This window comes from Nyctereutes procyonoides, unplaced genomic scaffold (genome assembly GCF_905146905.1).
Source record: "Nyctereutes procyonoides isolate TBG_1078 unplaced genomic scaffold, NYPRO_anot_genome, whole genome shotgun sequence".
Classification (NCBI taxonomy): domain Eukaryota; kingdom Metazoa; phylum Chordata; class Mammalia; order Carnivora; family Canidae; genus Nyctereutes; species Nyctereutes procyonoides.
In genome coordinates this window covers 60,996,652-61,049,973 of record NW_026575126.1, presented here as the reverse complement: position 1 = coordinate 61,049,973, position 53,322 = coordinate 60,996,652, and the positions used below count along the sequence as shown (strand labels likewise).

At 48.4% G+C, this 53,322-nt stretch overlaps 3 protein-coding genes across 5 annotated transcripts; 2 read left to right on the top strand and 1 right to left on the bottom strand.

Moving 5' to 3' along the window:
* Positions 1 to 495: 495 nt before the first annotated feature.
* On the bottom strand, positions 496 to 11,565 carry FUS (FUS RNA binding protein). Of its 2 annotated transcripts, none has more exons than XM_055340784.1 (15): positions 11,490 to 11,565; positions 9,899 to 9,923; positions 9,655 to 9,809; positions 8,409 to 8,553; positions 8,025 to 8,215; positions 7,620 to 7,827; positions 5,974 to 6,008; positions 4,474 to 4,506; positions 3,314 to 3,417; positions 2,667 to 2,796; positions 2,089 to 2,190; positions 1,826 to 1,949; positions 1,418 to 1,518; positions 955 to 1,102; positions 496 to 696 (listed from the first exon to the last, which is right to left on the bottom strand). In XM_055340784.1, the coding sequence occupies exons 1-15, from the start codon at positions 11,500 to 11,502 to the stop codon at positions 657 to 659; spliced, it is 1,554 nt and encodes a 517-aa protein (XP_055196759.1). In that variant the 5' UTR covers positions 11,503 to 11,565; the 3' UTR covers positions 496 to 656. The 2 variants fall into 2 exon arrangements, with proteins under 2 accessions (XP_055196759.1, XP_055196761.1); XM_055340786.1 differs by having other exon boundaries at positions 8,049 to 8,215.
* Positions 11,566 to 37,790: 26,225 nt separating this feature from the next.
* LOC129520023 (polyserase-2-like) lies at positions 37,791 to 40,785 on the top strand. Its single transcript, XM_055340918.1, has 6 exons — positions 37,791 to 37,867; positions 38,178 to 38,375; positions 38,643 to 38,678; positions 38,869 to 38,904; positions 39,129 to 39,291; positions 39,703 to 40,785. The coding sequence occupies exons 2-6, from the start codon at positions 38,339 to 38,341 to the stop codon at positions 40,259 to 40,261; spliced, it is 831 nt and encodes a 276-aa protein (XP_055196893.1). The 5' UTR covers positions 37,791 to 37,867; positions 38,178 to 38,338; the 3' UTR covers positions 40,262 to 40,785.
* Positions 40,786 to 41,767: 982 nt separating this feature from the next.
* Positions 41,768 to 53,017, top strand: LOC129519119 (polyserase-2). Of its 2 annotated transcripts, XM_055339312.1 has the most exons (16): positions 41,768 to 41,844; positions 42,155 to 42,352; positions 42,620 to 42,655; positions 42,847 to 42,882; positions 43,107 to 43,269; positions 43,681 to 43,961; positions 46,736 to 46,902; positions 49,158 to 49,407; positions 49,506 to 49,635; positions 49,986 to 50,242; positions 50,328 to 50,491; positions 50,808 to 51,045; positions 51,177 to 51,318; positions 51,556 to 51,821; positions 51,899 to 52,020; positions 52,490 to 53,017. In XM_055339312.1, exons 2-16 carry the CDS (start codon positions 42,316 to 42,318, stop codon positions 52,766 to 52,768), a joined length of 2,568 nt encoding a protein of 855 aa, XP_055195287.1. In that variant the 5' UTR covers positions 41,768 to 41,844; positions 42,155 to 42,315; the 3' UTR covers positions 52,769 to 53,017. The 2 variants fall into 2 exon arrangements, with proteins under 2 accessions (XP_055195287.1, XP_055195286.1); XM_055339311.1 differs by lacking the exon at positions 41,768 to 41,844 and having other exon boundaries at positions 41,978 to 42,352.
* Positions 53,018 to 53,322: the final 305 nt, after the last annotated feature.

Sequence of the window (53,322 nt, the reverse complement as noted above, 5' to 3'; positions counted from 1 at the left end):
TGGCTCAGTGGTTGAGCGTCTGCCTTCGGTTCAGGACATGATCCTGGGATCCAGGGATCGAATCCCACATCGGGGCTATGAGCCCCGATATGAGCCCCATCCTTAGAAAACGGTCAAAAAGCCAAGGATCTTAAAAAAGGTAAAATTGATACAACAGTAAACCAAGAACAGCATGTAAATAAACGTGGGAAAAGAAAAACTAGCATATAGTTGAACATATATTTTGAGCCACAGTCATGACACCACACATTCACTTACCCCATTCATACATCCAATTTTTGCCAAACAGAAGTTTTAATCTCTACTTTCAAAGATGCCACTTGACTTTTTCTCCCCTGGACCAAGTTATCAAACACTTTATTCCAGTTCCTGCTAAGCAGGAACAAATTTTTCCAGTTCCTGCTAGGCAGGATGATCTGAAAGAGAAAAACTGCCCACATTTCTGACCCAGGTATCAATCCTCCAGTGGAGTGAAGAGGGGGAAGAGGAAAAAAATTAACTAAAACGATGGTTTTTAATGGGAACCAGAGGTATGGTTACAATTACATAGTCCGACACAAAAAACCCGTGGGTGATCAGGAGTTGGAAGGTTACAAAATAATGAGGGTAACACTGGGTACAAGAAGAAAAGCTGTTGCAGAACCTCAGGAGCCAAGCTAATACGGCCTCTCCCTGCGATCCTGTCTGTGCTCACCCCTGCAAAAAAGAGTATCTAATTAGGTTTGAGTCGCCAACCTCTCCACCCACCCAACCCCCAAACCCCATCTTCCCCTAGGAAAGTCTCATCTCTACAATGCAAATGAGATCTACAAAGAAGTTCCCCAAGGTAATTCTCCTACCCTCCTTCCACACCCCACTACGGTTATAATCTCAGCTTTACAAACTAGCCCTCAAAATGAAACCTTCCTATCATATGACCTCTCTTCAATGCTCATTTCAATTTAAGAGTCTTACCTGGAGTCCATCTTGCCAGGGCCAAAGCCACCTCTGTCCCCACCACCCCGGCCCCCTCGGAAGCCCCCACGGTCCCCGCCTCGGCCTCGGTAGCCGCCCCGGTCATAGCCTCCTCTGCCACCACGACGATCATCTCCATAGTTACCCCCTAGGACAAAAGAAATAGGAGATCATACACCCCTAAATCCGTCCTACCTTCCCTCCTCAAACCTCCCTGCTTAAAAATAAGGGCTTTCTGGGGCACCTGGGTGTTTCAGTTTAAGCATCTGACTTTTGGTTTTGGCTCAGGTCAGGCAGAATTGTGGGATAGAGCCCTGCCTCAAGCTCCACACTGAGTGTGGAGACTGCTTGTCCCTCTCCCCAGCCTCCTCACCCCCACCAATAAGCAAACAAATAAAATCTTTAAAAAAAATTAAGGGCTTTGTGATCCCAACCTCTTATTACCAGTTCTGTCCCTTCTTACCCATATGAGAGCCTCCTGGTCCCCCTCCTGGGCCATCTGGTTTAGGAGCCTTACACTGGTTGCATTCATTCCTCCAAGAAAAGTTCATGTTCTCACATATACTGAGGAAAAGAGAAAATTTGGAAAAGTAGGAGTAAACCAACAATTAGGAAAAGATTCCAGTGACCTAAGAGAGCAGAGTGAGGAAACAGACCTCAGGCCAAAACACTTCTCAGGAGCAGCAACAGGAACAAACAGATAACTGGACCTGGTCTACTATCGTACCCACTCTAACAGCCTTAATTAGGTATGCTTTCAACCAAAGCTGTCTCCATCAGTGTGGCCTTGACATGTCTAGAAGATCCCTGACTCTGCCCTAGTATCAAAAGACACCACATTTCAAGGACTAAAAGAAAAAGTTTCACTCACGGATTAGGACACTTCCAGTCACCAGCTCGCTGTTGGCCGCCACCACCACCACCTCCACTTGGGAATCCTCCCCGGCCACCGCCACCACTGCCACCTCCTCCATAGCCTCCACGGCCCATGGGTCCTAGTGTAGACAGAAATATGGGTCTGTTCCCCTTCCAGGTTTAATTTAACCCAATCTCCTTTACCTACACAAGTCTTCTACCATCCTCTCCACTCTACCCATCACCTCTTTTTACGAACAGCACAAAGTAGGTCCTCACCTCCTCGCCCTCGGCCTCCACGACCATTGCCACCACCCCGATTGAAGTCTGCTCGCCGAGTAGCAAATGAGACCTTGATGGGATTCCCAGAGAATTCTTTACCTAATGAAATAAAGATGTAAAAAGATACTATTAAGTTTGGTACAATCAAGACTCTACACCTTCCTGAAAACATTCATAATTGAAAACACGTACGTCAAAGACAACAGTTTACCCTTTAACACAGGATACAACTGTGCACATTTATACGTGGACTTTACAACAAATACAGCATATTAAATGAACTTCCTGTTTATATTTTAATAACAAAATACAAAACAAGTTTACCAATTCATCAAGTAACGCTCAAGTCAACAGTAGTCAAATGACTGAGTTTCGGGAAGTCAAGTTATATGCAGATTTCTAACTGCACAAGAGGTCAGCAGCCCTAAATCCCCATGCTGTTCAAGGATCAACTGTATATACTAAAGTAGCAGGTAAAAACTATTGAAAACCTAAAAGGAACCTTCAAAATGTGACCTGCTTTCTAAGGCTAGTTGCCCTGTGCAACCCATCCTCCCCAGCCTCCTCATACACACCATCAAACCAGTCAATAGCTGCTTTAGCAGAAGGTGGGTCATCAAACGACACCGTGGCCTCTCCCTTCAGCTTGCCTGTTTCCCTGTCTGTGTACAGATTAATCATGGGCTGTCCTGTTTTCTTATTTGTCTGAAAAAAGAAACACGAGATAACATGAGTCTCAGAAGATAGCACTACCCACCTTCTACTGTTTCCTTCTCACATGTAACTGGAATTTTAAGTCATCATAATGATCTCACTTGACGGCTAAAACTAAAGATTATAATCTACAAGTTCAAAAGTTTAGGACACTCCTTATCATGCGTGCCTTTCTTTTTATTTATTTACTTATTCATGAGAGAGGCAGAGACATAGGCAGAGGGAGCAGGCTCCATGCAGGGAACCCAATGCGGAACTCAATCCTGGGACTCCGGGATCACACCCTGAGCCGAACGAAGGCAAGACACTCAACCACTGAGCCACCCAGGTAACCCTCAAGTGTGCCTTTCTGTATGAAGATGTGCTTTCTTTTAGAAAATGTCAACAGCTAGCGTTCTTTCCTCAACAAATTAGGCTGGCAATAGTTAAGATTTTTATTTTTACTAACATGGGAAGTCCAAAAACCTGAAGTACCAACAGAAAAAGCAGCCACTATGTTCCACAGTACCTTAATAATACCAATCTGCTTGAAGTAATCGGCCACAGACTCAATTGTAACGTTTTCGCCCAAGCCTTGCACGAAGATGGTGTTGTTGTCTGAATTATCCTGTTCTGCTTAAACAACAAACAATGTGAATTTGTAAACAAGCAAAGGCAAAACAAGTGACTCTAAATCCAACTTTAACACTGGATATTAATTAAGCTTAAAAAGAAATTTTAAGAGAACACCTGAGTGGTTCAGGTAAATGTCTGGCCTTCAGCTCAGGTCATGATCCCAGGGTCCTGGGATGGAGCCTTGTCATCAGGCTCCCAGCTCAGCAGGGAGTCTGCTTCTCCCTCTCCTTCTTGTGCTCACTCACTCTCTCAAATAAATAAAAATCTTTATTAAGAGAATAAAATTCAAGAAACAAATCTTAAGATCAAATGAAAGAAAACCACCTCCCTTCTATTATCTGAGTGCCTGTATATTAGCCATTTCACAAATTTAAATTTAGTCTTACAACACTCCTTTGAAAATTGTTAACATCCATAAAAGAAACAGAGACTCAGGAGTTCATTGCCTAAGATCACACAATAATTATGCTAGCGTTTGTCAATTTTCAACTGCAAACAAGATAAAAAACCTCTTTTACACTGAAATCCAAATCCTTCCCTTTACTTTTCATTTACTAATTTGGTCATGATCCACATTTTTAAAATCCACTGCAGTATGAGAACATGGTCTACACACAGATGTATCACCATCTCCTCACTTGTTAGAAATGCAGATTATCAGGCTCCTCCCAAACCTACTAAATTGCTGGGGAAATAAACCACTGAGATTATTTCTGATACATGCTTGTTTATAGATCATTGCTAATTATAACACCTAAACTCCCTTCCCTTCATTTTCCTTCTTTAACTTCCTTTTATCAAAAGATTTTACTTTTTTACCTGACAAAGCACTCACGCACAAGCAAGGGGAGTGGCAGATAGAAGAGGTAGAAGCAGGTTCTCCACTGAGCAGGAAACTCATTGTGGGGCTCGGGCCCAGGACCTGTGATCACAACCTGAGCCACCCAGGTACCCGCCCCCACCTGCTTTTTTAGATTCCTCAAGTGTCAAAGAACAGCCAACATAAGTCCTGATGCCACATTAGCCATTCTTTCATGCCAGCTGTAGACTCACCAGAGTCATGACGTGATCCTTGGTCCCGAGGGCCTTAAGTGACATGAAAAAAAAAAAAAAAAAAAAAAACAAGGAAAGAGAAGCTGTTAGTCAAGAAGGAGAGACAGACAAGGAAAAAATTTAACACCAATCCAAACTCTCGCAAAATGATCAGTAAATGCTCACAGCCTCATCCAAACCCTGTCCTGGGTTGCCTACCCAGAGAAACTCCTAGACAGGGCTGGGGAAGACACAGGCCCCTTAAGATCTGTATGTAACTTGAGTCCCCACAGGGACAACTCCACAGTCCAGGAAATTCTGCCTCCCCCAGCTCAGGCTGGGAAATGTCCTCAGCACAGATTGGGGGGCCAGCAGGGAGACCCATTGCAGTTAACAAAACCAACTCATAGCTTGGCCCTATTCTCTCACCCCAGAGAGAAATGGGCTCACCACCAGCAATGTGATATGCATCCATACAGTTTCTCCAAACTTTTAACACCAAAGACACTTATTTATCCCTTGTGGAACAAGTTTTAATTTCATCTTTACAAACCATTCTTAAAACCATGTTGTTTCCCCAACCACATGAAAATAAAAAAACATACATAATAACTATTTTTAAAGCATGTCCCAGGGAACAGACCAGAAATCTTATTTCCATAATGCAGCCTCTATTTTTTTCCCAGAGACCATCTTTGACCAAAGTTTATCTGAATTCACCATATATAAATATTGTACCCACACTCAATGACACCTAAATCATGAACCCAAGCCTTTGGCTTTAAATGTTGAGACAAATCAAGAAACCTTTTGTTAGTTAACCAAACCAGAAAAGTTCCAGCTTACTGGGAGACTTCTCAAATTTGCCATTTTTCCATGAATTCAGTTTGTGCTGTTAAGACCTGGTTATTTCCCATGAGCCACACATGCTCCCAACCTTTCTTTGTAGTTGTCCACACCTTCCTTCCCAGAGCTAGTTTCTATTTGCCCATCTGAGTTAAGTACGTATATGTAGGATTGCATTGACACCATTCAGTATTTAATATATAGAGATACGTATATACCAACTTCACCATCCTCAGGGCAGGGCAATAGTTCACATCCCCCTTCCAGAATTAAAACATTTGGAGGTTGTTACACACACACACTAGCCTTGGACACAATGATCAAAAGGATCCTAAAGCCAAGTTGGCACCACGTGTTCCAGCACACTCTCCAGTTTCTCAAAATGGTGGTCACTAAGTGCCAGGTGTGGCAACACTCCTGTCAGAGGCCTACTAAACACCTCTTAGTAACCTGGGTCAAACCAATTTGGCACCAGACGACTGCCGAGTCTTACCGCCCTGCCTCCAGGTTAGCACACAACTGGCAGCAGGTGGCATTCTCCCCCACCCCTTTCTGGAGGTGGTTCTGGACACTTCAAAACCTTTTGACACTTAAAACACGCTAAAACATCTGCACATGAACAATCAGACAAAGCATTGCTGGGAGTTGGGAATTTTGGAAACTCTGTTCACTTACCACCAAATTTATTGAAGCCACCACGGTCACTTCCGCTGGAGAAGACAAGTTAGAAGAAAGGACATGAAGCTTCCAACGGCTACAAAAGGGCGTTTTTTTGATTTTGTTTAACATTCCCCAAACATGGGTAGGTGTTTTGGGAAAAAGATACAAGTGGCTACTAAAATACATTTCCCTTCCTGACCACCCCTTGTCTGACCTTTGAGCATGTCACACACACGTGTGCAATTTCTCACACAGTTTTTAAGGATTTTGCTTTTTAAAAGGTTATAGATCTATTTCCTCTGGAAAAAAAAATGACCCATTTTCCTTGGTCGTTCTTCCGATGTAGCAGATGTTTTTTCCTCTTGTCGTGAGTGGTTGACAACCCAGTAGTTGGTTTAAAAACCCTACCCCCAATTCACCCAGAAGACATTTCACACCAGGCTGGGGTAGCCCTGAACACATTTTTGTGGTTTTTGCTTTGAAAGCAGCAAGCAGACCCAACCCCATTCCATAAAAAGTCAAAACCAAAGGCAATTTCCCCTTAAAGCAAGACAAACTTAGCTAAGCCCTATCCTAACTACTGAGCTGTTTTTGATCTCCCCCCACCCCCGGGGTCACCCCTTCTACACTGCGAGAAGAGCGGAGTATTTTGCAATGTCACCTTTCATACCTGTGGCACATAAAATGCAGAGCAAGTTAACAGTCACATAACAGTTGTTTTTCTTTTTAAAGTTTTGCATTAAACACACGCACACAACAGAGTTTTCCTTATTTTTGTATGGTTTTTGAGATTGCCCCCACCCACCTCTGAATACTTACCATATACAAACTCTCATTTAAAAAACCTACTTTTTCCCAAAAAGGAGTAACACACTGACATTCCTCCCCTTTCAAAGGGAGACAGAGGAGGGTCCTTCAAATCATGTTTACCAACAGATTTGACCAATGCTTTAACATCAAATCTAAGGTTTTACTTCAATCAACTACAGCGGGAAGGGGAAGAAAGAGAAGGTCCAGCTGGACAAGTAACCAGGGTAGGGGGACAGTGGAGCAAAGAGATGGGACACCACTGTCAAGCGTATTTTGTCCAAAAGGTCTGCACACTTCAGACAGCCCCACAAACCAAGTCACACACAAAATCATTACTGCCAGTCAAATTACTGCAAATCAAGCTCATGGATTCAAATGACTACAATATACGGGAAGAGTAGCCAATTCCTGGAAGCTGAAGTCATGAGGTTAAGCATTAGCAACTCCTTTAGAGGACACATGGGAATACATGTAAACAAGTTTCCCTATTACCAGGAGTGGGATCATCGGTTTCCCTTGCAGAGAAAGAAGACTTTACTTCCATGTTTTTTGCCTAGGACATCAATGACTCCAATCCACATACACCCTTGTATATTTTCCCTTTTTCTTTGGAAATACAAGTGTCAGTACTCAAATCTCTATTCAGAGGTGTGGGTGGGAGTTCAGGCTCCCCAATTCTCGTAAAAAAATGGGAATGTACAAAGAGACCATCTATACCCCCAACTCTAAGCCCTCACAAACCCCTAGAAAAAAAAACTAACCATGCACTAAGGAACTGAGCTTCAAGGGAGATTCATGCAACCCTTCACACTCCCCACTGATGTTACGCCCTAGCTCACAAGAACACCTACCCCATGCCGCCTCTGCCTCCACGGCCACCTCCACGACCTCTGGGTTCATAGCCACCACTGCTGCGGTTGTAACCACCGCCACCGCCCCGGCCGCGGCCCCCACGGTCTTGCTGGCCTCCCCCGTAGCCACCGCCACCACCACTCTGGTCCTGATTGCCATAACCGCCGCCGCCACCACTCATGGAGGACTGATCTTGGCCATAGTTACCTGTCAGAAAACAAAGGATTCTTTAAAGAAATATACACGTGGCATTAAACAGTACCAAAAGATTAAGAATGATGAAAATAAAGACAGCTAAGAAAACAAGAAAAAAAAATTTTAAGAATTTTTTAGAGTAAGGGGCCAAGCAGTATATATAAATCTCTACAAAAAGTAGGAATGATGCAAAGCTCAAGACCCCTCACCTCCACCACCCCCTCCGCCACCACCTCCACTGCTACTGTTGTACTGGTTCTGCTGTCCATAGCCTTGAGGGGGATTATAGGAGCTTTGCTGCTGTCCATAGCCTTGCTGCTGTCCACTATAGCCAGACTGTTGGCCATAGCCCCCACTCTGGGGCTGCCCGTAGCCGCTGCTCTGAGAACCACTACCATAACTAAGGAAAGAGAAACAAACAGAATCAGAATGCCAGCATGTCCAAGACTTCATCTTTGGCACATTCCATTCTCTACCCCACTCTGTTACAAAGACTCCTCCCTCTCCCCCCACCTAATTGCTCCTGTTGCTGATCACATCATTCCTTATCAATTCACCTCTAACCATATTCCAAACCTCCCCCTCAAACTTACCTTCCCGAGGTGCTGCTAGGAGCTGGCTGCTGGCCATAGCCAGGATAAGAGGACTGTTGCCCATAAGATGACTGAGAACTCTGGCCACTGCCATAGCCACCAGTTGAGCCATATCCCTGGGGAGTTGACTGAGTGCCATAGCCTGCTACAAGTAAAAGGAATCATAAAGACTATGAAAAAAAAGGCAGGAAACAAGTTAAAGAAAACTTTATGTACTACTACTGTTACCCATACTTGAAAAGTCAGCCTCTTGGAAGCTGCCTGGAAATCTTTCAAATCTTGGTCAAAGATGCCCTTCCCCTCCCACCCTAAGGCTAATATTCTTAACTTCCACCAACTTCAGAGTTCCAATCTCATCACACCTATCCCAAAGCCAGTCTCCAGGACCATACTATTCATAACCCAAGAGATTCCTTTAAAAAAAAAAAAAGTATTTCATTTATTCATGAAAGACACAAAGAGAGAGAAGCAGAGATGTAGGCAGAGGGAGAAGCAGGCTCCATGCAGGGAACCCAATGTGAGACTCAATCTCAGAGTCACACCCTGAGCCAAAGGCAGATGCTCAACCGCTGAACCACCCAGGCATCCCATCCCAAGAGATTCCTATTCATTAAGTATTTTAACCCTCTCAGAAATGTGTAGTACAAATAGGGAAACCCACATTATGTACATATTAGGATCTCAAGGTACATTCTACCGTTTGTGTATCATGATACATAGTAAACATGTAAACATCTTTAAGCAAATCATTTCCTCCCTGTATGAAAAACCTAAAACTGGGCAGCCCGGGTGGCTTGGTGGTTTAGCGTTGCCCTCAGTCCGGGGTGTGATCCTGGAGACCCGGGATTGAGTCCCGCATCGAGTTCCCTGCGCGGAGCCTGCTTCTCCCTCTGCCTGTCTCTCTGCCTCTCTCTCTCCTCTGTTTCTCAATAAATAAATCTTTAAAAAAAAAAAAAAAAAACCTAAAACTTTCTCCATTTAGGAAATACTCTCCTCTTCACATTTCATTGTCATGCTGAAGGGAAATGGGGAGGAGAAAATAAACAGAAAAATTAAAAGTCAGAAATAAAAGGAACCAGAATTACAAACCAATTAAATATTTGTTTGAAAAGATGCAAACTCCAAAAAAAGTTCAAGGGTTACAGACTACAAATAAAGAAATACAGTTTCAACATTTCAGCAACGTTTAAGAAAAGCAACATTCAAAGAGCAGGAAGTGGCGGGTAACCCACTAAAAGAGACTCACTGTTCTGGGTCTGTCCATAAGAAGAACCATAGCTGCTCTGGCCGTAGCCCGAAGTGTCTGCTGACTGACCGTAACCACTGTAACTCTGCTGTCCATAGGGCTGATTGCTCTGCTGGGAATAGCCCTGCCCAGGCTGGGTGGGGTAGGCCCCATAGCTGGAAAAAAAGAAAACCAGTGGAATCAAGAAAAGATACCTTAACCACCCTTGCCACCCTACGAACTGAAGTCCTGAAACAACACTCACCTTTGGGTTGCTTGTTGGGTATAGTCTGCAAAAGAAAATACAATTACATTACCTTCAGCCATCCTTGGGAGTAGAACAGAATTAAATTTCTTAACTCAAGCCCTGGGGCCTTCAGATAGTATCAACTATGTTGCAAGAAAAGGCAGAAATTCCCTCCAAGACAGGAAGGACAAGATGGCAGGTCATAATCAGTTTTCTCACAATGGATACCAAGAAGTCTCACCAAAAACAAAAAAAAAAAAAAGGAATCTTGGTGGTAAACTACAATGTTCTGTGAATTCAACTTATGTCAGGAACTGCACAAACCTACATACATTTTATTTTCTTACCTACTCTAGGGGAAAGGTATCATCAACAGTCGAGCTAAAGTCACAAACTGGGGACAGATTTTGATGCAAGCCAAAGGCAGCAGTGAGGGGGATGTGGCCTCCACTCTCTCTCAACCAAGCCCAAAGAACAGATAGGTCTCAAATGAGGCCATTCTTCACCCTTTGCCTAATCTTGGAGAATGACAACGTGGGCTTTTTTAGTGCAAAGCCACGTAACCAAGAGAACTCTCCGACCCCAAATAACAGAGATCATCACAGAGTTCGCTTTCGAAGGTCAATCAACTGGGACTCAAGTGCCAAGCCCCGTGGCTCCAAACGGTTCCGTTTGCTCATCTGCATTGCCTTCCTCGGGGCTGTTGGGAGTCTCGGAAAACCAAATGTCGCGAAAGCGCTTTTAAATCGCCCCCAATGAAGGCGCACCAACCCAGATCAACTCATCATCTCCTCAGTACAGGAAACGAGGCGCTTCCCCCGCAGGGAAAGGGCAAAGGATCGGGAGAGGGTGTGGCCTCGGGCGGCCGTTCCTTTCGGCTCCCACCTCGGAAAGCGGAAATTTAGGCGGGAAAACCCTCGGGCCCGGTCCCAAGTCCGTTAGACGACCCCCTAGGGGCCTCCCCCAAACCGTTAAGCGGGCGCAGGGCCCCGATCCCGAGCCTCCGCCCCCGGCCGCGTGGCAACCGAGGCGGGAAGCAGGCGGTCCCGCCCCTTCCCGAGGGACCCCCGGGGCTAGGCCCACACCCGACGCGCGCTGCGGAGCCTGCAGCGGAGAGTATCGCGACAAAAAGCAGGGCTAACACGAGGCGGGAGGGGGGCTCGCGCCGCGAGAAAGGGGGGAGGGGCCAGCAGGGCGCGTGCGCGCACCGAGTGCCCGGATGCAGCACTGCGACAAAGCGGGGCCCGATCTCGCGGCTGGGAAGGGGGGGCGGGGGGAAGGCTTCGGGACCGAGCGTTTCCATGCGTGCCTCACGTTTCAAATTACCAAGAAACGTCCCTGTCAAATCTCACCTCAAGTAAAGGCAATGAGACGGCAAGATTCCCTACCACGCGCAAGGCTCCGGAGAAGCGAAACAAAATGGCGACACAGGCCTTCCCCCCCCCCTTCCACCCCTCCCGTTGCTTCCCGCCACAGCAGTGCGAGAAGACCCTACACGCGATCCGCCACCCGGGTCCCACCAGAAAAAAAAAAAAAAAAGCCCAGCTGGGAGGGACCGAAGCCCCAGGCTGGCACGCCGCCGCCGCCGCCGCCTCGCGCCCTTACATACCGTTGGAGGCCATGTCCGCGCACGCGCGCACAGGCCGGCAAGCAACAAGATTCCAACACCACAGAGCACCGACGCCTCGAGGACTGAGCGGCCCCGCCTCCTGCGTCGAGGCTTATGTACGCCCTCCCCGCCTACGTACCGCGGAGGAATGCACGAAGTGTGGAGAGGGAAGGGGGGAGCGTGTGGACTCTGCAACCCCTCAGGGAGTACCGAGGATCCTCATAGACAGAGGGGAAGCATAGCGATTAAGAAACTTGCAGACAACATACATAACCCTATTTTTCCTAACAAAGTACTCTGGCTGTCCCTGCAGGACTGGCCCAAGACTCACCTCCACCCCTAGAAGGGCATCATGGTACGGTCCCATTAACCCCTCCCACCTGGGGGTGGAGCGAGGGGTCCAGGGCGTCTGCGGACGCAAGTGTAGTCGAAGCCGGGAGTCGCGGGGCGGGAACCGAAATTCTCCCGGCTGGCCCCTTTCACTGGGCCCCACTTTCACTAGGACGGCGAGCTCCTGCGCCCCGGTGCCCTTCCACTGCACCAGATGCTTGGTCCCTGCGGCGCCAACCTCCCTCTCCGGCTCAAACGTTCCTCCCCCCCGACAACACACGCCCCGCGTCGCAGGTTCCCCCCGCCCTCATCTTTCTGGTTTGCGTCTCCCTTGGTCCTTGCCAGCAATTGTGGATCGTGACGGCCGACCTGAAAGGAGCTTAACCCGGACCCCAGCCCTGATCGCCCACCAGACCTCTTCTGGATTTTGCCCTTGACTTAGCGGTGGGACGGGAAAGCCCAGGCCCTCCTGGACGTCAGAGCCGTTGAGATTAGATTAGGGTCTTCATTACTTCTTTTACTGATACAGAACTTTTTTTTTTTTTCCTAAAGCCCTACCAAGGAACCAACGTGGAGGGTCAGTGATAACTGATATTTATAGAGAGTGTAAGTGGTTTCAAAATGTACAATCAGGGGCGCCTGACTGGTGCAGTCAGTGGAGCGTGTGTGACTTGATCTCAGGGTTATGAGTTCCAGCCCCACGTTGGGTGTAGAGGTGACTTAAAAATAAAATCTTCAGGGGCGCCTGGGTGGCTCAGTTGGTTAAGCATTGGACTCTTGATTTCCGCTCAGGTGGTGATCTCAGGGTGGTGAGATTGAGCCCTCTCTTGGCTCTTCGCTCAGTTGGGTGGCTTGAGGTTTCCTCTCCGTCTGCCCCTCTTCCCTGCTCCCACCTCTGCTCCTGCTCCTGCGGTGTGCCCGCTCTCTCTCTCAAATAGCCTCTTAAAAAGCAACGCTAATTGATTGTGTTCCCATCACCATCTTGTGAAGAAAAGGTATCTCCCATTTTATAGGCAAGAAACCATGCGACAAAGGCCAAGCACAGTCCAGATTATAGGGTGGCTAAGGGTTCGACCTGATTCCAGTCCAGGTCTGTGTGGCTGCAAAATACTGCTTCTTTTTTTTTTTTTTTTAAGATTTTATTTATTCATGAGAGAGAGAGAGAGGCAGAGACACAGAGAGAGAAGCAGGCTCCATGCAGGGAGCCTGATGCGGACTAGATCCAGGGTCTACAGGATCAGATCCTGGGCTGAAGGCGGCGCCAAACCGCCGAGCCACCCGAGCTGCCCCAAAATACTGCTTCTGCTGATATCATGGGCAATTTATAGTGTCCTGAAGCCTGTTCACTCTCTGTGAGAGCAAGGACAGAGAGTTGAATTCAAATTAACTTGCAACTTGCATTCGAATCAGCCTGGCCTAGAGAAGGAAATTTTAAAGTATTAAAACAAGGGCAGGCCCAGCAGTTTAGCGCCGCCTTCAGCCCGGGGTGTGATCCTGGACACCTGGGATGGAGTTCCACTTTGGGCTCCCTGCTTCTCCCTCTGCCTGTGTCTCTGCCTTTCTCTCTGTGTCTCTCATGAATAAATAAATTTTTTTAAAGTATTGGGGATCCCCGGGTGGCTCAGCAGTTGAGCCCCTGCCTTCCGCCCAGGGCCTGATCCTGGAGACCAGGGATCAAGTCCCACATCAGGCTCCCTGCATGGAGCCTGCTTCTCTCTCTGCCTCTCTCTCTCCCTCTCTCTGTGTCTCTCATGAATGAATAAATAAAATCTTTAAAAAGAAAAGTATTAAAACAAGACAAATGGAGTTATTCCTGTTACACATGCCATGCACATATTCCTTCCCAAATCACCCTTGACCTGGGTTCCAGATTCCTTTGTAGGTTTAACACTTTTTCCTAAAGAAACAATTGAGGGCTATGCCCTAGGCCTGCCCACAAACTTCTACAATTCCTGATTTGTGACCAGTTGGTTCTTGAACACTTTGAAACCCACACCATTGGAAGGACAGCGTGACTCTGGAGTAAGACAAAGGGAAGCCTATGACTCATTCATTCATTCATTCTACAAATATTTAATAAACATCTGCATCTACAGTGTTCCAGGCATTGTTCTGGGCACTGAGGATGCATTAGTATACAAAATATGCAATTTAATAACTAACATTTAATAATTATAATTTTAGATATACATATAAAATATATTTATAATAGTGTAATACTATAGGGACACCTAGGTGGCTCAGCAGTTGAGCATCTGCCTTTGGCTCAGGGCATGATCCCACAGTTCCGGGATTGAGTCCCACATCGGGATCCCTGCAAGGAGCCTGCTTCTTTCTTTCTCTCTCTGCCTATGTGTCTGCCTCTCTCGCTGTCTCTCATGAATAAATAAAATCTTTAAAAAGAAATAGTGTAATACTATGATAAGGCTTATTAAGTATCAAACACTGTTCTAAGTGCTCTGAGTATAATTTAATCTTACTCTTTGGGACGCCTGAGCGGCTCAGCTGTTGAGTATCTACCTTCAGCTCAGGGCGTGACCCCTAGGGATAGAGTACTACATCAGGCTCCCTGGGGAGTGGGGGTGCTGCTTCTCCCTCTGCCTGTGTCTCTACCTCTCTCTCTCTCTCTCTGTCTGTCTCTCATGAATAAATAAAATAAAATAAAAACTGGGTCTAGGGGCACCTGGGTGACTCAGTCAGTTAAGCATCTGCCTTTGGCTCAGGTCATGATCTCCAGGTCCTGGGATTTAGCCCCACATCAGGCTCTCTGCTCAGTGGAGAGTTTGCTCCTCCATTGCCCTCTGCCCCTCCCCTGCCCTCCCCCATTCTTGCTTGTGCTCTCTCCTGGGCTAGCTTACTCTCTCAAATAAATAAAATCTTGAAAAAAACAAAAATTAAAAAAAATGGGTCTAGACAATCATATCCACATCATGCCTTCAGCTCCCTGATGTATATGTCCAGCCATAACACTCCCAATTTCATGCCTATCTCTTGATCACCCCAGTCCAGGGCACCTGGGTGGCACAGTTGGTTAAGCCTCTGACTTGGTTTCAGCTCAGGTAGTGATCTCAGAGTTGTGAGATTGAACCAGTGTGGGTTCAATGAACCCATATTGAACCCTGCATTGAGCCCCACATCAGGCTCTGCACTCAATGTGGAGTCTGCTTGGGTTTTTCTCTCCCTCTCCCTCTGTTCCTCCTGCTCATGCGCTCTCTTTCTCTCTCTAAAATAAATAAATAGGGCAGCCCGGAACCCACAAACTGGAGATAGCAACCATGTGTGGAAAGTTCAGATATTCTGGCCAGCATAGTAGCTCAAGCCTTTGGCCCTTCACAGGTAGGAAGCTCTTACAGAGGTTATAACATCCCTAGTATAATTTATGTCAATGGCATGAAGCACAGCACTGGAATTTATTTCTATTAGAAAAGTTCTGGGGGATCCCTGGGTGGCTCAGCGGTTTGATGCCTGCCTTCGGCCCAGGGTGTAATCCTGGAGTCCCTGGATCGAGTCCCACATCGGGCTCCCTGCATGGAGCCTGTTTCTCCCTCTGCCTGTGTCTCTGCCTCTCTCTCTCATTCTGTGTCTCTCATGAATAAATAAATGAAAATATTTTTTAAAAAAGTTCTGGGGCTGGGTGGCTTAGTCGGTTAAACATCTGCTTCCACTCAGGTCATGATCCCAGGGTCCTGGGATTGAGCCCCTTATTGGGCTCCCTCCCAGTGGTGAGCCTGCTTCTCCCTCTCTCTCTCTGCCACTACCCCTGCTTGTGCTCGCTCACTCTCTCTGTGTCAAATAAAGTCTTTAAAAAAAAAAAAGAAAGAAAAGTTCTGTGGTATCGTTGGACCTTTGGCTTGGTATGTGTTACTGGGTAGAAAGCATCCAAGCTTGACTTTGATCCTATCTGAAATTTGATAACCACTCATCATAATCTTTTTTCTGATTAAACTAAATTGGATTACATCATCTGCAACTAAGAACTCCAATTTATACTACTGTCATTGCAGCATGGTCTATATAACAAAATATTAAAAGTCACATATGTGCCTATCCATAGGGGATCTGATCAACTTTATTATACAGCAAGATTCCTCAAGCTCAGCACCACTGGTATCTTGGGCCTTGTTGTGGGGGGACTGCATATTGAAGGATATTTAGCAGCATTCCTGGCCTCTACCCATTAAATGTTAATAACAATTTCCAGTTGTGATAACAAAAATTGTCTCCAGGCACTGCCAAATATCCCTGGGGATAGGAATAGAGGAACAGAAATGCAATCGCCCCAGAATGAGAAACACTGTCTTACAACTATACCAGGAGGTTAAAAAAAGGAAGTAGGGATCCCTGGGTGGCGCAGCGGTTTGGCGCCTGCCTTTCGCCCAGGGCGCGATCCTGGAGACCCGGGATCGAATCCCATGTCGGGCTCCCGGTGCATGGAGCCTGCTTCTCCCTCTGCCTGTGCTCTGCCTCTCTCTCTCTCTCTGTGTGACTATCATAAATAAATAATAAAAAAAAAAAAATTTAAAAAAAGGAAGTGGATTTAAATGCACAGATACAAAGAATACCCAAGCTCTATTATTAATGGGAGGAGGAAGCAAATTGCTGGACAATGTGGGTACTATGCTATTATTTGGGTTTGGGGGTGGGGAATGAATTACTGATATATAGATATATGTTTATAAAATATCTGGAAGAAAAAAAAAACTAGTGACAATGGTTATTTCTGGGGAAGGAATCTGAGAAACTTGGGGTCAGGTACATGAAGGAAACACACTTTTCACCGGGATCCTCTTTTATATTTTAATTTCTTACTATGAATGTATATTGACCAATTCAAAAAAGAAATGGACTCTTACAGAGCAACACAGCAATGTGGTAAAAGGATGTTACAAGGTGGGACCACCAGGGTGGGCAGGGTGATTAGTTTTGCAGTGAGTATCATGGGATTGGCCAGCCTCCTCTGAGGTGATAAACTCCCAGATGAAAAAGGGTTTGTCGGGATCCCTGGGTGGCGCAGCGATTTGGCGCCTGCCTTTGGCCCAGGGTGTGATCCTGGAGACCCGGGATCAAATCCCATATCGGGCTCCCGGTGCATGGAGCCTGCTTCTCCCTCTGCCTGTGTCTCTGCCTCTCTCTCTCACTGTGTGCCTTTCATAAATAAATTTAAAAAATTTAAAAAAAAAGAAAAAGGATTTGTCAGCCCAAAACCAGCAAGAACCTGAGAAGGAGGGAGGAGACAGTTTGCCTAAACTCTTGTCTTGGCCTTGCACTTTGACTGGGTCCCTGTCTACAGTGTTTACTGAGCCTGAGGAACAGCGTGGAGGGATGGTGTTCAGACATTAGACCAGACCTGGGCCACTTCCATCCTGCAGTGCTAAGTAGAGAAAGTCATGCTTTTCTCCAGACCAATGCAACCAATGGGGGGTTCAAGGCTTGGGGAAAGGAGCAGGAGCTGAACTTCTTTCTTCTTTCTTTTTTAACTTCTGTCCTTTTTTTTTTTTTTTTTTTTTTTGGTAAGTAATCTCTACTCCCAACATGGGGCTCGACATTACAACTCCAAGATCATAAATTGCATGCTCTATCGACTGACCAGCCAGGCATCCCAAGAACTGAATTTTATTCATCCCCAATTAGCTGTTCTGTAGAACAAAACCCACACCATCCTAAGCAGAGACCTCCAGGCATGAAAAGACTGCTACTTTCTATCACTCAAAACAAGAAGAGAAGAAAGTGACCTTGGGGCATCTGGGTGGCTCAGTGGTTGAGCGGCTGCCTTTGGCTCAGGTCATGATCCCTGGGGTCCTCGGATCCCACATCGGGCGGGCTTCCTGCATGGAGCCTGCTTCTCCCTCTGCCTATGTCTCTGCCTCTCTCTGTGTATCTCTCATAAATAAATAAATAAAATCTTGAAAAAGAGAAGAGAAGAGAAGAGAAGAGAAGAGAAGAGAAGAGAAGAGAAGAAAAGAGAACTTGCAGATCAATTGCAAATATCAAATGATATTTCCATTTGCAAATCACCTGCAACTTGGCTTGGAACACAGTGGGAGGGAATAAATGTCCTTTCCTCTTTCACCCATCCTTAAAGATATATGGCTTCAAGAAAGAAATAACTGCTTTATTATTTCCTTGGGCAGGATAGGAAGTGCCCCTATGGGGCCCACTCAGGTTTTGTGTCTCTAGGAGAGGTTGTCATGGTAAACAGAACTGGGAGAGTAAATACTGGTGAGATAATTGGGCTCCACTAAGAGAAAAGCTGTTTGCACCAGCTGCTGAAGGGCCACACAGACCTCTGGGTCTGAGCAGAAAGGGCAATGCCTCCCCGCAGGCAGGGCCAGGGAACTGAACAGATACTGAGTGAGGAGTCTGGGGACAGTGGGAACTTGTCCCATCATTGTGCCATAATCACTTCCAAATTGGTTAAATGTCCCAGGGGAACACATTGAGCATCCCCAAATTCTGGTACCCGGTTCATGAAAAATGTAACATAAAAGGCTATGGTGGGGAGCACCTGTGTGGCTCAGTGGTTGAGTGTCTGCCTTCAGTTCAGGTTGTGATCCCGGGGTCCTGGCACGGAGTCCCACATTGGGCTCCCTGCAGGGAGCCTGCTTCTTCCTGCCTACGTCTCTGCCTCTCTCTGTGTGTCTCATGAATAAATGAATTAAAAAAACAAAAAAGGCTCTGAGGGCATTCGGGCATCTTTGCCTTTCTCAAGGGTGCACACCATAGGGTCTTCAGCTCTAAAGACAACGGAAAAAGAAAAAGGGAAAGAGGAACAGTGTAGGAGCTTCCTGGCAAATATGCAAAAGAACTTGACGAAACTTGTTATGCCTCACTTGTTCATGCAAAGAAGATTTGAACCCGCACAGGACAAAAATGTATATGTATTTCAGATTCATTTACATTTTCTGACAGAAAGATACAAGTAAAACCATTGATAAGACTTCTGACTTTCTCTGTGGGGCAACAAAAAAGGAAAATTATATATATGAAAAGTTTTTCTTTTTGAACAGATGTCTCAAGGGAACTATCTAGAGCAGTGTGATCCGCTTACACCCTTTACATTTTCTAAGAGGGATATTTTATTTATTTTGTTTTAAACATTTTATTTATTTAGTGAGAGGGAGAGAGAGTGAGAGAGCAGTGGGGAGGAGCAGAGGGAGAGGGACAGTCCGACTCCAGGTTCCCTCTCAGGACCCTGAGATTTCCACCTGGGCCAAAACCAAGAATCAGATGCTTAGCTTAACCAACTGAGCCACACAAGTGCCCCTAGGAGTGACAAAGTAAAACAAATCAGTGTGATAGTTTACATAATTTTTTCCCCTACTAACTGCTTGAAGTCAGGTGGTCCCCAAAGATGAGCCTGGGAAGGCTACACACACCAAGAAAGCACAGACAGACACAAGTACACACCTAGGAGGTCATCCCTGATAATTTCCACGATGGCTTTTTCTGTTTCCTACTAAAGAGTTGTTTTTCCAACGTTGCTGTTGTTTTTAAGAATTTTGTCTTAAAGCTCTCACATTGGGTGCTTCAGGGGTTTAGCACCTGCCTTCTGCCCAGGGCGTGATCCTGGAGTCCCAGGATCCAACCCCAGGGATCCAGTCCCGCATCGAGCTCCCTGCATGGAGTCTGCTTCTCCCTCTGCCTATCCCTGCCTGTCTCTCTCTCTCTCTCTCTCTCTCTCTCTGTCTCTCATTCTCTCTCTCTCTCTCTCTTTCTGTGTCTCTCATGAATAAATAAAATCGGGATCCCTGGGTGGCGCAGCGGTTTGGCGCCTGCCTTTGGCCCAGGGCGCGATCCTGGAGACCCAGGATTGAATCCCACATCGGGCTCCCGGTGCATGGAGCCTGCTTCTCCCTCTGCCTATGTCTCTGCGCCTCTCTCTCTCTGTGGCTATCATAAATAAATAAATTAATTAATTTAAAAAAATTAAAAATAAATAAATAAAATCTTAAAAAAATAAAAAGCTCTGACATTTTAGCTGATTAGAAACCAGATAGTTCAGCAACTCCTTTCTTTAGTGAAAACTTCATGTAACTCAGGAAAGCCTTGTTTGAACAAATAAGTCTGAAAAACGTGGCATAATAAAACTGGAAGATTTGCTTCTCGTTTCAGGCATTTTATTACCTGATGGTCCTTACTGAAGTAAGAAGATATTTTTATGGGTATTTGGCCTTAGTAATTTTTAGTGGAAGATGTGTTTCTTTTCTGTGGTAGGAGAAGAAAGAGATTATCCCAAAAGTCTATCCACCACTGAGTGTAAAACGAGATACAGGCATGGTTTATTTTAGTCCACAGAGAAAAATAACATAATCCTGCTCAATGGAATTATTTGCTACTTTTCTATGAGAATAGGCAAAACTCTCTAGAACAATAACAAAATTGTGTAGAAATTTGCTGACAATTGTATCAAAATGTACCCAAATGTAGGGGAGTTACAGGCTTGTAATTCACCCAGTTTTCATATTTCAGAGCTTCCTTCTACTGATCTAAGACAGGTAGTATTTACATTGAAATGGTTCAAGTAAACTCCCTGGGTGAGAATCTTACTGTATAATCTTGAATTCGTTTCCAGAATTCTTTTCAGTGATGTTACCTAAGGAATGTAATAACCATTTAAATACCCAAATATCAGAGAGTAATTGGAATTTATCAGGAAAATCTCAGGATGACCTAGGATACCTCCACCCAACGTGGGGCTCAAACTCATGACTCAAAAATCAAGCGTCACATGCTCTACTGACTGAGCCAGCCAAGCACTCCAAAGATACCTTTGTTCCAGCTTTGGTCTAAGCTATTTAACTATTACCAAAAGCAAATAGATGTACAGGACCTGCTTTACCCAGTAATTCTCAATAATTCATACTTTTAGTTTACCGTCTTAAAAAAAAAAAAGATTTTATTTGGGGCACCTGGGTGGCTCAGTGGTTGGGCATCTGCCTTTGGCTCAGGTCATGATCCCAGGGTTCTGAGATCAAGTCCTGTACTGGGCTCCCCACGGCAGCTGCTTCTCCCTCTGCCTAAGTCTCTGCCTCTCTCTGTGTGTCTCTTATGAATAAATAATCATTTTTAAAAAAAGATTTTATGTGTTTATTTTATTTGAGAGAGAGAGAGGGCACATGCACTCAAGCACGTGCACACAAGTTGGGGGAGGGGGAGACAGAGAGAGAACCTCAAGCAGACTCTGTGCTGAGCAGGACCCCGGCCTAGGTTGGATCCCACCACCCTGAGATCATGAACTGAGCCAAAACCAAGAGTCAGACGCTTGGCCAACTGCACCATTCAGGTGCCCCTTACTTTACCTTCTAAAATATCTGAGTAATAAAACCTTTAATCTTTAATCTTTGTACTCAGGAAACACAGAGGGCAAACGGGCACGGGCTTAAAAACAAAACAGGTTTTGGTTTTGAAAAGTGAGTGAAACCTTTACACAGAGATGGAAAAATAAAACACAAGGGTGTAAACTGCCCCCCCCCCAAATGTAGGGAAAGGAACAATAGGAATTATCCTGTAACAGAGAGAGCCTACGATATTATAAATCAGATAATACAAAATTAGCTTCCAACAGTGAGGATTCCAGTGGGCATGCTGGCGACCTGACAGCTAGAAGTGGTTGATGTGCTGACTGGGAGCACCGCTGGGGCCCTGAACACTGCAGAAGCGTTTCAGGAGGCACAGACCACAGGAACATTGCTCTGCTTCAACAGATGTGTTGGCCATCTACTCTTTGTAAATTATGTTAGTGCTTCAGAAGCCCAAAGTGATGGCAAAGATGCTCCCTTATGGATAAAATACAAAGCTCTGGATGGCCCAGTAATTTAAAGATAGACTTGTGGGCAGCCCGGGTAGCTCAGCGGTTTAGCACCACCTTTGGCCCAGGGTGTGATCTTGGAGACCCGAGATCGAGTCCCGCGTCAGGCTCCCTGCATAGAGCCTGCTTCTCCCTCTGCCTGTATCTCTGCCTTTGTGTGTGTGTGTGTCTATCATGAATAAATAAATAAAATCTAAAATAATAAAAAGCAAATAAATAAAGATAGACTTGTGTGTGATATGTCATAAAACAAATGTTTTAGGGAAATGCATATATGTATGGAAAGAAAGTAGGAAAAGGAAGGAAGAACAAAGTAACTCCAAAAAGCTTCTCTTTAGGTAGGTTACTGCTATCCACAATGGCCATATTAGAAATTGATAAATTTTTAATTATCATTACACATTATGTAGTCTCTGAAATACTCTGGAGATCGAAAAAGGCAAACGACTTCTTTGTATTATTATTTTTTTAAGATTTTATTTATTTATTCATGAGACACAGAGAGAGAAAGAGGGGCAGAGACACAGGCACAGGGAGATGCAGGCTCCATGCAGGGAGCCCAACGTGGGACTCCCGGGTCCCGGGTCTCCAGGATCACGTCCTGGGCTGAAGGTGGCGCTAAACCGCTGAGCTACCCGGGCTTCCCTCTTTGTATTATTATAAAAGTAGTTTTGATCTTACAGCCCCTCTAAAAGGGTTTGGGAACCTAGAAAGGTCCCCAGGCCTCACTTTGAAATCTACGGAGCTAGATTATTATGCTGTAGTAATAAAAAACTCCAGAATCTCAGTAGTTTAACACATATAAGTTTACTTCTTGCTTATGCTTCATGTCCACTAAGGGTTCTGTTCAGTATCATCCTCATTATGGGGCCATACTGGAATGTTGCTGGTTATTGGAGTGAGGGGGAAAAAGTAAGCGCCAGAAGGTCTCAGAATTAAAGCTTTGGCCCAGAATTCACAATTCTTTGGCCAGAATTAGTCACATGGCTCTCCTCAATCACAATGCCGGGTAGTATTATTTTGCCACGTGAAAATGATCCTTTCTGCTTGAAAAGATTTTTCTTTTCTTTTTTTTTAAGATTTTATTTATTTATTCATGAAAGACACACAGAGAGAAAGGCAGAAACATATGCAGAGAGAGAAGCAGACTCCATACACAGAGCCCAATGTGGGATTCGATCCAGGGACTCCAGGATCACGACCTGAGCCAAAGGCAGATGCCCAGAAGTCCCAAGACTTTTCTTTTCATTTTTTTTTAATTTTTATTTATTTATTTATTTATGATAGTCACAGAGAGAGAGAGAGAGGCAGAGACACAGGCAGAGGGAGAAGCAGGCTCCATGCACCGGGAGCCCGACGTGGGATTCGATCCCGGGTCTCCAGGATCGCGCCCTGGGCCAAAGGCAGGCGCCAAACCGCTGCGCCACCCAGGGATCCCAGACTTTTCTTTTCAATAGGAGAAGAAAGTCTTTCTCAGAAGCCGCAGCAGACTTTCCATGGGTTAGAATTTGACCAATTTCTGGTAAAGAGGAACAGCGTCAACCCCAAGGGGCTCAGAGCCATAGTCATGTACTCCTGGGCAGAGTTAGGGGACCTACATTCATGAACATATTGCTGCCTACCCAGTAGCTGAACAAAATTGGGGTCTGATTAGCAAGAAAGAAGAAAAGAAATAGCTATCACCGTCTTCCCTCTTCTTTTTTGTCTTGGTCAGCTCTCACACTAGCAATCTCAAATAGTATCTTAAAATAGGCAGGAAACATACTTAGGGTATCTCTCTCTCTCTCTAAGTAAACTTTAACCCCATGTGGGGCTCGAACTTATAACCTGAGATCAAGAGTCCCATGCTCTACCAACTGAGTCTGCCGGGTCCCTGAGGTATCTCTTAAAAAGGAAGATTTCCATTTAGAGCAATACTTGTCTAAGAGATACCAGAACTGAATATTGTATTTCACCACAACTGGTTCCAATAGCTGAAGCTAATAAACAGGTGTAGACTTCAAGTGACTTCCAGTTGCCAGACCCTTATGGGACCAAACTGAAGATTCCTTCCTGATTAATGAACAATGGGACTTGTTTTAACCAACTGGGTCAGACCTATGGATTCATCCCATTCTATCCAAAGTGTTCACTTTTCATTCATAATTAGCATATTACCATGAAAACCCCTTCCTAATACACAAAACTCTTGACCTTTCCCTCCCAGTGAATTTCTTCTTCTGTCAAACATATTCAGCTAAAAAGCTCTTTCAAACTTTGGTGATCTTTGTTTTATTCATTGATAATCTTTAGAAATGATATAATTTAGGGGTGCCTCGGTTGCTCAGTTGGTTAAGAGGCCAACTCTTGGTTTTCAGCTTGGGTCATGATCTCATGGTCATGGGATCAAGCCCCAAGTTGGGCTCTACACTCAGTGCAGGATCTGCTTCAGATTCTCTTTCCCTCTCCCTCCAGCTCACACATTCTCTCTCTCTCTCTCTCTCTCTCAAATAAATAAATAAATAAATAAATAAATAAATAAATAAAATCTTTTAAAATAATAATAATGGGATCCCTGGGTGGTGCAGCGGTTTGGCACCTGCCTTTGGCCCAGGGCCCGATCCTGGAGACCCAGGATCGAATCCCACATCGGGGTCCCAGTGCATGGAGCCTGCTTCTCCCTCTGCCTGCGTCTCTGCTTCTCTCTCTCTCTCTCTCTATCATAAATAAATAAAAATGTAAAATAATAATAATAATAATAATAATAATAATAGGGGATCGCTGGGTGGCTCAGCGGTTTAGTGCCTGCCTTTGGCCCAGGGCGCGATCCTGGAGTCCCGGAATCGAGTCCTGTGTCGGGCTCCCGGCATGGAGCCTGCTTCTCCCTCTGCCTGTGTCTCTGCCTCTCTCTCTCTCTGTGTCTATCATAAATAAATAAATAAATCTTTAAATAATAATAATAATAAATAAACAAATAGGAATTTGGTCTATGGGATCCCTGGGTGGCGCAGCGGTTTGGCGCCTGCCTTTGGCCCAGGGCGCGATTCTGGAGACCCCGGATCGAGTCCCACGTCGGGCTCCCGGTGCATGGAGCCTGCTTCTCCCTCTGCCTGTGTCTCTGCCTCTTTCTCTCTCTCTCTCTGTGTGACTATCATAAAAAAAAAAAAAGATTAAAAAAAAAAGGAATTTGGTCTATAAGTTGACCATCTAGAATAAGAGTATGTTAAACCTTTTCTGTAAAGCATAGATAGTGAACATCTTAGGCTTTGTAAAGATCTCTGTCACAAGTACTCAACCTTGCCTTTGAAGCACAAAAGCAGCCAGAGGCAATAGGTAAATGAATGGGAGTAGCTGTGTTACAATAAAACTTTACTTACAAAAACAGGTTGATGGCTGGATTTGGCCAGAGAACCAGTTTACCAACTCCTGAACTAGAATTAAAACCAGTGAACTGTGGCCTATATTTTTTTTAATTTTTTAAAGATTTTATTTATTTATTCATGAATGACACACACAGAGAGAGAGTGAGAGGCAAAGAACAGGCAGAGGGAGAAGCAGGCTCCCCACAAGGATCCTGGTGTGGGACTCCATCCTGGACACGGGATCACGCCCTAAGCCGAAGACAACGCTCCACCACTGAGCCACCCACGTGTCCCTGAACTATGATATATTATAAAAATCAATCTGGGGCAGCCCGGGTGGCTCAGTGGTTTAGTGCCTCCTTCGGCCCGGGGTGTGATCCTGGAGACCTGGGATCGAGTCCCATGTCAGGCTCTCTTCATGGAGCCTGCTTCTCCCTCTGCCTGTGTCTCTGCCTCTCTCTCTCTCTCTCATGAATAAATAAATAATTTTTTAAATCAATCTGAAAGTAGGGCAAAAATCAAGTTGGAATCTCTGGTTATAGCCAAATCTCTTAAGAGACGTCCTCTGTGGAACAGCAAAACAGGATCAGAAAGCCACATGGTTTCTGCTATGAGCTAATTGGAGCTAAGTACAAATGGGCCTGTCATACCCTAGACAGTTCCTGTACTAACTTAATCCAGGCAGTGGACTTCAGTGATCAGAAATTTAAGATGATTTCTAGGATAGGTCAACTACCAAAGGAGCTAACCGAATTCCAAAACGAAGATACAAAGCAGGTGCTCCTCTGTAAAGAACTATGAGAAATAATGATCTATCTGAGGGCAGAGCCAGCCAAGATCAGCTGCAGAACACCATCCATTCTAACACTCTGATCAGCCCAGCTTGAGTCAATAGTTCTGGGCCAATAACTTGCCAGGGAAGAGAGGTTGTGTCTTCCTTTTTTTTTTTTTTTTTTAAGACTTTATTTATTTATTCATGAGAGACACAAAGAGAGAGAGGCAGAGACACAGGCAGAGGGAGAAGTAGGCTCCAGGCAGGGAGCCCGAAGCAGGATCCAATCCTGGGACTTCAGGATCATGTCCTGGGCCGAAGGCAGACCCTCAATCACTGAACCACCCACCCAGACATCCCGAGGTTGTGTCTTCCAAAATGGCTGATAGTATGATATTGGAAAAAGGAGTGAAGGACATTTCTTCTGGGCATTGTAGGCCATATTAAGGCACTTAATTTAATTATAAGAGACTTGAGTAGCCACAGAAGATTTTTTTTAGTTTATTTATTTTTTTAGGTTTTTTAAATTTTTATTTATTTATTTTAGGGGGGAGACTAGGGAGAGGGACAAGCAGACTCCACACTGAGTGCAGAGCCCTACATGGGGCTTGATCTCATAACCTTGAAATCATAACTTGAGCTGAAACAAAAAGTCAGAAGGTTAACGAACTGAGCCACCCAGATGTCCCATAAAGTTTATTTTTTTAATTAAGTAATCTTTTTTATTTAAGTAATCTCTACTTAATTTTTAATTAAGTAATCTCTAAACATGGGGCTCAAAATCAGGAACCCCAGATCAAGAGTCACATGCTTTTCCAACAGCAATAGCTAGGCCCTCCACCCACAGAAAATGTTTTAAGCAGGGGCAAATAATTTTAAAATTTTATGTCATAGCCAAGATCCCACTCCTGTGGACCATGGAAGCGGATTGGAACAATGGTTATTGTAGGCTGGATAGATAATCTAGAACAGTCACTGTCCAGTAGGACTTTCTGCAATAAAGAAATGTTCTACATCTTTGCTGTCCAGTGTGGGAACCACTAGCCACATGTGGTATTGGGCGTTTGAGATGTGGTTAGTGTGACTAAGGAAATGAATTTCAATTTCCGCTTAATCAATTTTAATTTTAATTTTAATTTTAGCAGCCACATGTGGTGACCTCTGTAGTGGATAGTACAGGTCTAGAAGTCCAGCATTATGTAGCTCTAGTCTTTGGGGAGCTCTTGGGATTCACTGAGACACCGTCAATATCCTGATAATGATGTACCTGTTTCTTTTTTTTTTTAAGATTTTATTTATTTATTCACAAGAGACACACACAGAGAGGCAGAGACGTAGGCAGAGGGAGGAGCAGGATCCCCGCAAGGAGCCTGATGTGGGACTCCATCACAGACCCAGGATCACGCCTGAGCCAAATGCAAAAGCTCAACTGTTGGGCCACCTAGGCACCCCTGTACCTGTTTCTGTAGTAAGATAGTCTGAATGGGTTTGTTACCTACAGCTTTCTTCCTCATACACTCATTTCATTTATTTATTTTTAAGTTGGCTCTAAGCCCAACGTGGGGCTTGAACTCACAATCTTGATATCAAGAGTCCCATGGGATCCCTGGGTGGCGCAGCGGTTTGGCGTCTGCCTTTGGCCCAGGGCGCGATCCTGGAGACCCGGGATCAAATCCCATATCGGGCTCCCGGTGCATGGAGCCTGCTTCTCCCTCTGCCTGTGTCTCTGCCTCTCTCTCTCTCTCTGTGACTATCATAAATAAATAAAAATTAAAAAAAAAAAAGAGTCCCATGCTCTACTGACTGAGCCAGGCAAGCGCTCCCTCATACACTCATTTTAGACATTTAGAATTCAGAAAACAAAAACAATCCACAGGAGAGAAAGCTGCTATGCTATGAATCTGAGCTCCCATCATGCCCCATGTCCCATGTTTACCAGAGGAGTCCAGAAAGCTTCCTGGCTCAGGTCTCCAAGTCAGGGCCCTATTGCTTCAAGCCACTTCTCAAAAAATCTCACCCTCACCTCCATCCTCTCCTGGCTTCCTCTCTCACCCCCAGGGAAAGCACTGGCTCAGCCACACTCATCCCTTTTGTGCAGGAGAACCTTTCTCTCTGGCTCCCTCTGCCTCTCCTCCCTTTTCTAAAATAAATAAATCTTTTAAAATAAATAAAATGAGGTACTCTTTTTTTTAAAGATGTTATTTATTTTTTCATAAGAGACACAGAGAGGCAGAGAAGCAGGCTCCCTGCAGGGAGCCCAATGCAAGACTCTATCCCAGGACCCCAGGATCACACCCTGAGCCCAAAGCAGATACTCAACCGCTGAGCCACCCAGGTGACCCAAAGTGAGGTACTCTTAAAGTAGGGCAACTCATTGGAGACCAAAATGCTGAGTCCTAGGGCAATTTCTGGCTTCTGGCTTCAATAGTCCTCAGCTGCTCAGGGGCTATATTGAGAGAAAGGTTGGGAGACTCGTGGGGATGTGGTACCAGCAAGATCCCTGGAGACCAGGTGATGGAGGCAGGTGGTGCTGGTGTGACAGTGAAATGGAAGTAGTAGTTACTCTTCCTGCCACAAGAGGGAGCACGAGGAGGCTCCTACCAGTTAACTAGGCATCGGAGGACAGTCAATATGTCAACTTTATCAATAATTTTTCAAATATCCCCATTCAGAGGATCACTCCACCAAGGAACATGGACTTGGACCGTGCATTTTAGACCCTACCTCAAGCAATGTTGGAGCCCACTCCAGAAAGTTTCATTCTTCCAAGCAGAAATGACAACACAGTAACTCAGCATGACAATATCATGGCCAATGTAATAGCATTGCCAGATTTAGCAAATAAAAACACAGAACAACAATTACATCTAGGGACGCCTGGGTGGCTCAGTCGTGGAGCATCTGCCTTTGGCTCAGAGTGTGATCATGGGGTCCTGGGATCAAGTCCTGCATCAGGCTTCCCTACAGGGAGCCTGCTTCTCCCTCTGCCTATGTTTCTGACTCTCTCTGTGTCTCCCATGAATAAATAAATAAAGTCTTTTAAAAAATTATTCATTGATTACCTGAGGTTTAACTTAATATCCTCTATCTTATCTAGCAGCCTTCAAGGGGTTACATGTGCTTTAACATTTTCCAAACTGGAATATTTGTAGGCTTGCTCTCTAATGACACCCATTCTGGGACTAATTTGAGCAGATATTCCAGATTCTTTTCTGAGAAGACATATGGTATATGGTCCTGCCCACAGGATTTTCACAGAGCAACTCTGACCAGAAGTGGAATAACTTCAAATTTGTGCACATTTTCTCGTCACAAGGAGATGCAGTGCTGCCCACCTTAGCTTATGTGACCTGGATGTGGCTCTGCCCTTTACCTGTGAAACGGTCTCCTGCTCCCTCCATTCAGCACCTTTCAAAAGCTTGGCTGAGAGAAAGAATATTCTTCTTCCAGTTTTATTAAGAAGTGATTGACCTACAAGAGAAACAATATTTTTAAAGGATTGTCTGAAGAAGGTCTTTTTTTTTTTCTAGGTCAGTGATAATAACAACCTTCTTAGTGAGAAAGTCATTTCAGAAAATAAGTAACCTGTTACCACATTTTTTTAAAGAAATTATCTTTTTATCAAGAATGTAATAGCAACAATTTTGCTTTAGCATGCTTTTATTGTTTCTCCAGTTGCTAAAGGGTCTCATGATTTTGGCTAAACTTTCAGAAACTATATAACATACTCTCCTGTGTATCTGATGTAATGTGCCACCTTCTACCAAAGTTTGTGGTCTAGGAAAGCACTTTTGGATCTGGTTCAGTTTATCCTTAACTGATCTTGGAATTCACTTACTTGCAAAATGTGTTTTGTCTCTTTTCATTCAGGCATAATAAGCAGACAGTAAAGCGCATAAAGTGTACTAATCTTAAAGGTTCAGCTTAATGAAATTTTGCATTTGTGTACACCTGTGTAGCCAACACCCAGATCAAGATATAGAATTTTCATGCACTCTAACAAGTTCCTTTATATTCCTTCCTGGTCAATACTTCCACTGGAGGTAACCACTATTCTGACTTCTAGCAATATCAATTAGTTTTGTTTGTTCTTTCTTTGTTTTTGTTTTTTAAGATTTTATTTATTTTTTCGAGATGGAGAGTGAGGAAGAGAGAGCGGAAGTGGGGGTTAGAGAGAGAGGGAAGCAAATTCCCCACTAAGTAGGAAGCCCCATTCGGGGCTCAATCCCAGTACCTGGGATAAGGATCTGAGCCGGAAAACAGACGCTTAACAGGCTGAGCCACCCAGATGCCCCTAGTTTTTCTTTTTTTTCCCCCCTCTTTATTTTTTTAAGATTATTTATTTATTTATTCATGAGAGACACAGGCAGAGGGAAAAGCAGACTCATGGAGGGAGCCTGATGCGGGACTTGATCCCAGAATTTCGGGATCACACCCTGAGCCCAAGGCAGACACTCAACCCCTGAGCCACCCAGGCTGCCCCTTTTTTCCCCTCCTCTTTAAAGATTTTATTTATTCATTCAGGAGAGACATACAGAGAAAGAGAGGCAGAGACACAGGCAGAGGGAGAAGCAGGCTCCTCAAGGGGAGCCTGATGTGGGACTCGATCCCAGGACTCCAGGGCCACATCCTGAGCCAAAGGCAGACGTCCAACCACTGAGCCACCCAAGTGTCCTAGCTTTGCTTTTTCTTAAGTTGTATATAATCATATAGTATGATACTTCTCTTCAGTGAACATAATTTCTGTGAGATTCATTCATACTGTCACACATATCAGTGATTCTTTTTTATTGCTGCATAGTATTCCTTTGTATGAATGCACCACAATAATAAATTGTCGATTTTCCTGTTACTAGACATTTATGTTGTTTCTGGGTTTGGGCTCTTGTGAATAAAGATGCTATGGGCACTATGCTATGCTCATGGCTTTTGGTGCACTCATTTCTCTTGTATGTAATCATAGAAGTATTTGGAGATCATAATACAGCTTTGCACTTAGCTTTAGCCAATACTGCTACTTTTATTTTTTTACCTTTTATTTATTTATTTTAATTATCAAAAAACATTTTATTTACTTATTTGAAAGAGCGCATGAGCGGGGAGGAGAGACAGAGGGAGAAGCAGACTCCCTGCTGAACAGGGACCCCAATGTGGGGCTCAATTCCAAGACCCCAAGACCACCACCTGAGCTGAAGGCAGACACTCAACCAACTGAGCCACCCCGGTTTCCCTATTTATTTATTATTTATTTATTTATATATTTTTAAATGATTTGATTTATTTATTTATGAGAGACACACACACACGGAGAAAGAAGCACAGGCAGAGGGAAAAGCAGGCTCCATGCAGGGCGCCCAATGTGGAACTCGATCCGGGTCTCCAGGATCATGCCCCAGGCTGAAGGCAGCGCCAAACTGCCGAGCCACCGGGCAGCCCCTGTTTATTTATTTTTAAAGTATATTTTACCTTACATGGTAAAAAGGTCTTTGCAAATGTGATTGAGAATATGGATCTTTATTTATTTTTAAATATTTTATTTATTCATGAGAGACACAGAGAGAAGGCAGAGACATAGGCAGAGAGAGAAGCAGACTCCTCACAGGAGCCTGATGTGGGACTTGATCCCAAAACTCCAGGATCACACCCTGGGCCAAAGGCAGATGCTCAAGCACTGAGCCACGCAACCGTCCCAAGAGTATGGATCCAGGTGGGCCCATTAATCATGTGAATCCTTAAACTCAGAGAACCCTTCCTGATTTGGTCAGACAGAAAGATGTGAAGACAAATGAAAGGTCATAGAGGAACACCTGGCTGGCTCAGTCAGCAGAGCATCTGACTCTTGATCTCAGGGTTGTGAACTCAAAACGCACCTTGGATGTGCGTTTTTTTTTTTTTTTTTAAGAATTTTATTTATTTATTCATGAGAGACAGAGAGAGAGGCAGAGACACAGGCAGAGGGAGAACCAGGCTCCATGCAGGGAGCCCAATGCGGGACTTGATCCCAGAACTTCGGGATCACGCCCTGAGCCCAAGGCAGACACTCAACCCCTGAGCCACCCAGGCGTCCCTGGAGCCTACTTTAAAAAAAAAGGTCAGAGGGACAACACCTTGGGTGGCTCGGTGGTTGAGTGTCTGCCTTGGGTTCGGGGCATGATCCTGGGGTCCGGGGGTCGAGTTCCGCATCGGGCTCCCTGCATGGAGCCTGCTTCTCCCTCTGCCTGTGTCTCTGCCTCTCTCTCTCTCTCTCTCTCTTTCTCTCTCTCTCTGTGTGTGTGTGTGTTTCTCTCATGAATAAATAAATAAAATCTTTAATAAATAAAAATAAAAAAGGGTCAGAGAGATGCAACCTTGTTGGCTCCAAAGAGAAAGGGAACAAGGAGCCAATGAATGAGAGCAGCCTCTAGAAGCTGAAAAGGCAAGGAAATGGATTCTCCCTTAGTGCCTCCAGGAAGGAACTCAGCCGTGATGACACCTAGGGTGATGTTAGACCAGCAAGATCCATGTCAGGTGTTTTTTTTTTTTTTAAAGATTTTAATTATTTATTTCAGAGAGAGAGAGGGCAAGCATGATAGGTGGGGTGGGGGAGGCAGAGGGAGAAGCAGGCTCCCCGCTGAGCAGGAAGCCTGATGCAGGGCTCAATCCCAGGGCTCTGGGACTATGACCTAAACCGAAGACAGATGCTTAATCAAGTGAGCCACCCAGGCGCCGCTCCATGTTAGATTCCTAATCCTCTGAATTAGGATAACAAGCTTGCGTAGCTTTAAACCACTAATTGTATGGTTATTTGTTACCTCGGCAATAGAAAATGAATATATTAGCTGATGTGTAATTTCCCCTTCCACTGATCCGACCAGCAGAGAACTGCGTTATGTGTCTATGTATCGCCTCTTACCCAGAGGCAACTACCATACAATTATTTTATTGACTTGTGGTTTGATTATGGGGTTACTGGCTGCCATTAAGCGGCACTATGAAAACCAGCTTCATGAAACTCTCCGTTGCTTTTGCCATAATGGTGTTGTTGGGGAAGATTTCATTACATCAGTTTCCTCTCCATTTGAACCTGCAGGAGAAAATTATCTTTTTAATAAAGATTTTTTATTTATGTATTTGAGAGGGAGAGTACAAGTGGAAGGCAGGGAAGGAAGAAGCAGGCTCTTGGCTGAGCCCAATATGGGGCTGGACCCCAAGACCCCAAGACCAGGACCCGAGCTAAGGGCAGACACTCAACCAACTGAGCCAGCCAGGCACCCCAGAAAATTATTTTCTGTCCTAGTATCTGGAAAAAAGACTCTGCTTGGGTTTCCGTCTTTGTGTTTGTTTTTTTTTTTTAATTTTTTATTTATTTATGACAGTCACAGAGAGAGAGAGAGAGAGAGAGAGAGGCAGAGACACAGGCAGAGGGAGAAGCAGGCTCCATGCACCGGGAGCCTGATGTGGGATTCGATCCCGGGTCTCCAGGATCGCGCCCTGGGCCAAAGACAGGCGCCAAACCACTGCGCCACCCAGGGATCCCCGTCTTTGTGTTTGTTGGCTGTTAGGAAGCTTAGAGCAGTGATTCTCAAGCAAGCATATCTTGGGCTAGAATAACTACCAGAATCCTCTGGGCAGTTTTTGCAAAATGTGCTTACAGCTTACACCCCTCAGAAATTTCAATCTGTCTTCCTAGAGGAAAGTGTTCCCCTTCCTCTCACAAGATCCATGGCTTTGGTGAGCCACTGTGCTATTTGATGACAGATAAAACTCTCTAAAGGCCTGATATATAAGGGAAGCCATTTTAGATTTCTAAGTCAGCATGACTACATAAATTTTATTTAAACCAAAAACCAGGAGCACTTGGCTGGCTCAGGTGGTGGTAGAGTGTGAGACTCTTTTTTGTTTGTTTTTAAGATTTACTAATCTTTAAAAAAAAAAAAAAAGATTTATTGGGACACCTGGGTGGCTCAGTGGTTGAGAATCTGCCTTTGGCTCAGGTCATGATCCCAGGGTTCTGGGATTGAGTCCTGCATCAGACTCCCCACAGACTCCTTGCTTCTCCCTCTGCCTGTGTCTCTGCCTTTCTCTGTGTCTCTCATGAATAAATAAAATCTTAAAAAAGAAAAAGATTTATTTATTTATTTGAGAGCAAAAGAAAGTGGGAGAATCTTCAGCAGACTCTTCACTGAGCACAGAGCCTTACATGGGGCTCCATCTCATGCCCCCAAGATTGGGACTAGAGCTGAAATCAAGAGTTGGACACTCAACCAACTGAACCACCCCCCAGGTACCCTGAGCATATCACTCTTGATTTTGGAGTTGTGAGTTTGAACCCTGTGTTGGGTGTAAAGGTTACTCAAAAATAAAATCTTTATAAAGATTAACACAAGTAAACAAAAGCCTATTTTATGGCCCACACAGCATAATAGAACACCTCCTTTGTAAATGAGTAGCCTAAAGGAAAGCCATCTTATTCGGAAGATATGGTCAGTGCTCCTACTCCTTGAATTCCTTGACATTAAAACTTGTGATTTCTGCCTATATATTAATCTATAATCTTTTGACTTCTATAAGATGTAAAAAAGTATATAGCCCTGTAAGAACTGTTCATTCTCTGGAGCACTTTCTTCCCTGTGAAGACTGTGTTTCCCAAGCCGCTGTCCTAACTTGGGCTCAAATAAAATTATCTTTCTTACTTTTAGGGATTCTGAAAGGTTTGTTCATTTTGCATCAACATACTTAAAGGAACAAACCCTATTTTTCAGGTCTGCTGAGTTGGAGAAAGGGCTAAGAATTATTGTCTTAGGGGCTTCTGAAATGACTAAGACAATAGAGCATGTGACTCTTGATCTCAGGGTCTTGAGTTTGAGACCCAAATTGGATGTAGTTTACTTAAAAAGAAAAAAATTGTTGTCTTAGAGCAGCAGTTCTCAAATATGGTCTGGGAACTTCTGAAGCGGTTCCCAAGACCATTTTAAGGGGTGCCTAAGGCCAAAAGTATTTTCATGATGTCAAGTGTACAATATAGGTTTCAAAAGGCTACTTGACTAATGATATTTCAAAAGGCTGGCTGCAAAAGCAGATATGAGAAATCCAGCTGTAGTCTATTCATCCAGACACTAGCGAGGTTTGCAAAAATGTCTCTCTTTTCACTTTTTTTCTCAAAGATTTTATTTACTTTTTTAAAAATATTTATTTATTTACTTATGATAGACATAGAAAGAGAGAGAGGCAGAGACACAGGAGGAGGGAGAAGCAGGCTCCTTGCCAGGAGCCCGACGTGGGACTCGATCCCGGGTCTCCAGGATCCTGCCCTGGGCCAAAGGCACGTGCCAAACCGCTGAGCCACCCAGGGATCCCGAAGATTGTATTTATTTATTCATGAGAGACACAGAGAGAGAGAGAGAGGCAGAAGGAAAATCAGGCTCCCCATGACCTGAGTCAAAGGCAGATGCTTAACCACTAAGTCACCCAGGCTCCCCTGCTCTTTTCACTTTTAAAACAATGTCATTCTTTCACTATTTTTTTGAAAAAATATCTTTCATTAAAAATCTTACTTACATTAACCTGTAACAGATTTTTTTTAGTGATTTAATAAGTAATTTTAAGTGTTTCTGAGTTTTAATTTCAAAGGCAGTAAATATTGATAGAGTCCAAATAAAAATTCTGGTTTCCTCAATAATTTTTAAGACTGTACAGAGGTCCTGAAACCAAAGTCTTTGAGAACTACTGAATTGCAGTGGTTTGTAGGCTAGTGTGTTCATGGCATGCGTGTTTTGTTTTAACCAAACTATACCCTCTCTCTTCTTTCCTATCTTTGTCCATTGCCTCATTTTGCTGAGTGTTTTGTTGTATAAATGGTCCTTTATCCTTGGAAAGGCAAATGCCTACGAATGAATGTTTGAGGGGACTTAGAAACCCCAAGAATTGTGACTCTTGATCTTGGAGTTGTGAGTTCAAGCCCCACGTTGGGCATAGAGCTTCTTTTAAACAAACAAATTGAAACTCCAGGATTAAAAAAAAAAAAAAAAAAAAAAGGAAACTCCAGGATTGTGTTAACGAGTCTGCCACCAAGTTTACCTTCATTGTCTCCGTGGACCTGCTAAAGTTAGCAAGTTTATCAATTAACTCCAGTGGATTGTGCATCCCTGTGTTTGTATTTCCTCCCTTCCTAATCACATCTCATCCCCTCTGCTCTTGCTGCCCTGGGATCGTACCTCCCAGTAAGGCACAAACATGTGGGCTCTGCCCAGACGTCTATTTTCTAGGGAAACTGGACTACTAGAGTTGTATATTATTAGCCTATATTATTGGTAAGAAAATCAATATATGGGTATCCCATGCTTTTCAAAAGTTTGCATTATGCCACTTGGCTTTTAGGAAAGGCCTACGTGAGTACTCGTTTTCGCTAACCGAAAGAAATCCAAAGAGGATCTTCACTTTTTTGAAAAAAAAAAAAATGGTGAAAAGTGAAAATAGCCCTCAGTGTTTGTTTTGCAGCCAGCTGTACAGAGGCAGCAAGCACCCTGAGATCTCCTACCCTGGGAACTACACTCAGCATCTTAGCAGCAAGCTGTCATAGTGTTGAACTGTACGAGCACCTGTGCTTGATCTCAATTTATACTGTGCATTTGTTACCAAGATATGTCCTAAGGTATCAGAAAAGCCTAAGAGAGGGGTGCCTGGCTGGCTCAGTGAGTGGAGCGTGCAATTCTTGATCTCGGGGTTGTGCATTCAAGGCCCACGTTGGGTGTAGAGATCATTTCAAAACAAAATCTTTGAAAAAGAAAGAAAGAAGAGCCCAAGAGAGGTGATCTTTGGATCTGGGAACGTTAAAAATCTTTTCCATGTAAACTGATAGTAATTGTCTCTTTGCTTTATGCCATTTCTGCTTCCAAAAGTTTTCTTTTTTTTAAATACTTATACATTTTTTAAAGACTTTATGTATTTATTCATGAGAGACACAGAGAGAGTCAGAGGGAAAAACAGGTTCCATGCAGGGAGCCCGACACGGGACTCAGTCCTGGGTCTCCAGGATCACACCTGGGGCTGAAGGTGGTGCTAAACCACTGAGCCACCCCGGCTGCCCCAAAAGTTTTTGTAGAAATGCTTTACTTGGGAAGCCTGGGTGGCTCAGCAGTTGAGCGTCTACCTTCGGCTCAGGGCGGGATCCTGGAGTCCCGGGATCGAGTCCCACATCAGGTTCCCCTTGAGGAGCCTGCTTTTCCCTCTGCTTCTGTCTCTGCCTCTCTCTGTGTGTCTCTCATGAATAAATAAACAAATCTTGAAGAAGAAGAAGAAGAAGAAGAAGAAGAAGAAGAAGAAGAAGAAGAAGAAGAAGAAGGAGGAGGAGGAGGAGGAGGAGGAGGAGGAGGAGGAGGAGAAATGCTCTACTTGTGGGTAGCAGGGGAAACCTCAGTGTGGCTATTCTGTGACTCTCCAGGTCTACTCTCCACCCCTTCTCTATCCTGATCTGCTCCCCCAGAGCGACCTTCACAGGCCACATCGCAGGCTCCCCATCACTTTGGCTTCTGGGAAGTTTCAGGGACGGGAGAAGCTGGCAGGTGATCAGAGGGTAGGAGGAAAGTGAGATGGGGACTTTTATTTCCCAGCTCTCTGCCTACTGAGCCACAGGTTGATAAAGGTTGAATTCCTCCATGGAGGGAGCTCCCGACTCATCAGCCTCTCCTCCAGCTACAGCTCTCCCTTTGGGCTTCCAGCGTGTGCTCCCTCTCTGCGTCTCCATTACTGCTAACCCCAAGATGCTTCACCATCCCTTGGTGGTTCCCTGAACCCTGCCTATACCTCTGTAAATAGTTCCTTCATTAAATTCCTCTCAATTCCTCTTTGAGGCACCACATGTTTCTTAGGTGGCCTCCTACTGAAACACACAGAGGGGTTGAGTGACTCTCCCAAGGTCACACAAAGAGTGACAACACTTGAGAGTACTCTAACACAGAAAAGGGTGCTATCTTTTTGGCTTTGCCAGCCTGCCCAGCCCCCTCCCAGAATCCTCAGCCCTGCCCAACCTGCCGGAAATCTGTGATCCTTTTGTTGGGATGGGATTGAATTCCCTAGGGCTCCCTTCCCAGACCTGGCCAGCAACTCCAGTAACCAGAGCTGTGTGAGAAGAAAGGACCAAGCCTTTGGGGTAAGGCACACCCTGAACAGAGGTGAGGTCTCAGGTGAGTCACGCCACTGAGGGGCCACCTCCTCTGTCCCCAGGGCCTGGGTTCACCCACGGCCTGGCCTCACCAAGGAGCCAATACATCAGCCTCCCAGCACCTTGGTTGTCCTCTCCTCCCACCTTTGCCCACAGGGTTCTCCACTCTTCCATCGCCCACTCAACAGCGCCCTGGAACTAGGACATCTGCCTCCCACCCCCACCTTGGGCCTCCAGTGATGTGAGATGCTCACAGGGCTCTGGGTGGCGCCTACAGGCTCCCTACTTCCCCTTCCAGCCCCAGATCCTCTCAGATTGCCAGAGATGGGCTCCAGCCAGGGAGGGTGGGGCTGCTCCTGGGACCATCAGGTGTCACACGGGCTGTCTAGGCAGTGACAGAGCTGTGACTGGGAGCAGACCTTCACCCATCTCCGTGCCTCCAGCTGACTCAAATGTGCCATGTCTCACCACCTGCTCCTTCCACTGGTGATCCTCGGTAACTTCAGGAGACAGGAGATGGCTACAATGGGCCAGGGTCCTAGTATCTGGGGAGCTGGAAACCAGGACTCCTGGGTTCTGTGTGGGTAATGGGGGGTCAGAGGAGGAAGGGGAGGAGGGACTGAGATGTCAGAAGGGAGAGGAATAGTGTTTGAGAGGGGAAAGAGGCTTGGGTGTTATAGGGAGATGGAGCTTGCTGGGAGGGCATCAGGGAGGATTTATCAAAGTGTAGATCTCTAGCCTCTCCCTGCTTCCCTCTTTCTAGCCATCAGCCCCATCCCAGGAGCTTTCCAGAACTCAGGTAAGGCAGTTGGGGGGGGGGGGAGTCATGTGGGAGGCAGCGAAGATAGGAGGGGTAACATGCCTACTGGCAGGGGACTGAAAGCCCAGGGACTGGGAAGGGTAGGGGGCAGCGGCCTAAGAACAGGAAGATGGGGCTTCGCGGGCTGGAAGTCACCAGTACCTTCCTCTCTTTACCTTCTAACCCTCAGCTCTCAGTTCCACCCAAGAAGAACCTGAAGATCTAGGTAAGGAAGAGTGGGGAGTTCCTCAGATCCTAAGGAAAGTTAAGGCTGGCTAGGCGAGGAGGGAGGTGGAAGTCACTGGAAAATTAGACGTGCCAAGGTCCTCACTGTTCTTGTTCAGAGGGGCAAACTGAGGCCGGGTGGGAGACAGGGCTTCGTCTTGAGCTCCTTGGGCCTCCGGCGTCGGGCAGCCGGCAGGCGACAACCTCCACGGTGCCCCAATGCAGACTGCGGTCGCCCTGAGCCCTCTGCCCGAATCATGGGGGGCTCGGACGCGCAGCCGGGGAGCTGGCCGTGGCAGGTGAGCCTGCATCAGAGCGGGAGCCACATCTGCGGGGGCTCCCTCATCGCGCCTTCCTGGGTGCTCTCGGCGGCTCACTGTTTCGTGACGTGAGTATCGGCCCACAGCCCACCCCGGTCCACAGCCAGCCCTGCCTAACCCCGCGGCTTGAGACCGCGCGGCGCCGGTCTCCCCGCCCCCGCCCCCGCCCCCGCCCCCGCCCCAAGGGCTCTGCGGAGCCGGGTCACCCTGGTTCCCAAGGCGGTAGGCGCCGCCTGCAGGCCCGCCCCACCACTCCACCAAGCATCCGACCCTGAATCCCGTCTGTCCGGCGTCCCCCGGTCAACCAACCACCTGGGAATCGGATCCACTCCCCCCCTTTCTGGGAACCCCTCTGAACCTGGATCCCTCCAGCCCCAAATCCCGACCCAGGTTTCCCGCCGATCCCACCTTCCCGCGGGCTCTGAGCCCCTACCCCGACGACAGTCGGCCTCCCCCCTCCCGCCCGGGCCTCCGCGCAGGAACGGGACCCTGGAGCCTGCGACCGAGTGGTCGGTGCTGCTGGGCGCGCGCTCCCAGGCCGCGGCCCCCGGCGGCGCGCACGTGCGCGCGGTGGCCGCCATCCTCGTGCCGCGCAACTACAGCGGCGTGGACCGCGGCGCCGACCTGGCCCTGCTGCGCCTCGCCTCGCCCGCCACGCTGGGCCCCGCCGTGCGCCCCGTCTGCCTGCCGCGCGCCTCGCACCGCTTCGCCCACGGCACCACCTGCTGGGCCACCGGCTGGGGGGACATCCAGGAAGCGGGTGAGTGTCGGGGAGGTGGGTTTCGGCGGCCGCGGAGCCCGCTGAGGAGTCCCCGGGGCCGGGCCTCGAAGCCGGAGCCCCGGGTGGGCGGGCGCGCGGGGCGGGGCCTCGGGAGGTGGACCCCGGGCGAGCGCCCGGAGCGCAGACCTCGGCCCGGTGAGCGCTCCGCCCGTCTCCCTCTATCTTCCCCGCTAAGGGCCCGCAAACCAAGACTACTGACTCCTCCAACCCATTACCTCTTCACCTTTCCTTCCAGTTTTTTTCTTTCCCGGATTTAGGATCCGACCAGGGTTCCCATCCTAGCTGTGCTGTTTCAGACAAAGCGCTTCACCCAATCCATTGCTTCCTCTGAAAATTGAGCAAAATCGTGCCAGTGCATGGGGTTGTCGGGTGGATTGAGGAAATCCATGTAAAGTTGATAGCACGGTGCCGAACATACTAATTAATGCACTTTAGGTACTTTTACCCTAGATAATCGTGCACTAAAGCACAGCGCCTGGCATATCCTAAGCATTCAGCAAATGTCCGTTTCTGCCCTCCTTTCTCCGGTCCCTCTCCTCCCATCCTACCCTTCTCTCACTCATCCTCTACTTACTCACCTCCTGTCTTTTCCCTACTCACCCTCATTCATTCAGTTCATCTTTCATTTATTCAACAGATATTTCTTGAGCACCTTCTCAATGGGCTGGGCACTGAGGCATTAGAGATACGCCAGTGAACATAACCAGCAAAAGTCCCTGCCTCAGAGCTTAAATTCTAGTAGGTAGACAAGCTATACATTCAGTAGATTGAGCAAACATTACACTAGAAGGTTTGGGAGAGGGACGCCTGGGTGGCTCAGCAGTTGAGCGTCTACCTTCGGCTCAGGGCGGGATCCTGGAGTCCCGGGATCGAGTCCCACATCAGGTTCCCCTTGAGGAGCCTGCTTTTCCCTCTGCTTCTGTCTCTGCCTCTCTCTGTGTGTCTCTCATGAATAAATAAACAAATCTTGAAGAAGAAGAAGAAGAAGAAGAAGAAGAAGAAGAAGAAGAAGAAGAAGAAGAAGAAGGAGGAGGAGGAGGAGGAGGAGGAGGAGGAGGAGGAGGAGGAGGAGAAATGCTCTACTTGTGGGTAGCAGGGGAAACCTCAGTGTGGCTATTCTGTGACTCTCCAGGTCTACTCTCCACCCCTTCTCTATCCTGATCTGCTCCCCCAGAGCGACCTTCACAGGCCACATCGCAGGCTCCCCATCACTTTGGCTTCTGGGAAGTTTCAGGGACGGGAGAAGCTGGCAGGTGATCAGAGGGTAGGAGGAAAGTGAGATGGGGACTTTTATTTCCCAGCTCTCTGCCTACTGAGCCACAGGTTGATAAAGGTTGAATTCCTCCATGGAGGGAGCTCCCGACTCATCAGCCTCTCCTCCAGCTACAGCTCTCCCTTTGGGCTTCCAGCGTGTGCTCCCTCTCTGCGTCTCCATTACTGCTAACCCCAAGATGCTTCACCATCCCTTGGTGGTTCCCTGAACCCTGCCTATACCTCTGTAAATAGTTCCTTCATTAAATTCCTCTCAATTCCTCTTTGAGGCACCACATGTTTCTTAGGTGGCCTCCTACTGAAACACACAGAGGGGTTGAGTGACTCTCCCAAGGTCACACAAAGAGTGACAACACTTGAGAGTACTCTAACACAGAAAAGGGTGCTATCTTTTTGGCTTTGCCAGCCTGCCCAGCCCCCTCCCAGAATCCTCAGCCCTGCCCAACCTGCCGGAAATCTGTGATCCTTTTGTTGGGATGGGATTGAATTCCCTAGGGCTCCCTTCCCAGACCTGGCCAGCAACTCCAGTAACCAGAGCTGTGTGAGAAGAAAGGACCAAGCCTTTGGGGTAAGGCACACCCTGAACAGAGGTGAGGTCTCAGGTGAGTCACGCCACTGAGGGGCCACCTCCTCTGTCCCCAGGGCCTGGGTTCACCCACGGCCTGGCCTCACCAAGGAGCCAATACATCAGCCTCCCAGCACCTTGGTTGTCCTCTCCTCCCACCTTTGCCCACAGGGTTCTCCACTCTTCCATCGCCCACTCAACAGCGCCCTGGAACTAGGACATCTGCCTCCCACCCCCACCTTGGGCCTCCAGTGATGTGAGATGCTCACAGGGCTCTGGGTGGCGCCTACAGGCTCCCTACTTCCCCTTCCAGCCCCAGATCCTCTCAGATTGCCAGAGATGGGCTCCAGCCAGGGAGGGTGGGGCTGCTCCTGGGACCATCAGGTGTCACACGGGCTGTCTAGGCAGTGACAGAGCTGTGACTGGGAGCAGACCTTCACCCATCTCCGTGCCTCCAGCTGACTCAAATGTGCCATGTCTCACCACCTGCTCCTTCCACTGGTGATCCTCGGTAACTTCAGGAGACAGGAGATGGCTACAATGGGCCAGGGTCCTAGTATCTGGGGAGCTGGAAACCAGGACTCCTGGGTTCTGTGTGGGTAATGGGGGGTCAGAGGAGGAAGGGGAGGAGGGACTGAGATGTCAGAAGGGAGAGGAATAGTGTTTGAGAGGGGAAAGAGGCTTGGGTGTTATAGGGAGATGGAGCTTGCTGGGAGGGCATCAGGGAGGATTTATCAAAGTGTAGATCTCTAGCCTCTCCCTGCTTCCCTCTTTCTAGCCATCAGCCCCATCCCAGGAGCTTTCCAGAACTCAGGTAAGGCAGTTGGGGGGGGGGGGGAGTCATGTGGGAGGCAGCGAAGATAGGAGGGGTAACATGCCTACTGGCAGGGGACTGAAAGCCCAGGGACTGGGAAGGGTAGGGGGCAGCGGCCTAAGAACAGGAAGATGGGGCTTCGCGGGCTGGAAGTCACCAGTACCTTCCTCTCTTTACCTTCTAACCCTCAGCTCTCAGTTCCACCCAAGAAGAACCTGAAGATCTAGGTAAGGAAGAGTGGGGAGTTCCTCAGATCCTAAGGAAAGTTAAGGCTGGCTAGGCGAGGAGGGAGGTGGAAGTCACTGGAAAATTAGACGTGCCAAGGTCCTCACTGTTCTTGTTCAGAGGGGCAAACTGAGGCCGGGTGGGAGACAGGGCTTCGTCTTGAGCTCCTTGGGCCTCCGGCGTCGGGCAGCCGGCAGGCGACAACCTCCACGGTGCCCCAATGCAGACTGCGGTCGCCCTGAGCCCTCTGCCCGAATCATGGGGGGCTCGGACGCGCAGCCGGGGAGCTGGCCGTGGCAGGTGAGCCTGCATCAGAGCGGGAGCCACATCTGCGGGGGCTCCCTCATCGCGCCTTCCTGGGTGCTCTCGGCGGCTCACTGTTTCGTGACGTGAGTATCGGCCCACAGCCCACCCCGGTCCACAGCCAGCCCTGCCTAACCCCGCGGCTTGAGACCGCGCGGCGCCGGTCTCCCCGCCCCCGCCCCCGCCCCCGCCCCCGCCCCAAGGGCTCTGCGGAGCCGGGTCACCCTGGTTCCCAAGGCGGTAGGCGCCGCCTGCAGGCCCGCCCCACCACTCCACCAAGCATCCGACCCTGAATCCCGTCTGTCCGGCGTCCCCCGGTCAACCAACCACCTGGGAATCGGATCCACTCCCCCCCTTTCTGGGAACCCCTCTGAACCTGGATCCCTCCAGCCCCAAATCCCGACCCAGGTTTCCCGCCGATCCCACCTTCCCGCGGGCTCTGAGCCCCTACCCCGACGACAGTCGGCCTCCCCCCTCCCGCCCGGGCCTCCGCGCAGGAACGGGACCCTGGAGCCTGCGACCGAGTGGTCGGTGCTGCTGGGCGCGCGCTCCCAGGCCGCGGCCCCCGGCGGCGCGCACGTGCGCGCGGTGGCCGCCATCCTCGTGCCGCGCAACTACAGCGGCGTGGACCGCGGCGCCGACCTGGCCCTGCTGCGCCTCGCCTCGCCCGCCACGCTGGGCCCCGCCGTGCGCCCCGTCTGCCTGCCGCGCGCCTCGCACCGCTTCGCCCACGGCACCACCTGCTGGGCCACCGGCTGGGGGGACATCCAGGAAGCGGGTGAGTGTCGGGGAGGTGGGTTTCGGCGGCCGCGGAGCCCGCTGAGGAGTCCCCGGGGCCGGGCCTCGAAGCCGGAGCCCCGGGTGGGCGGGCGCGCGGGGCGGGGCCTCGGGAGGTGGACCCCGGGCGAGCGCCCGGAGCGCAGACCTCGGCCCGGTGAGCGCTCCGCCCGTCTCCCTCTATCTTCCCCGCTAAGGGCCCGCAAACCAAGACTACTGACTCCTCCAACCCATTACCTCTTCACCTTTCCTTCCAGTTTTTTTCTTTCCCGGATTTAGGATCCGACCAGGGTTCCCATCCTAGCTGTGCTGTTTCAGACAAAGCGCTTCACCCAATCCATTGCTTCCTCTGAAAATTGAGCAAAATCGTGCCAGTGCATGGGGTTGTCGGGTGGATTGAGGAAATCCATGTAAAGTTGATAGCACGGTGCCGAACATACTAATTAATGCACTTTAGGTACTTTTACCCTAGATAATCGTGCACTAAAGCACAGCGCCTGGCATATCCTAAGCATTCAGCAAATGTCCGTTTCTGCCCTCCTTTCTCCGGTCCCTCTCCTCCCATCCTACCCTTCTCTCACTCATCCTCTACTTACTCACCTCCTGTCTTTTCCCTACTCACCCTCATTCATTCAGTTCATCTTTCATTTATTCAACAGATATTTCTTGAGCACCTTCTCAATGGGCTGGGCACTGAGGCATTAGAGATACGCCAGTGAACATAACCAGCAAAAGTCCCTGCCTCAGAGCTTAAATTCTAGTAGGTAGACAAGCTATACATTCAGTAGATTGAGCAAACATTACACTAGAAGGTTTGGGAGAGGGACGCCTGGGTGGCTCAGTGGTTGAGCGTCTGCCTTCGGCTCTCGGCGTGATCCTGGTCCAGGGGTGGAGTCCCACGTCTGGCTCCCTGTGAGGAGCCTGCTTCTTCTTCTGTCTGTATCTCTGCTTCCCTCTGGGTCTCTCATGAATAAATAAATAAATAAATAAATAAATAAATAAATAAATAAATAAATAAATAAATATTAAAAAAAAAGAAGAAGGTTTGAGAGGAAATAGAGCACTTTCCCATTCCCTATCATCCCTATTATCCAGTGCTACTTTTCCATGTTAACAAGGCCCCCACAATGCATTACTGTGATCAGACCTGTGCTGTGCAGTGCCCAGGGCTTTAGCAAGGGTGCTTCAGGAGAAGATACCACAGCCTGTGCTTAGAGGGGCCCCATCAGGGCAGAAGATGACATCAAAGGGTCATTCTGAGCACATAGGAAGTCCATGGGGATGGGCCCAAACCATCCTGACAAAGGGTATCCAGAACAGGAGATTTCTGGGGAGCTGTTGTAAAGAGGACATAAGTTAGCATAACAGGCTAGTGTGGGGAGATGGAGGCCACTCTGGGGACTCACATGAGACATGACAGATGGAGAAGGGCCAGCTTGCCAGGCTGGAATGGAAGAGGCATAGGCAACAGAGGTCACGAAAGTTGCTAGGGCTGGACTATGAAAGCCCTAAGGTCAAACCAAGGTCCAGAGTACTCCACCAGCTCCCAGGATCCCTAGGACAATCCCCAAACTTGCCTGGATAGCCCTCAAGTACAGCCTCACCATTACCTGACCTCTCAGGATTCTGGGTGGGGAGGCAACGAGCTCTGTCCACGCTCTCCACCACGCGTTCCTGGATTCTGAGACGTTGTTTCCATCAAAGGCAGGTTTAAAAAAAAAAAAAAGGCAGGTTTACCTCAGGAAAGGGGTAGGCCTCAGATGTAGACAGTGGGATCCATTGATTGTTCTTGATAAGATCAGAGCTGAGCTTTAAACACATTCCTCTGTCATGGGGCACCTGGTGGCTCAGTCGGATAAGCATCTGACTCTTGATCTCAGCTCAGGTCTTGAGCCCAGTGTCGTGGGTTTAAGCCCCAAGTTGGGCTCCATGCTGGGTGTGCAACCTACCTAAAAAAAATTTTTTTTAAAGATTCTACCCATTTATTCATGATAGACACAGAGAGAGAGGGGCAGAGACACAGGCAAAGGGAGAAGCAGGCTCCATGCTGGGAGCCTGACACGGGACTCGATCCCAGGACTCCAGGATCACACCCTGGGCCAAAGGCAGGCGCTAAACAGCTGAGCCACCCAGGGATCCCCCCTACCTAAAATTTTTTAAAAAATTAAAAATTAAAAAAAAAGAACATTCCTCTGTCAGCAACAAGTGAAGGGTGAGTGAGGAATGGACCAGTGAGGAACCTGGGCCAATCATCCAGACCCAAAGTTGTGCTTTCTAAACCAGGACAATTGCAGTGAAAATTGCAAGAAGTCACAATGAGAGGTTTTCAGGATTTGGGAACTGATTGGAGAGGGGAAGCTGAGGCAGGGGTCAGAGCTGACACCCAGACTCCATGCTCTGTAACTTGGTACAGGGCCATGCTAGTCTCTATGGCACCTTTATTGAAAAGGGTACCCTCTCAAGATTGGCACAACCCATATCAGGGCACAGAGCTCAGTGATTTTAGCCCCACCATGCATCATTTATTGTCTGGATACCTTTCTCCACTGCACTACCATCCATGGAAGCTCTCACCAGGTGTTTGACGGGGCCACTCCTGAGATGAGGGTGTAAGAAGAAGTTCTCTAATAACTGGTTTTGAATTCAGCAGGTGAGGGTGTCCTGGGGCATCTAGATAGAGATGCCCAGGAGGCACCTGGAGGGCATAGAGCTGAGCTAGGGAACAGAGGACTTCATATCTGCCTCACAGCCTTTGCTCTCTGGTTCTGCCTGCAGACCCTCTGCCTCTCCCATGGGTGCTACAAGAAGTGGAGCTCAGGCTGCTGGGAGAGGCTGCCTGTCAGTGTCTCTATAGCCGGCCTGGCCCCTTCAACCTCACTTTCCAGCTATTGCCAGGGATGCTGTGTGCTGGCTACCAGGAGGGCCGCAGGGACACTTGCCAGGTATGGAGGGGGGAGGCCTGCATCTGCCCAGCAGGGCCAGGCAAAACCCTGATAGGAATCATGGGGAATAGACAAATCTCATCTCTCTCTCTGCAAAAAGAGGGCAAGATTGCTAATGATTGCTAAAGAGGATTGATGAGAAGATTATAAATGGACAGAACTTGGAGCTTGACAAGAGGGTACTGTTACTTATGGCAGTTCACCGTGCAGAGGTTATGTGTCAGACTCTAGAGTGAGTCAGCCTGGTAGGAAGTCCAGCACCACCACTTATTAGTTCTGTGACCTTGGCTGAGTTATTTAACTTTTGGATGTCCAGACTTTCTGACCTGGCAGATGGAGATGATAGCATTATTGACCTCATAAGGTAATTATGATGATCACATGAATTTATAGATATAAAAACACTTAGGACAGTGTTTGGTTTTTAATAAGAGCTTAAATAAGTATTAGCTATTATTATTATTATTCCACATCCCAGTCCACAATACATCACATGTTACTTAGTAAATATTCAACACATAGTTATTTTTTTTAAAAAAATGAGTTTATCTGCGGTGCCTGACTGGCTCAGTCCATAGAATGTATGACTCTGTTTTGTTTTGTTTTGTTTTAAGATTTTTATTTATTTATCCATGAAAGACACAGAGAAAGAGGCAGAAACATAAGCAGAGGGAGAAGCGGGCTCCCTGCGGGGAGCCTGATGCAGGACCCAATCCCAGGACCCCAGGATCATGATCTGATCCAAAGGCAGATGCTCCACCACTAAGCCACCCAGGTGCCCCGAGTGTACAACTCTTGATCTCAAGGTAGTGAGTTCAAGCCCCATATTGGGTGCAGAAATTATTTAAAAATAAAATTTTAAAAAGAAGAAGGATTAATCCTTTACAAAAGAGAATTTCCCAGATACCTTGCTGAAAACGAACACATACTATATTTTAACTATTTTCCCCAGAAGCTTTCCTCCAATGGCACACATTTTTTTGTGTGATTGATTGATTTGAGGGCAGCCCCCGTGACACAGCGGTTTGGCACCGCCTGCAGCCCCAGGTGTGATCCTGGAGACCCGGGATCGAGTCCCACGTCGGGCTCCCTGAATGGAGCCTGCTTCTCCCTCTGCCTGTGTCTCTGTCTCTCTCTCTCTGTCTGTCTCTCATGAATAAATAAAAGCTTAAAAAAAAGATTTATTTGAGAGATAGAGTACAAGTGGGGGGAGGAAGAGGGACAAGCAGACTCTGCACTTGATCCCACCATCCTGAGATAATGACCTGAGCTAAAATCAAGAGTCAGATGCTTTGGGGTGTCTGGATGACTAAGATGGTTGAGTGTCCAACTCCTGGTTTGGGCTCAGGTCATGATCTCCTGCTGGGAGATCTCTGGCATCTGGGCTCCCTGCTCAGCTGAGGAGTCTGCTTCTCCCTCTCCCTCTGCCCTTCCCCCCAACTCATGTGCGCTCTCTCTCTCTCTCTCAAATAAATAAAATCTTAAAATAAATAAATAACTCTTTTAAAATATTATCTAAAAAAAAGATACTTAACTGAGTCACCCAGGCACCCCCAATGGCACACATTTTTGAGGGTGCTCAAGCATGCATGGTGGCAATAGATTCAAGCTAGATAGCCTTCCTTCCAGGTCCCCCCCAGTTATGAGGTTCCAGGACCCATGGACATAATCCCCTGCCTCCTTATTTATTTATTTGTTTGTTTGTGTTTGTTTGTTTGTTTTTGAGAGACACACAGAGAGAGGCAGAGACGTAGGCAGAGAGAGAGAAGCAGGCCCCACTCGATCCAGGATCATGCCCTGAGCGGAAGGCAGACGCTCAACTGCTGAGCCACCCAAGCGTCCCCGCTTGCTGCTTTCTAACAGCTTATTTCTAACAGCCTCTTCCTCCTGACTTGTGGCATCTCTGATTTGCTTCAACAAGTGGTTGCACTTAGAAATCCAGAACGGGATTTGAGGCATTTAATGAACAAGAATCATTTGGCTCTGAATGGACCCTGCAGGTCTCTCTAGCATGGTCTTGAATGAATTAGCTTGGTGCCCTTGACTCTGGCTGCTCATCAACCTTTCTGCCTTACAAGGCTTTCTTCTGCTTAGAGTTGTAGGGAATGCAGAGGACAAAGCTCAGACAGGGCAAATTTCTAGAAGGTGGCTCTATGTTGGGCAACAAGAAGAGGTCTAGAACCTTTGTGAGGTGACCCAGTGTAAGCTGGTGGGTCCCTGGGCTGACCCCTTGACACTGAATTATCTGTCATCAGGGAGACTCTGGGGGCCCCCTGGTCTGTGAGGAAGGTGGCCGATGGTTCCAGGCAGGAGTCACCAGCTTTGGCTTTGGCTGTGGACGGAGGAACCGCCCCGGAATCTTCACCGCTGTGGCTCCTTATGAGGCATGGATACGGGAACAGGTGATTGGCTCAGAGCCTGGGCCTGCCTTTCCCACCCAGTCCTGGGAGCCCCAGTCAGGTGCCTGGGAGCCCACGGATCAGAACTGCAGCATTGCTCTGCCAGGTGAGGGAGCAGGACCCCTAGATAGCAGCTGGACATGGGAGATTTGAGTTGGGGTAGGGGTCTGGGAGGCCCCCTGACCCAGGCCTCTCACCCCTCAGAGTGCGGGAAGGCCCCAAGGCCAGGGGCCTGGCCCTGGGAGGTCCGGGTGATGGTGCCAGGATCCAGACCCTGCCATGGGGCGTTGGTGTCTGAAAGCTGGGTCTTGGCACCTGCCAGCTGCTTTCTGGAGTGAGTGAAAACCCAGTCTCAGACACATTCTTGCCCCTCCTCCCCCGACCTGAGACACTATTTACCTGTCCTCAGCCCTTCCCCCGTGTAGGGTAGGAGTAGGGGTGGAGGGGCACATCTATGTGGAGTGTGGGGTCTCACTGGCAGGTGTAGGATCCAGCTCGCAAAGTAGGATCCTAGTCTACCTGGGGCGAGTAGGGGGTAGTATGAGTTTGATCCGGGATGCCACGAGTCCAAGCCAGATGTGTGTGTGTGTGTGTGTGTGTGTGTGTGTGTGTGTGTGTGTGTGTGTGGTTTCGAGCTGAGTGTGCAGGATCCGGCCCACGGCCCCAGTTTCCCCCATCCCGCAGCCCCATCAACTCAGATGGCCCGCCCCGCGACCTGGACACCTGGCGCGTGCTGCTGCCCTCGCGTCCGCGCGCAGAGCTGGTGGCGCGCCTCGTGCCGCACGACAATGCCTCGTGGGACGACGCCTCGGACCTGGCGCTGCTGCAGCTGCGAGCGCCGGTGAACCTGAGCACGGCCCCACGGCCAGTGTGCCTCCCTCACCCAGAACACTACTTCCTGCCCGGCAGCCGCTGCCGCCTGGCTCGCTGGGGCCGCGGGGGTGAGCAGGGGGCGGCGCCGGGCTGGACGGAGGCGAGCGGGACTCACTCCCACGCGGTGCTGGCGCTCTCTCTTCTCGGTTCCAGAACCGGCGCCCGGCCCCAACGCACAGCTCGAGGCCGAGCTGCTGGGCGGCTGGTGGTGTCACTGCCTGTACGGCCGCCAGGGGGCGTCCGTGCCGCCGCCGGGAGACCCGCCGCGCGCGCTCTGCCCCGCGTACCAGGAGGAGGAGGAGGCGGGCGGCTGCTGGGTGCGCGGCGGGGGCGGGGCGGCAGGGGCCGGGCGCCCGGGTCCTGAAGGCCACCTGGAGCACTTCGGGGAGGGGCCTGAGATGGGCCCTGGGCGACGTCTGGCCTTGCTACACCTAGGTTCACAGAGAATCCTAAAGCGAGGGCTGACTTCTTGTGCAGACTAGTATTGGCGAGTGGCGTGGAGGAGGTGGGGCTTGTCATGTCTGAGTGGGAGAGAGAGCGAGGGAGAGAGAGAGGGAGAGAGCGAGGGAGGTGCAGGAAAGCCCCAGGACCTTGGAGAGCCTCTCACTAGCGCGCACACACTCTTGCTTGCAGAACTACTCTCATCGGAGCCTCCTGTGCCAGGAGGAGGGGACTTGGTTCCTGGCTGGAATCAGCGACTTTTCCAGTGGCTGCCTGCGTCCCAGAGTCTTCCACCCCCTGCAGACCCATGGCCCGTGGATCAGCCACGTGACTCGCGGAGCCTACCTAGAAGACCAGCTGACCTGGGACTGGGGCTCTGAGGGGGAGGAGACTGACACACAGACTTGTCCCCCGCGCACAGAACATGGTGGTGAGGGCTCAGGGCTTAATGTCTCCTGAGACTTTGGGGCTTAGGGGCTCCTACATGAGCTAAGACCCGTGGTTAGGTCTTCATGGGTCAGCTGCGAAGCCCCCGTTTAAGTGGTCACCTCCTCTCCTTAGCCTGTGGCCTGCGACCAGAGCCCGCTGTGGTGGGGGTCCTGTGGCCCTGGTTGGCAGAAGTGCACGTGGCTGGAGATCGAGTCTGCACTGGGATCCTGGTGGCCCCAGGCTGGGTTCTGGCAGCCACTCACTGTGTCCTCAGGTGGGTCTCACCCATCTCTTGGACAAGAGGAAAAATGGAGAGATGGGCCTAAGGGCTCTTAACAATAGTGGGACTCTCCATTTGGAGCTCTTACGGTGCAGGGGAGTGCCTCAAGTGTTTTGAGGTAGAAGAGAGATCTGGCAGGAGGAATACTCAATGGAACGACCCATTCTGCACTGGAAAGGACTTTACGGCCACTGGGAGAGCAGGGGATGACATTGAGCTTTGTTCCAACAGGCCAGGCTCCACGACAGTGCCTTATATTGAAGTGTACCTGGGCCGGGCGGGGGCCAGCCCCCTCCCACAGGGCCACCAGGTATCCCGGGTGGTCACCAGCATCCGCCTGCCCCGGCACCTGGGACTTCGGCCCCCTTTGGCCCTCCTGGAGCTGAGCTCCCGGGTGGAACCCTCCCCATCAGCCCTGCCCATCTGCCTTCACCCAGGGGGTATCCCCCTGGGGGCCAGCTGTTGGGTGCTGGGCTGGAAGGACCCCCGGGACCGAGGTGAGAGCCCAGGGTCCTGGGGGTGAGGAGTGACTGAAGGCCAGAAGCCCTGCGACAACCCTCTCTCCTCTCTCTAGTCCCCGTGGCTGCAGCTGTCTCTATCTTGATGCCGCGACTCTGTCACTGTCTCTATCAGGGCATCCTGCCCCCTGGGACTCTCTGTGTTCTGTATTCGGAGGGTCAGGAGGACAGATGTGAGGTAAAGGGGCCTGGGCATCCCCATCCGGGGAGAGGGGAGTCAGGCAGCACTGGGCAGCCCAGCAGGACCCTAGAGAGTGAGCTGGGTTAGAATTCCTTTTTTTTTTTTTTTAAGATTTTATTTATTTATTCATGAGAGACACAGAGAGGCAGAGACATGGGCAGAGGGAGAAGCAGGCCTCCTGCGGGGAGCCTGATGTGGGGATCATGGGATCATGCTGCGATTGTGACCTGAGCCAAAGGCAGACGTTCAACCACTGAGCCACCCAGGCGCCCTTGGGTTGGAATTCTTGAGCGCTGGGCCCCAAATGGGAAGAAGCAGTGCTTCCCATCTGGACTTTAGAGAGAGACCAGGGGCCCGGATGCCTGAGGATAGGGACAAGCAACGCTCTGTGGCTGGACTCTAAGAAGAAATAGAGGAGCAGGAGGAAGGGTAAGAGACCCTTTGGGGCTTGGCTCTGATACTGCAGGTGACCTCAGCACCTCCGCTCCTGTGCCAGACGGAGGGAGGCTCCTGGGTGCTCATGGGCATGGCTGTTCGAGGGAGCCGGGAGCTGTTCGCTGCCATTGGCCCGGAAGAGGCCTGGATCTCCCAGGTGGTGGAGGAAGCCCATTTCCTGCCTCCCAATGGCTACCCCCACTGGCCCCCTGAAGGCAGCAACCTCTGCCCCCCTGAAATGGCCAGGGCCTCAGGTTCCCCTCGGGTTGCCCTCTTCCTGCTGCTCCTGACCCCCCTGATCCAGGGCTGAGGGGGCCTGGGTCCGTGAGCCACCCCTCCTCCTCCTCCCCCCACTCCCTCCAGCCTTCCACTTCCCACCCAGTACGGCTGGAATGTGGCCCAACCGGCTTTGTTCCCTCGCCCGCCACTGCCACCGAACCTCCAGGCCGCCCCACCCACCTGGACTGCAGCGGCTCTGGCTCTGGGTAATTGGGCCTCCCCAGCTATTTTGGGCTCTGGAATCCTTGGGGGCACCGGGAAGCGGACAATAAAGGTGTAAACACAGACACATGGCCTTATGTCATTGCTGGGGGCAGGCCAAGGGGCTGGGGGAAGCCCACAGGGTAGGGCCCATCCCTGCTGGGGCTCTGTGAGTCAGGCTTTGGGCTCCCAGGAAATGTGTCCCTGATAACGTGGCAGCTGTCCTTCATTCCTGCCCCAGGGCGGGGGAGGTGGGGTGGCAGCTGGGTGTGTGTCACCTCCCCGGTGGAATCAGCATCCCTAGCACCTGCCAGACACCTCAGCCCAGGCTCAGACCCTACTGTCCTCCCCCCAACCCAGAGCAAGGGCTAGGGTGAGGGTTGA

Excerpts from the sequence above, each read along its gene's own strand:
- FUS (XM_055340784.1), bottom strand. Across the intron at positions 4,507-5,973 it reads TGGCTTCAATAAATTTGGTG|GCCCTCGGGACCAAGGATCA; the intron begins GTAAGTGAACAG and ends ATGTCACTTAAG. Across the intron at positions 2,191-2,666 it reads AGCTATTGACTGGTTTGATG|GTAAAGAATTCTCTGGGAAT; the intron begins GTGTGTATGAGG and ends TTATTTCATTAG.
- LOC129520023 (XM_055340918.1), top strand. The coding sequence starts at position 38,339 with ATGTCTCACCACCTGCTCCTTCCACTGGTGATCCTCG. Across the intron at positions 38,905-39,128 it reads AGAAGAACCTGAAGATCTAG|ACTGCGGTCGCCCTGAGCCC; the intron begins GTAAGGAAGAGT and ends GCCCCAATGCAG. Across the intron at positions 39,292-39,702 it reads GCGGCTCACTGTTTCGTGAC|GAACGGGACCCTGGAGCCTG; the intron begins GTGAGTATCGGC and ends GCCTCCGCGCAG.
- LOC129519119 (XM_055339312.1), top strand. The coding sequence starts at position 42,316 with ATGTCTCACCACCTGCTCCTTCCACTGGTGATCCTCG. Across the intron at positions 42,353-42,619 it reads CCTTCCACTGGTGATCCTCG|CCATCAGCCCCATCCCAGGA; the intron begins GTAACTTCAGGA and ends CCCTCTTTCTAG. Across the intron at positions 49,408-49,505 it reads CTGCAGCATTGCTCTGCCAG|AGTGCGGGAAGGCCCCAAGG; the intron begins GTGAGGGAGCAG and ends CTCACCCCTCAG.